Source organism: Hordeum vulgare, chromosome 6H, assembly GCF_904849725.1.
Source record: "Hordeum vulgare subsp. vulgare chromosome 6H, MorexV3_pseudomolecules_assembly, whole genome shotgun sequence".
Taxonomy (NCBI): Eukaryota; Viridiplantae; Streptophyta; class Magnoliopsida; order Poales; family Poaceae; genus Hordeum; species Hordeum vulgare.
In genome coordinates, this window is record NC_058523.1 from 524,683,363 (window position 1) to 524,755,451 (window position 72,089).

Below are 72,089 nucleotides of genomic sequence, written 5' to 3' on the forward strand. Positions count from 1 at the left end.
AAAATACACCATGAGCCATTGGAGGGGCGATGATGATGATGAAGAAGCCCTCCAACTCCAAAGTCCCCTCCGGCAGGGTGCCGGGATGGGTCTCCAGATGAGATCTCGTGGAAACGGAAGCTTGCGGCGGTGGAATAGTATTTTTGAGGCTCCCCCGATTTTTTGCGGAATATTTGGGAATTTATAGGCCAAAGACCTAGGTCAGGGGGCGGCCAGGGAGGCCACAAGCCTGCCCACCGCCGCCTCCCCCCCCGGTGGCGGAGTGGGGGCTTGTGAGCTCCCTGGAGCCCACCTGGCTTGGCCCAAAATCCCCCTGGTCTTCTTCCGTTCGGGAAAAAATCATTTTGGGGGTTTTCTTCCGTTTGGACTCCGTTCCAAAATCAGATCTGAAAAGAGTCAAAAACACGGAAAAAATAGGAACTGGCACTTGGCACTGAATTAAGAAGTTAGTCCCAAAAAAGATATAAAAGGTACATAAAACAACCAAAGAAGACAAGATAATAGCGTGAAACCATCAAAAATTATAGATATGTTTGAGACGTATCACGTACCGAGACAGTGTGGTACCATAAGCTCTTTCTGGTAGCCTTGGCTGAAGATATTCCATACATCGCTTGTCCTTCCGCTGGTCTGGTTGTTGTTGTTGTAAAAGTTTCCTGACTGGTGCAATCCTCATGTGGACAATTGAGTTGGAAGGCCATATGTTCAAACCAGGTGTTGTCGATAATAAGCAATTGATGGATAATTCCACCGGGTTCAACTCGGCTTGCAAGCATGTTGGGTGCTTCTTGATTCGGATAACCACAAACTTATCCATATTCCTTGCGGATCTTTTTCATAGTGCCGGGAAAATTTTATATTTGCACCGTTAAGCTTCAAGATTTTCCTTGAAATTTGTACCAACGTACCGGAGTTTTGTTGCTGATTTTTATGCATCCTCATTCTTGAAATATGTCCTTGGTGGGTTACAAATGATTCTTGGGTCCATGGGGAAAAGGCTCAGGGTTCAATTTTCTTGACTGAAATAATCTTTGCATCGCGGACTCAATAATTTGTCCCTACCGATGTTCCTTCTTGGTAGCTTTCCTGAATGCTTCCTCGGGTATGATCGATTCTGAGGCAAACTCTCTTGGGTATATTTTGGCCTTGTCTGTTGCACACAATTCTGCTTTTGACCCATTCTTCATTCTTGATAGATCCGATGGTAATGTTCTGTACATCAGGCGGTTGGCGTGGCTTGACTTTTATTGGAATGGGGATTATTGGGTATTATCCCCGTTGCATGCTGATCTTCTTAGATAACTCTTGCAGATGGATCCAGTCGGAGTGGGAAAACGAAACCGACAAAAGAAACTGGAATCGCAAAAAAAAACAAAAAGCAAATAAAGCTCAAGTGTTGTGGACCTTAAACATGGCCAAGGATTCACTAGTATAACTAATATAGCGCACTCGATGCATCTCTAAGGATTTAGAAGTGAAACCATACAATGCTCCTGGTAGTACTGGTCTCAAGGTTCTACTACTTCCCTAAAGAGCATCACACTCAACGCAAGACCATAGCCAAAGTGGCTTAGTCAATGTTCCTAAGGTTGTTGAGGAGAGATATAATTTATATGTGTTTCCCCAAAGGAAACTAGAGTGAGAAGAGGAATGTCATGGCTAGCAAGCAGGGGTAAGGATATCTGGTTTACCTAAAGGATTTTGGGCTCACGGGTCGTTGTCGGGTGCGAGTATTTCACACCGGAGGTAAGGGCCACGAGAGTTGGGGTCTGATGGAGCCGAAAACCTATGGGGTTGCCTTATGATCAATAGTAGCCGTGCCAAGTGGCAAAAGATGGCTGAAATCCATCTGGGCTTTCTACTGAGCACAGACAGTAAGGGCTGGCTAGGGAAACCTATAGTCAGCCTGGATGCTCTGATACCATCCGTTGTGGCATCCGCCTGATAAGCATTGTAGCCAGACGGTCGCCGCACATGCCAACCCAGGAAATCACTCTGGCATGCACATTTACAACAGGTATCATGAACACAGGCATTTCTATTAATGGATATAAGGGTTTTACAAGATGAGCTACAAGGGTGATGGCAGCGGAAAAGCTCTATCTAAGGCAGCAGGGTCTTGATGCAGCTCCAATCCACAGGGATCTGACTTGGTTACGCTCCTAGCCCGCGAACGCTCTGTCTCCTCGCGTACGGCGGATCCTTATGTGAACCTGGCCACGTTAAAAGCCGCTGAGTACTTTTGAATGTACTTGCAAGCAAACCAAACTAACATATACACTAAGCAAAGCAATCCATGGAATTCAAGCATGTATTCGTTATTAGAACAATATTAATCATCATGACATAGCATACCTATCTAATTATCAAGGTATAGCAGGGTTATCTAACAAGATAACTTCTAACGTAAATGCGATAAGGTAAAACATATTTAGTAAATGATTTATGCTCCGACTATTCTCATGATCCAGTCTGAATCTGATCCAAATCCAATCCAACTCAGGTGCTCATCGACCACTCATCTCATAGCCATCCCATGGCTAACATGTCATATACCGGACATCTTCTGATGTCTGCACAAGACGAGTTCTTCCATCATGATCATCACTCTTACGGTTGATCACTTATGAAGGTTTGGTCGGGCTGTCCAATAACATGGACTCGGCTATTCAAATAGATTTGACACTCTGTAGAGGCTGCACACTTTACCCACACTCTGGAGTACTGACTGATGGGGAACGTCGCATGGGAAACAAAAAAATTCCTACGCGCACGAAGACCTATCATGGTGATGTCCATCTACGGGAGGGGATTTCCGATCTATGTACCCTTGTAGATCACACAGCAGAAGCGTTAATAAACGCGGTTGATGTAGTGGAACGTCCTCACGTCCCTCGATTCGCCCCGCGAACCGTCCCACAAACCGTCCCGCGATCCGCTCCGATCTAGTGCCGAACGGACGGCACCTCCGCGTTCAACACACGTACAACTCGACGATGATCTCGGCCTTCTTGATCCAGCAAGAGAGACGGAGAGGTAGATGAGTTCTCCGGCAGCATGACGACACTCTAGAGGTTGGTGGTGATCTAATCTCAGCAGGGCTCTGCCCGAGCTCCGCAGAAACGCGATCTAGAGGAAAAACCGTGGAGGTATGTGGTCGGGCTGCCGTGGCAAAGTTGTCTCAAATCAGCCCTAATACCTCAGTATATATAGGAGGGAGGGGAGGGGCCTTGCCTTGAGGCTCAAGGAGCCCCAAGGGGTTCGACCGAAGCGGGGGAGGAGGAGTCCTCCTCCAATCCTAGTCCAATTAGGATTGGAAGGTGGAGTCCTTCTCTCTTTTCCCACTTCCCCTTTTTTTTCTCTTTGATTTTCTCTTATCCTGCGCAGGGGCTATCTTGGGCTTGCCCACCAGCCCACTAAGGGATGGTGCGGCACCCCTAAGGCCTATGGGCTTCCCCGGAGTGGGCTGCCCCCCCCCCCCGGTGAACATCCGGAACCCATTCGTCACTCCCGGTACATTCCCGGTAATGCCGAAAACTTTCCGGTAATCAAATCAGGTCATCCTATATATCAATCTTCGTCTCCGGACCATTCCGGAAACCCTCGTGACGTCCGTGATCTCGTCTGGGACTCCAAACAACATTCGGTAAGCAACCATATAACTCAAATACGCATAAAACAACGTCGAATCTTAAGTGTGCAGACCCTGCGGGTTCGAGAACTATGTAGACATGACCCGAGGGATTCCTTGGTCAATATCCAATAGCGGGACCTGGATGCCCATATTGGATCCTATATATTCTACGAAGATCTTATCGTTTGAACCTCAGTGCCAAGGATTCATATAACCCCGTATGTCATTCCCTTTGTCCTTCGGTATGTTACTTGCCCGAGATTCGATCGTCAGTATCCGCATACATATTTCAATCTCGTGTACCGGCAAGTCTCTTTTCTCGTTTCGTAATACAAGATCCCGTGACTTACAATAAGTCACATTGTTCGCAAGGCTTGTGTGTGATGTTGTATTACCGAGTGGGCCCCGAGATACCTCTCCGTCACACGGAGTGACAAATCCCAGTCTTGATCCATACTAACTCAAAGGACACCTTCAGAGATACCTGTAGAGAATCTTTATAGTCACCCAGTTACGTTGCGATGTTTGATACACACAAAGCATTCCTCCGGTGTCAGTGAGTTATATGATCTCATGATCATAGGAATAAATACTTGACACGCAGAAAACAGTAGCAAAAAAATGACACGATCAACATGCTACGTCTATTAGTTCGGGTCTAGTCCATCACATGATTCACCCAATGATGTGATCCAGTTATCAAGCAACAACACCTTGTACATAGCCAGAAGACCCTGACTATCCTTGATCAACTGGCTAGCCAACTAGAGGCTTGCTAGGGACAGTGTTTTGTCTATGCATCCACACATCTATCTAAGTCTTCATTCAACACAATCATAGCATGGATCATAAACGATTATCTTGATAGAGGAATTATAATAATAACTTATTTATCATTGCCTCTAGGGCATAATTCCAACAGTCTCCCACTTGCACTAGAGTCAATAATCTAGCCCTCACATCACCATGCGAATTACATTGTAATAAATCTAACACCCATACAGTTCTGGTGTTGATCATGCTTTGCCCGTGGAAGAGGTTTAGTCAGCGGGTGTGCCACATTCAGATCCGTGTGCACTTTGCATATATTCACGTCCTCCTCCTCGACGTAGTCGCGGATGAGGTTGAAACGTCGTTTGATGTGTCTGGTCTTCTTGTGAAACCGTGGTTCCTTTGCTAAGGCAATGGCACCCGTGTTGTCACAAAATAGGGTTATTGGATTCAGTGCGCTCGACACCACTCCAAGATCCGCCATGAACTGCTTCATCCAGACACCCTCCTTAGCCGCCTCCGAGGCAGCCATGTACTCCGCTTCACATGTAGAATCAGCTACGACGCTTTGCTTGGAATTGCACCATCTTACCGCACCCCCATTAAGAATAAATATGTATCCGGTCTGCGACTTAGAGTCGTCCAGATCTATGTCAAAGCTTGCATCGACGTAACCCTTTACGGCGAGCTCTTCGTCACCTCCATTCACGAGAAACATCTCCTTAGTCCTTTTCAGGTACTCCAGGATATTTTTGACCACTGTACAGTGATCCACTCCTGGATTACTCTGGAACCTGCCTGCCATACTTATGGCCAGGCTAACGTCCGGTCTAGTGCACAGCATTGCATACATGATAGAACCTATGGCTGAAGCATAGGGGACGGTGCTCATATGCTCTCTATCTTTATCACTTGCTGGGCATTGAGTCTTACTCAATCTCGTACCTTGTAAAACTGGCAAGAACCCCTTCTTGGACTGTTCCATTTTGAACCTCTTCAAAACTTTATCAAGGCATGTGCTTTGTGAAAGTCCTATCAGGCGTTTTGATCTATCCCTATAGATCCTTATGCCTAGAATGTAAGTAGCTTCTCCTAGGTCCTTCATAGAGAAACTTTTATTTAAGTAATCCTTTATGCTCTCCAAAAACTCCACGTTGTTTCCAATCAGCAATATGTCATCCACATATAATATTAGAAACGCCACAGAGCTCCCACTCACTTTCTTGTAAATACAAGATTCTCCAGCCACTTGTATAAACACAAATGCTTTGATCACCTCATCGAAGCGTTTATTCCAACTCCGAGATGCTTGCACCAGTCCATAAATGGATCGCTGGAGCTTGCGCACTTTGTTAGCATTTTTAGGATCGACAAAACCTTCGGGTTGCATCATATACAACTCTTCCTTATGGAAACCGTTAAGGAACGCCGTTTTGACATCCATCTGCCAGATTTCATAATCAAAAAATGCAGCTATTGCTAACATGATTCAGACGGACTTAAGCATCACTACGGGTGAGAATGTCTCATCGTAGTCAATCCCTTGAACTTTTGAAAAACCCTTTGCCACAAGTCGAGCTTTATAGACGGTCACATTATCGTCAACATCTGTCTTCTTCTTAAAGATCCATTTGTTCTGAATAGCCTTGCGGCCTTCAGGTAGTACTTCCAAAGTCCACACTTTGGTTTCATACATAGATCCTATCTCAGACTTCATGGCCTCCAGCCATTTGTTGGAATCCGGGCCTACCATTGCTTCTTCATAATTTGTAGGCTCATTGTTGTCCAACAACATAATTGATAAGACGGGATTACCATACCACTCTCGAGTAGTACGCGGTCTCGTCGACCTGCGAGGTTCGACAGGAACTTGATCCGGAGTTTCATGATCATCATCATTGACTTCCTCCTCAACCGGCGTCGCAACGACAGGGGTTTCCCCTTGCCCTGCGCCACCGTCCAGAGGGATGAGAGGTTCGACAACCTCATCCAGTTCTATCTTCCTCCCACTCAATTATCTCGAGAGCAACCCCTTCTCGAGAAAATCTCTGTTCTTAGTAACAAACACTTTGCCCTCGGATTTGAGATAGAAGGTATACCCAACTATCTCTTTTGGGTAACCTATGAAGACGCACTTTTCCGCTTTGGGTTCCAGCTTTTAAGGCTGAAGCTTTTTGACATAAGCATCACATCCCCAAACTTTAAGAAACGACAACTTTGGTCTTTTGCCATACCACAGTTCGTATGGCGTCATCTCAACAGATTTTGATGGTGCCCTATTTAAAGTGAATGCAGCTGTTTCTAATGCATAACCCCAAAATGATAACGGCAAATCAGTAAGAGACATCATAGATCGCACCATCTCTAATAAAGTACGATTACGACGTTCGGACACACCATTACGCTGTGGTGTTCCAGGCGGTGTCAAGTGTGAAACAATTCCACATTGTCTTAAGTGAGCAACAAACTCAAAACTCAGATATTCACCCCCACGACCAGACCGTAGGAACTTGATCTTCTTGTTACGATGATTTTCAACTTCACTCTGAAATTGCTTGAACTTTTCAAATGTTTCAGACTTGTGCTTCATCAAGTAGACTTAACCATATCTACTCAAATCGTCATTGAAGGTGACAAAATAACGATATCCGTCGCGTGCCTCCACACTCATCGGACCACACACATCGGTATGTATGATTTCCAACAAGTCACTTGCACGCTCCATTGTTCCGGAGAACGAAGTTTTAGTCATCTTGCCCATGAGGCATGGTTCGCACGTGTCAAGTGAATCAAAGTCAAGTGACTCCAAAAGTCCATCGGTATGGAGTTCTTTCATGCGCTTTACACCAATATGACCTAAGCGGCAGTGCCATAAAAACATGGCGCTATCATTGTTAACTCTAACTCTTTTGGTCTCAATGTTATGTATATGTGTATTATCACTATCAAGATTCAATATGAACAATCCTCTCACATTGGGTGCATGACCATAAAATATATTACTCATAGAAATAGAACAACCATTATTCTCTGACTTAAACGAGTAACCGTCTCGCAATAAACAAGATCCAGATATAGTGTTCATGCTTAACGCAGGCACTAAATAACAATTATTTAAGTTCATAACTAATCCTGATGGTAAGTGAAGTGAAACTGTGCCGACGGTGATTGCATCAACCTTGGAACCATTTCCCACGCGCATCGTCACTTCATCCTTCGCCAGCCTTCGCTTATTCCGGAGTTCCTGTTTTGAGTTGCAAATATGAGCAACAGAACCGGTATCGAATACCCAGGCACTACTACGAGAACTGGTTAAGTACACATCAATAACATGTATATCAAATATACCTAATTTTTCTTTGCCGCCTTCTTATCAGCTAGATACTTGGGGAAGTTGCGCTTCCAGTGACCCATACCCTTGCAATAATAGCACTCCGTTTTAGGCTTAGGTCCAGCTTTGGGTTTCTTCGTCGGATTGGCAACAGGCTTGCCGCTCTTCTTCGAACTACCCTTCTTTCCTTCGCCGTTTCTCGTGAAACTAGTGGTCTTATTCACCATCAACAATTGATGCTCTTTACGGAGTTCTAACTCTGCGACTTTCAGCATCGCGAACAACTCGCCGGGTGACTTGTTCATCCCTTGCATGTTGTAGTTCAACACAAAGCACTTATAGCTTGGCGGCAGTGATTGAAGAATTCTGTCAGTGATAGCCTCTTGCGGGAGTTCAATCCCCAGCTCAGCTAGACGGTTTGAGTACCCAGACATTTTGAGCACATGTTCACTGTCAGACGAATTCTCCTCCATCTTGTAAGCATATAATTTATCGAAGGTCTCATACCTCTCGATCCGGGCGTTCTTCTGAAAGATAAACTTCAACTCCTGGAACATCTCATATGCTCCATGACGCTCAAAGCGACGTTGAAGTCATGGCTCTAAGACATACAAGACTGCACATTTAACTACTGAGTAGTCCTCCTTACGTGTTAACCAAGCGTTCTTAACATCTTGGTCAACCGTAGCAGGTGGTTCATCTCCTAGCGCAGCATTAAGTACATAATCCTTCTTCCCAGCTTGCAGGAGCAACTTAAGATTACGAGCCCAGTCCACAAAGTTGCTTCCATCATCTTTCAACTTAGCTTTCTCTAGGAACGTATTAAAATTCGGGGTGACTGTCGCGTGAGCCATTGATCTACAACACAAATATATTCAAAGAGGACTTAGACTATGTTCAAGATAATTAGAGTTTAACTTAATCAAATTACTTGCTAAACTCCCACTCAAAAAGTACATCTCTCTATTCATTTGAGTGGTTCATGATCCAATTCCACTAGCTCAAGTCCGATCATCACGTGACTTGAGGATAGTTTCAGTGGTAAGCATCCCTATGCTAATCATATCAACTATATGATTCAGGATCGACCTTTCGGTCTCATGTGTTCCAAGGCCATGTCTGCACATGCTAGGCTCGTCAAGCTTAACCCGAGTGTTCCGCGTGTGCAACTGTTTTGCACCCGTTGTATGTGAACGTTGAGTCTATCACACCCGATCATCACGTGGTGTCTCGAAACGACGAACTGTAGCAACGGTGCACAGTTGGGGAGAACACAATTTCGTCTTGAAATTTTAGTGAGAGATCACGTCATAATGCTACTTTCGTTCTAAGCAAAATAAGGTGCATAAAAGGATTAACATCACATGCAATTCATAAGTGACATGATATGGCCATCATCACGTGCTTCTTGATCTCCATCACCAAAGCACCGACACGATCTTCTTGTCACCGGGGCCACACCATGATCTCCATCAACGTGTCGCCATCGGGGTTGTCGTGCTACTCATGCTATTACTACTAAAGCTACATCCTAGTAATATAGTAAACGCATCTGCAAGCACAAACATTAGTTTAAAGACAACCCTATGGCTCCTGCCGGTTGTCGTACCATCGACGTGCAAGTCGATATTAACTATTACAACATGATCATCTCATACATCCAATATATCACATCACATCGTCGGCCATATCACATCACAAGCATACCCTGCAAAAACAAGTTAGACGTCCTCTAATTGTTGTTGCATGTTTTATGTGGTGACCATGGGTATCTAGTAGGATCGCATCTTACTTACGCAAACACCACAACAGAGATGTATGAATTGCTATTTAACCTCATCCAAGGACCTCCTCGGTCAAATCCGATTCAACTAAAGTTGTAGAAACCGACACTCGCCAGTCATCTTTGAGCAACAGGGTTGCTCGTAGCGATGAAACCAGTCTCTCATAAACATACGAGTAATGTCGGTCCGAGCCGCTTTGATCCAACAATACCGCGGAATCAAGAAAAGACTAAGGAGGGCAGCAAATCGCACATCACCGCCCATAAAAACTTTTGTGTTCTACTCGAGATGACATCTACGCATGAACCTAGCTCATGATGCCACTGATGAGGAACGTCGCATGGGAAACAAAAAATTTCCTACGCGCACGAAGACCTATCATGGTGATGTCCATCTACGGGAGGGGATTTCCGATCTACGTACCCTTGTACATCGCACAGCAGAAGCGTTAATAAAGGCAGTTGATGTAGTGGAACATCCTCACGTCCCTCGATCCGCCCCGTGAACCGTCCCACGAACCGTCCCGCGATCCGTCCCAGGACCCGCTCCGATCTAGTGCCGAACGGACGGCACCTCCGCGTTCAGCACACGTACAGCTCAACGATGATCTCGGCCTTATTGATCCAGCAAGAGAGACGGAGAGGTAGATGAGTTCTTCGGCAGCGTGACGACACTCCAGATGTTGGTGGTGATCTAATCTCAGCAGGGCTCCGCCAGAGCTCCGCAAAAACGCGATCTAGAGGAAAAACCGTGGAGGTATGTGGTCGGGCTGCCGTGGCAAAGTTGTCTCAAATCAGCCCTAATACCTCGGTATATATAGGAGGGAGGGGAGGTGCCTTGCCTTGAGGCTCAAGGAGCCCGAAGGGGTTCGGCCGAAGGGGGGGAGGAGGAGTCCAACTCCAATCCTAGTCCAACTAGGATTGGAAGGTGGAGTCCTTCTCTCTTTTCCCACTTCCCCCTTTTTTTTCTTTTTCTCTTTGATTTTCTCTTATCCTACGCAGGGGCCTTCTTGGGCTTGCCCACCAGCCCACTAAGGGCTGGTGTGGCACCCCTAAGGCCTATGGGCTTCCCTGGAGTGGGCTTCCCCCCCGGTGAACATCAGGAACCCATTCGTCACTCCCGGTACATTCCCGGTAATGCCGAAAACTTTCGGGTAATCAAATGAGGTCATCCTATATATCAATCTTCGTCTTAGGACCATTCCGGAAACCATCGTAATGTCCGTGATCTCATCCGGGACTCCGAACAACATTCGGTAACCAACCATATAACTCAAATACGCAAAAACAACGTCGAACCTTAAGTGTGCAGACCCTGTGGGTTCGAGAACTATGTAGACATGAACCGAGGGATTCCTCGGTCAATATCCAATAGCGGGACCTGGATGCCCATATTGGATCCTACATATTCTACGAAGATCTTATCATTTGAACCTCAGTGCCAAGGATTCATATAACCTCGTATGTCATTCCCTTTGTCCTTCGGTATGTTACTTGCCCGAGATTCGATCGTCAGTATCCGCATACCTATTTCAATCTCGTTTACCGGCAAGTCTCTTTTCTCGTTCCGTAATACGAGATCCCGTGACTTACAATAAGTCACATTGCTTGCAAGGCTTGTGTGTGATGTTGTATTACCGAGTGGGCCCGCGATACATCTCTGTCACGCGGAGTGACAAATCCCAGTCTTGATCCATACTAACTCAATGGACACCTTCGGAGATACCTGTAGAGCATCTTTATAGTCACCCAGTTACGTTGCAGCGTTTGATACACACAAATCATTCCTCCGGTGTCAGCGAGTTATATGATCTCATGGTCATAGGAATAAATACTTGACACGCAGAAAACAGTAGCAACAAAATGACACGATCAACATGCTGCGTCTATTAGTTCGGGTCTAGTCCATCACATGATTCACCCAATGATGTGATCCAGTTATCAAGCAACAACACCTTGTACATAGCCAGAAGACCGTGACTATCCTTGATCAACTGGCTAGTCAACTAGAGGCTTTCTAGGGACAGTGTTTTGTCTATGTATCCACAGATGTATCTAAGTCTTCATTCAACACAATTATAGCATGGATAATAAACGATTATCTTGATACAGGAATTATAATAATAACTTATTTATCATTGCCTCTAGGGCATAATTCCAACACCGACCTCGTGATCCCATTCGGGTGGACCAGTATTACTCCAACAAAACTTGCCTTAACCGTGATCCTCTCATTATATCCCCGGCAACCACTCCCTTCCGGAGTCCTGCCCTGGGTGGCTCTGTGTCCTCATGACAACTGTGTCCTCATGACAGCTGCCACCGTCGTGGCCAAACAAAACTATCCCAAACGGGGACGGGCCCAACTCAACTTAACTAGGCTCACAGGATTATCACCGCCTACCTGATCAGGGTCAGCGCGCGTGCATAATCCCCCCTCTTTGGGGATATCGGTGAGAGCGATCACACGAACAGCTCAAGTCAAGGCCGTCCCATATCGGCAAATGTGGTTGCACTGATGAGCCCAGACAGGTGACTCGAGATCAACTCATTAGGTTTAATCTATCACTATGTTTATCAAGCTTGGCTACTTAGCAACAATAACTCATCATGATGAATGCAATAGCAACGATAAGAATACTATAGACTATTTCTATATCATGAACCATTAATACCACAGGATGTGAATAGCAAATTATTACTTCACAGGTTTTATCTATAACTGAGATCCTCGGAACCCTCGCATAAACTCGACAAATAAATCGGTAGTCACCAGAACGGTCTTTTCAACACAGGCCTGGGACGTTACCGGAATAACTCAACCCCGGCTCAAGACGGCTGGAAAGCAGCTCAGAGCATGAGACGATGTTGATAAGAAGAAAGTAGAAGCTTCCTAAGACGACCGAAGCACAACTCAGAGCATAGGGTCACTGCTACGGAAAGGAATTCAACAGCTACCGAAAAGCAGCTCAGAACACGGGACAATTGCTGACCAAAGAAATATAAAATTGGCATCCACTCTGGACGGCCGAAAGCAGCTCAGACTCAGGCGTGGTGCCGTCATTGAAGGAAATGCGAGCAAGGGTTCGTCAGCATCTCATACATCACATTACTATACACTCGGACATAAGCATATTGAATTAAATATGCAAGAACATCATAGAGCAAAGCTTGAGGGCATATATTATATGGTCGGCTTGCCTGGGGTCAAAGAATACTCCCGGACGGGGTGCGGAGAGTCCGTAGAAAGGATTGTCGGATACCGCTCTCTCTCGAAGGGGGCTGATTGGAAACAATGGCAAAAGGGTCATTTTCACTGTGTCACCACCTTGTGAAAATGATATCATCATCACGGGCTTGACGAGATGAATAGGTGGGCTTTGGAATCACCCCAATCGGAGCCTCGAGCAAAAAGATATGAGCATTTGAAGTCCAGGGGTCAATCTGCAAATAAAATACTCACACGGAGGCCCATGGGGGCTGACCCGAAAGCGCACTCAGCTGGAATACGCTTTCTCAAAGGGAAAGCGTAAACTTAGCTGCAGTAACAGGAAATACGCTTTCTCTAACTGAAAGCGCATTTACTGCAGTGCGTTTCCACTTATCCTGACAACGGGCCCCGGGCTGTTCTTTCTCTCTCTCTCTGGCTGACGCATGGGCCCACCTCATCTCTCTCTCTCTCTTGGCCTTCTTCAACTTCCCGCTTGCTCCTGCGAGGCAGAGAGGGCGCCGGCGCCGGCGCTCACCAGGGCGGCTCCGGCCACCCCCGACCAGGTGGTGGCCACCGGAGGGCCTGCCGGCGAGCGACGCCTCCATTCCTGGCGGGCCTAGCCAGTGGGGAGGGCAAGGTGGCGCGACATCTCGCGGAGGCCATGGCTCGGCACCGCCAAGATGCCGACGACCGGAGGGTCTCCCGGAGCAAGCGAGGGCGGGGACGGATCCCTAGGGTCATGGCGCACCCGATGAAGGGCTCGAACGGAGCCCGGGACAGCCGGACAGAGGGTCGCGGTGCGGATGCCGAGGGGAACGGCGGCGGCCTTCGGCCAGGGAGCAACAGGGAACTCAAGGGCGCATGGGAAGGGGCTTGGGAGGATGCTGGTGAGGAGGGCGAGCTCAGAGGCGACTTAAATAGGCTAGGGGGAAGGCCCTGGACATCTCTCGCCGACGACCGAAGCTCCAGGAAGAATCGGCATGGCTCCAGTGGCTGGTAGAGGTGTCCATGGCGAGGAATAGGGGAGGGGAAATGACCGCGCGATCATGAGCTATCTACTGTACATGGAGGGGACGCGAGAGGCAGAGGAAGTGGACGAGGCCGAGGGCCCAAATGCACAGAGCTTGCATTTGGCGTGCTCTATCGGTGGTCACCACGTGCACCACCCCCTCTGTCACTGAACTTCGTGACCCATCATGTCCAACAGCTTCCCCATTGCTCAAATGGATAGGATCAGGGTTTGGAATGAGCTGGGAGGCTCTAGGAGAGAAGAAACTTGCTAAAGAAGATTCTGGCAGCAAGGTGTTTGATATGATTTATGAAAATTTGGCTAAGAGAAACAAGTTGGATTTTGGCATGGAGTAGTCATCTACTAAGGTGGTCATTATGCCAAAACTTAAGCACCAATGGACCAGTGTAGATGGTATTTCCTTTGAACACTTACATACTGGCTAGAAACTAGAATTTGAAGCTGGGCTCAAATGGCTGGATGAAGTTGGCTAAAATTTGGGGGAAGATGATGATTTGAATATAAGGAGAGAATGGAAAAAAATTCAACTCATTTGGGAATGCCTGCATGGTACTTCCTTCAAAAAGCTTCCAAATAGGCAGAAACTTAGGGGAATTTCTTGGGCAACTTAGATAAAAGGGATTGAGATAATTTTTGGTATTAACTAGTTATTTAACAATATAAACCACCATGAAAAGTTTCAGCTCAAGGAGATCAAGGAATAGAGCACTTCCTTTTCAAATTTCCCAACTGGACAGAATTTGCAATTTGATGTTGTGCTCAAAATTTGAACTATGGATCTTGGGATTTTGATGGAAATGGGCAAGATATGGATAGAGAAGCTCCACAAATTATTTGGGATTTTTCCTGGCTACCAAAATGGTAGTTCCTTTAGAAAGTGCCCAAAATGCAATATTGGCATCAAATAGGAAAATGCAGTTTTCCTTTATTCTATGATGGCCAATATTTTACGGGAGCTCAATATGATCACCAAGAATATCTCTACAAGTTTTCATGAGCATTGGAGATGGATAGCTATTTTCCTGGATTTAATTCCTTCAACTAGGAGAAAAGGAATTAATTATAAATCAAAAATAGTGCCATTTACTTGGCAATATTTTTTCTTATCCAGGGTTTAAAGATAAGGGATGATCACTAGGAAAAGGTTTGGGAGGCAACATGGCAAAATAAATTTGGTATCCTTTGAAACAGGAGAGATCAGAGTTTCCCTTCCGGCAATTCGGAAGGTAGGGTTTTGACGGCAAAACCCCGAGAAGATATCTTGGGTGGAAAGGCTAGACTGGGGAGAATTTGGGGAAGGCAAGGCTAGATGACCATCTTCACATACCCAGGGTGAAAGAAATACGATAACACCAAGAAAAATACGAGGCTAAATCCCGCAAATGAAAAAAAATCACGGAGTGAAAACCAGGGTGTTACACCACATGCATGCAAAGTTGACGCTCTTCAAAAATAGTGGGATTATCATCAACTAAAGTCATGACTTCTCCAAACTCACTTTCAATCTTATTGCAAACATCATATTCATCATGAGGCTTAAACAAATTTTCAAGATCATAAGAAAAATCATTACCCCAATCATGATCATTGCAACAAGTAGTGGATATAGCAAAACTAGCATCCCCAAACTTAGGGTTTTGCATATTTTTGGCATGATTATCACTAATAGGATTTATAGTGAAACCATTGCAATCATGCTTTTCATTCAAGGAGCCCTCGTGAATCACTTGATAAATTTCTTCATCATGATTTTTAGATTCACGCATCTCAAGCAAAACTCCATAAAGATAGTCAAGTGCACTCAACTCACTAGCAATTGGATCAACATAATTGGATCTCTTAAAGAGATTAGCAAGTGGATAAGGATCCATATCACTAGATTTTCAGCAAGCGAATATGCAAGCATATTGAAGGCACATATCACACAAGCAAAGGAAAGGAAAGGCAAATGAAAGAAAAGGGCGAACAAAAAAGGCAAATGAAAAAGGAAAATATTTTTGTAATTTTTTGTTTTTCAGAAGTGGGGGAGAGGAAAATGAGAGGCAAAAAAGTAAATGCAAGAGATGAGTTTGCGACACTTACTTGGATGAGTTCTGGACTTGATCCTCCCCGGCAACGGTGCCAGAAATTCTTCTGCTACGGCGACAGAAATCCTTCTGTTGCCTCTTGAGCTTGCGTCGGTTTTTCCCTTGAAGAGGAAAGGGTGGTGCAGCACATGAGCAGTAAGTATTTCCCTCAGTTTTAGAACCAAGGTATCAATCTAGTAGGAGAATCGCGCCAAGCCCAGAGTACCTGTGAAAACACAAAAGAGCTTGCACCCAACGCTATAAAGGGGTTGTCAATCCCTTCAAGATTGATTGCAATGTGAGATCTGAAGGTGGAAAGTGCAACGAAGTAAAATTGTAAGGCTGAAAATATGGTGTGAAGTAGACCCGGGGGCCATATTGTTCACTAGAGGCTTATCTCAAAATAGCAAATAATACGGTGGGTGAACGCATTACTGTCGAGCAATTGATAGAACCGCGCAAAGTCATGACGATATGTAAGGCAATGATCATACATATAGGCATCACGTCCGAGACAAGTAGACCGATACTTTCTGCATCTACTACTATTACTCCACACATTGACCGCTATCCAACATGCATCTAGTGTATTGAGTTCATGACGAACAGAGTAACGCTTTAAGCAAGATGACATGATGTAGAGGGATAATCTCAAACCAATGATGAAAACCCCCATCTTTTTACCCTTGATGGCAACAACACGATGCGTGCCTCGCTACCCCTTCTGTCACTGAGTGAGGTCACCGCACGGTATGAACCCAGAACCAAGCACTTCTCCCATTGCTAGAATCATAGATCAAGTTGGCCAAACAAAACCCACAACTCGAAGAGAATTACAAGGATATGAAATCATGCATAAGAGAGATCAGAAGAAACTCAAATAAGATTCATAGATAATATGATCATAAATCCACAATTCATCGGATCTCGACAAACACACCGCAAAAGAAGATTACATCGGATAGATCTCCATGAAGATCATGGAGAACTTTGTATTGAAGACCAAGAGAGAGAAGAAGCCATCTAGCTACTAGCTATGGACCTGAAGGTCTATGGTGAACTACTCACGCATTATCAGAGAGGTCATGATGTTTATGAAGAAGCCCTCCGTATCCGAATCCCCCCTCCGGCAGGGCAACAGAACGTGCCCCAGATGGGATCTTGCGGAGACAGAAGCTTGCGGCGGTGGAAAAGTATTTTCGTTGATCCCTTCTTCAGTTTTGGATTTTTTCTGAATTTATAGGCGGAAGAGGTAGGGCAGACGTGCCACAGGGGGCCCACAAGCCTGCTAGGAGCGGGCCCCCTCGCCGCGCCTAGGGGGCTTGTGGGGTCCCCTGCTGGCCCCCGCCTTGGTTCTCAAGTCTGGTGCGTATCTTCTGTTCCGGATAAAATCTTTTTGGAAGTTTTATTCCATTTGGACACCTTTTAAAATCCTCCTCTGAAAAGGGTCAAAAACACGGAAAAAGAGGAACTAGCACTTGGCACTGAGTTAATAAGTTAGTCCCAAGAAAGATATAAAAAGCATACAAAACATCCAAAGTTTGACAAGATAATAGCATGGAACCATGAAAAATTATAGATACGTTGGAGACGTATCAGTGTCTAGTGGGCCCCTCTAGAAACTTCTCCACCGCCTCTCAAGTCTATAAATACCCCAATATTTAGAAAACCCTAGAGGAGTCGACAAAAAATCCTTTCAGCCGCCGCAAGTTCCACAGCCACGAAATCCAATCTAGAGCCCGTTTCGGAGAGGAACCCGATCACGGAGGGGTTCACCATCCTCATTGGTGCTCCTCCGATGATGCATGAGTAGTTCATATCGGACCTACGGGTCTGTAGGCAGTAGCTAGATGACTTTCTCTCTAGTTTTGTTTCTCTTGGAGATCCATATGATGTAACTCTTTCTTTTATGGTGTGTTTATTGGGATCTGATTAATTGTGAGTTTATGATCAGATCTACGAAAACATATTCATGCTTGATTATTATAGCCTCGTATTTATTCTCCGATATTTGGTTTTTGTCTGCCCAACTTGATCATTTATCTTGCAATGGGAAGAGGTGCTTTGTGATGTGTTCGATCTTGCGGTGCTCAATCTCAGTGACAGAAAGAGACGTGTGCTACGTCTCCAACGTATCGATAATTTATGAAGTATTCATCCCATATTTGACTACCTTTATAATAAGTTTATACGGTATTGATGCACTTTATATGATTTATTTAGAACTAACCGGACCGACACTGTTTTCAGCAGAATTACCGTGGCGTTGTTTTTTGTGTAGAAAATGAAAGTTCTCGGAATCGCCCGAAACTTTTTTATGATTTTTTCTGGAACATATGAGCAACATTGGAGCGAAGAACCACGAGAGGAGGGTTGTCACAGAAGCACAATCCAATAGGGCGCGGCCTCAGCCTTGGCCGCGCCTGATGGATTGTGGGGCCCATGTGGCTCCGTTGCACGTGATCCTACAAATCCCAAAAACCCCAGAAATAAAGAGAAAAACTGCTGCTCCGCTGCCACAACTCTCTGTATCACTGAAAAACCAATCTGGAGTGATTCCAGTACCGTGCCGGAGAGGGAAAACCGTCACCGGTGGCCATCTTCATCATCTCGGCGGAGGCCATGACGAGGAGGGAGTAGTTCACCCTCGAAGCTGAGGGTATATACCATTAGCTATGTGTTCAATCTCGCTCTCTCTCTCTCTCGTGTTCATGAGATGGCACGATCTCAAGAACACGAGATTTGTTAATAAAGTACGATCATATGATGTATTTCCCTTACCATCTAAGGTGTGATGAATTGAGTCTTTTCCTTTAAGATCTCATCATGTTGGATTGAGCATATTTGTATGGCAACACTTGATATATGTTGAGGCATTAACTTGCGGACTCCGATGACCTTGGGGATCTATGCATAGGGGTTGATTGCACGTTCTCATACCATGTTCTCCGATAGAAATCTTGGGGTGCTTCTTGCGCGTTCTTTGTGTTGGATTGAATATGATAGCTCTGAAATTTGTTGATGCATGTCGCATAATTTACCCACGGATACTTGAGGTGACATTGGAGTATCTAGGTGACATTATGGTCAATTGATATGTATCATTGGTGTTATCTTAGTACAAACTCTTGAATAGATTGATCGGAAAGTATAACTTTGAGGTGGTTCTACTACCTACACCAATTTTATCTTATTGTTCTCCACTAGATAGGAACTTTGGAGTGATTCTTTGTTGCACGTTGAGGGATCCAACTATGTTAGCATTGTTGAGAGATTTCACTAGTGAAAGTATGTACCCTAGGCCTTATTTCCAAGCATTAATACAATGTTTTTCTCGTTGTTTGCCACCTGTTACCTTGCTGTTTTTCTATTTTCAGGTTACAAAAACCTATATCTACCATCCATATTGCACTTGTATCACCATCTCTTCGTCGAACTAGTGCACCTATACAATTTACCATTGTATTGGGTGTGTTGGGGACACAAGAGATTTCTTGTATTTGATTGCAGGGTTGCTTGAGAGAGACCATCTTCATCCTACGCCTCCCACAGATTGATAGACCTTAGGTCATCCACTTGAGGGAAAATTGCTATTGTCCTACAAAACTCTACGCTTGGAGGCTCAACACGAGTCTACAAGAATAAAGTTGTGTAGTAGACATCAACATGTCATGCGTGCATCGTTTCTATCAAGGATAAAATGATGGGGTCTATTCCTACATCAATAGATCTTTTCTGCAACATGTCATCGTTCTTAAGGCATTACTCCGTTTCTCCATGAACTCAATACACTAGATGCATACTGGATAGCGGTCGATGTACATGATCTAAGCCGATGGAGTAATAGAAGTAGATGGAGGCAAAAGTTGTTCTACTTATCTTGGACGTGATGCCTATATACATGATCATTGTCTTGAATATCATCATAATTATTTGATTTACTATCAATTGCCCAATAGTAATTTGTCTACCCACTGCTTGCTACTTTCTCGAGAGAAGCCACTAGTGACACCTACGGCCACCGGGTCTACTTCACATATCTATTTGCAATCTCTACTTTGCTATTTGTTTTTCTACTTTATTTGCTCTTTTGTTTTCAAATCTATATTATCAAAAAACCAAAAAATAACTTGCTGTGTTATATTTTCTATCACTCTTATTTGCTTCTATCAATATATCCTTACTTTACCCACGAGGGATTGACAACCCCTTTACGCATTGGGTTGAGAGGATTTGTTATTTCTGTGCATGTGATGCTTAGATAGTCTTGTGGATCTTCCTACTGGATTGATACCTTGGTTTATTAACTGAGGGAAATACTTGTCGTCGCTGTGCTACATCACCCTTTAAGCTTAGAGGGAGACCAACGCACCTACAAGGACCGTCAAGATTTATGGCGCCGTTGCCGGGGAAGATCAAACCAAGATCTATCAAGTTCCTACACACACATCTCATCTCCTTGCAATTAAAATATTTGCCTTTTGCCTCTCGTTTTGCTCTCCCGTTTTCTTGCCGGATTTCTTGTTTGCTTGTGTTCTTTCTTGCGTAGTCACGATGACTCAAGAAAACACTAAGTTGAGTGATTTTCCAATACGAATAACAATGATTTTATTAGCACTCCTATTGCTCCTCCCACCACTAGTGTAGAGTCTTATGATATTAATGCCGCTTTGTTGAATCTTGTTATAAACAAGCAATTTTCCGGTAATCATAATGAGGATGACGCATCCCATCTAACCACGTTCGTAGAATTGTGTGATATGCGTAAGAAGAAAGATGCGGACAATGATATTGTCAAGCCGAAATTATTTCCGTTCACTTTGCGTGATCATGCTAAAATCTAGTTTTCATCTTTGCCACGCAATAGTATTGATTGTTGGAATAAGTGCAAAGATGCTTTTATCACAAAGTATTTTCCTCCCGTGAAAATTATTTTTCTTAGAAATCATATTATGAATTTTAAATAACTTGAGCATGAGCATGTTGCCCAATCTTGGGAAAGGATGAAATTGATGATAAGAAACTGCCCAACTCATGGTTTGAATTTGTGGATGATCATACAATTTTTGTATGTGAGATTGAATTTTGTTTCTAGAAATCTCTTAGATTCCCCTCCGAGTGGTACCTAAGGAAATTACTTTGGATGATGCTACTAAATTTCTTGATAATATTAAGGTTAATAATTCACAATGGAATACTAAAAGAGCTCCTGCTAGTAAAAAATGTTAATTCTATTGAAGAAATTGGTGCTTTGAGTGAAAAAGTTGATGCTCTTGTGAAATTGGTTGCTAGTAAGCATGCTCCTATTTATACTAATGATGTGCCTTTTTATACTTCGATTGAGAAAAATAATAATCCCGTAGATCTGAATTTTGTCTCGCAAAACAATTTTAATAACAATGCTTATATGAAAAAATTAATACTATGCAGTATCATGGAAGTTCTTCAAATAATTATGGTAATTCATATGGTAATTTTCATAATAATAATGCTAGGATACCCTATAATCTTGAGAGTAATATTAATAAATTTATCAATGCACAAAAGGCTTATGATACCAAGATAGAGGAAAAGTTAAATAAAAATGAGGATATGTCTAGAAGAAATGTTATAATTTCACATCATGTAGAAAATCTCAAGAATAAAATTTTCCCTAAGGTTGATATCAATGAATCAATTAAAGCTTTATCTCTTTCCATTGATGAAAGTAATAAAAGAACCGCTATGCTTAGAGCTAAAAGACAATTTTTAGAAAGAGCATTTCCCGATTGCTTTCATAAAAATGATGAAGAGATTAAAATGATTTGTGTTTCTTCTACTGATTCCATGTTTAGTAATGTTAAAAAGAATGATGAGGGAACTGAAGAAGTGCCAACTTTATCTAGGAGGCATTCCCATGATTTGGAGGGTGAAAATCTTATTGAAAAAATTGATAAAAGTGGCATTTCCGGTAGTGTACCGGGAGTGACGAATGGGTTCTAGGGGTCCACCAGGTGGGCCCATCCACTCCAAAGAGTCTCATGGGATGTGGGAGGACGTGGAAAGCTCCTAGTGGGCTGGCCGAAGCCCCCACGGAAGCCCAATGCGAGTGGGAGGTGGTAAGGAAAGAAACCCAAGTTGGGAAGGGAGGAATCCTACTAGGAGTAGGATTGGAGGTGGACTCTTCCACCTCCTCCCCTTCGGCCGAACCCTTAGGGTTTTTTGTGGTGCCTCCTCCCCTCCCTCTGATGGGGGGGGGGATAACCCCGGGCTAGTCTCATCGAGCTTACTCCTTTGCCTTCTATATTGAAGGAAAAGCACAACTCATTCCATACGGTCAAATCCCCGTGGCAGGCTAGAAAGCCCTTGCCGGCTAGGGGCGAGACGGCTAAATTCTCATGGCCGTCTAGGAATCACCTGCCGGCTAGGAGCGAGACGACTATCTCTTTCTGGCCATCTAAGAAGCGTCTGCCGGCTAGAGGCGATACGACCGTTCCTAGGCCAGCTAGCGAGGACGCTAGTCGGCCAGGGAGCTCAAGTCACATTAGATCGTAGGTCATGACGAGACCCTATGATTAAAGGTGAATACGTGTCAGCGCGGGTACAGGATTGGAGCACATGGCAGATAGAGTGTCAGTGGCCATGCCGCTGACCTACTCCGACTCCGATCCATCATCCCCGCACAGTGTCACCCGTCAAACACCCACTCCATTACCACACTCGGTGTGGGAACAGTGGAGACGGCCGTACTGGCAACCCATGACGAATCTCGCAAGACGAGCTGGACATACTACACGTGTCCTGCGTCGGCCTTACGTGAGAGCTTCATTGGCTGGCCGGCGGGTCCCATAGCCAGACGGGACCTTGCAGCCGGCGGGGCCCTCCAGCGACAAGACAAGACTACTGTGGACCCCCTGGCCAGCCGGCGAGGCTGCTGTCGGGTAACGTAGCATCAATTCAAAATTTTCCTACGCCATATTCAGATCTTCCTATGGAGAGACCAGCAACGAGAGAGGGGTGAGTGCATCTACATACCTTTGAAGATCCCTAAGCGGAAGCGTTCCTAGAACGCGGTTGATGGAGTCGTACTCGTGGCGATTCACATCGCGGTGTGATTCCGATCTAGTGCCGAACCACGGAACCTCCACGTTCAACACACGTGCAGCCTGGTGACGTCTCCCGCACCTTGATCCAGCAAGGAGGAGGGAGAGGTTGGGGAAGATCTCCGGCAGCACGACGGCATGGTGTTGATGGAGAGACGAGGTCTCCCAGCACGGCTTCGCCAAGCACCGTGGGAGAGGAGGAAGAAGAAGAGCAGGGCTGCGCCGAGAGAGAGATGGAAAACCGTATCTCCAAAGGCCAAAAACCCCACTATATATAGGGGGAAGGGAGGGGTGGCGCCCCCTTTAGGGTTTCCCCCTTGAAGGGGGGCGGCAGCCCTAGATGGCAGAGGGAGGGCGGCTGACAAGGAGGAGAGGGGGTGGCGCACCCCTAGGTGGGCCTTAGGCCCACCAGCGCCTAGGGTTTCCCCTTCCTCCCTCTCTGGTGCGCCTGGGCTGAGTGTGGGGGGCGCACCAGCCCACCTAGGGGCTAGTTCCCTCCCGCACTTGGCCCATGTAGCCTTCCGGGGCTTGTGGCCCCTCCCGGTGGGCCTCCGGAACCCTTCCGGTGGTCCCAACACTTTGCCGGTGGTGCCCGAAACATTTCCGGCGTCCAAACCCATCCATCCTATATATCAATATTTACCTCCGGACAATTCCGGAGCTCCTCGTGACGTCCGGGATCTCATGTGGGACTCTGAACATCCTTCGGTAACCTCATATAACAACTCCCTATAACCCTAGCGTCATCGAACCTTAAGTGTGTAGACCTTACAGGTTCGGGAATCATGCAAACATTACCGAGACACTCTCTGGCCAATAACCATCAGCGGGATCTGGATACCCATGGTGGCTCCCACATGTTCCACGATGATCTCATCGGGTGAACCACGATGTCTAGGATTCAATCAATCCCATATACAATTCCCTTTGTCTGTCGGTATAGAACTTGCCCGAGATTCGATCATCGGTATACCTATACCTTGTTCAATCTCATTACCGGTAAGTCTCTTTACTCGTTCCGTAGCTAGTCATCCTGTGACTAACTCCTTAGTCACATTGAGCTCATGATGATGTTCTACCGAGTGGGCCCAGAGAGACCTCTCCGTCACCCGGAGTGACAAATCCCGATCTCGATTCGTACCAACCCAACAGACACTTTCGGAGGTACCCGTAGTGCACCTTTATAGTCACCCGGTTACGTTGTGACGTTTGATACACCCAAAGCACTCATACGGTATCCGGGATTTGCACAATCTCACGGTCAAAGGAAAAGACACTTGACATTAGAAAAGCTTGAGCATATGAACAATACGATCTAGTGCTATGCTTAGGAATGGGTCTTGTTCATCACATCATTCTTCCAATGATTTTATCCCGTTATCAATGACATCTAATGTCCATGATCAGGAAACCATGATCATCTATTGATCAACGAGCTAGCCAACTAGAGGCTTGCTAGGGACACATTGTGATCTATTTATTCACACATGTATTACTGTTTCCTGTTAATACAATTATAGCATGAAAAATAGACGATTATCATGAACAAGGAAATATAATAATAACCATTTTATTATTGCCTCTCGGGCATATTTACAACAGTCTCCCACTTGCACTAGAGTCAATAATCTAGTTACATTATGATGTATCGAACACCCATAGCATTGTGGTGTTGATCATGTTTTGCTCGAGGAAGAGGTTTAGTCAACGGTCTGCAATATTCAGATCCGTGTGCACTTTAAAAAAATCTATTACTCCATTCTAGACATGGTCCTAGATGGAGTTCTAGCGGCGTTTGATGTGCTTGGTCTTCTGGTGAAACCTGGGATCCTTGGCTATGGCAATGGCCCCAGTGTTATCACAAAAGAGTGTCATCAGACCCGACGCAATTGGGACCACTCCAAGGTCGGTGATGAGCTCCTTCATCCAAATTCCTTCATGAGCCGCTTTTGAAGCAGCTATGTACTACGCTTCACATGTAGATGATGCCATGACTTCTTGCTTGCTGCTGCACCAGCTCACTGCCCCGCCATTCAAAACATACATGTATCCGGTCTGTGAGTTAGAGTCATGCGGATCTGTGTCGAAGCTAGCATCGACGTAAACCTTTACGATGAGCTCTTCGTCACCTCCATAAACGAGAAACATCTCCTTAGTCCTCTTCAGGTACTTAAGGATATTCTTGACTACCGTCCAATGTTCCACACCGGGATCACTTTGGTACCTCCCTACCAAACTTATGGCAAGGTTTATATCAGGTCTGGTACACAACATGGCATACATTAGAGAGCCTACGACTGAAGCGTAGGGGACAGTACTCATCTTCTCTCTATCTGCTGACGTGGTCGGTGATTGAGTCTTACTCAATCTCATACCTTGCAAAACTGGCAAGAACCCCTTCTTTGAGTTTTCCATATTGAACTTCTTCAATATCTTGTCAAGGTATGTACTTTGCGAAAGACCTATGAGGCGTCTCGATCTGTCTCTATAGATCTTGATGCCTAATACGTATGCAGCTTCTCCAAGGTCCTTCATTGAAAAACTCTTGTTCAAATTGGCCTTTATGCTATCCAACAACTCTATATTATTCCCCATCAATAATATGCCATCCACATATAGTATGAGGAAAGCTACATGGCTCCCACTCACTTTCCTCTACAGACAAGCTTCTCCATAAACCTGTATGAACCCAAACGCTTTAATCACCTCATTAAAGTGAATGTTCCAACTCCGAGATGCTTGCACCAGCCCATAGATGGAGCGCTGGAGCTTGCATACCTTGTTAGGGTCGACAAAACCTTGTGGTTGCATCATATACAACTCTTCCTTAAGATTCCCGTTAAGGAACGCTGTTTTGACGTCCATTTTTCAAATTTCATAATCATGAAAAGCAGCAATTGCTAACATGATTCGGACTGACTTCAGCTTCGCTATGGGAGAGAAAGTCTCTTCGTAGTCAACTCCTTGAATTTGTCAAAAACCCTTTGCGACAAGTCGAGCTTTATAAACGGTGACATTACCGTTTGCATCAGTCTTCTTCTTGAAGATCCATTTATTTTCTATGGCTCGCCGATCATCAGGCAAGTCCATCAAAGTCCATACTTTGTTCTCATACATGGATCCTATCTCGGATTTCATAGCCTCAAGCCATTTGTTGGACTCCGGGCCCGACATCGCTTCTTCATAGTTCGAAGGTTCACCGTTGTCTAACAACATGACTTCCATCACAGGGTTGTCGTAACACTCTGGTGCGAACGTACCCTTGTGGACCTTCGTGGTTCAGTAGTAACTCGATCCAAAGCTTCATGATCATCATCATTAACTTTCTCTTCAGTTGTCATAGGCGCCACAGGAACAATTTCCCGCGCTGCGCTACTTTCCGGTTCGAGAGGGGGTGTAATTACCTCATCAAGTTCTACTTTCCTCCCACTTACTTCTTTTGAGAGAAACTCTTTCTCTAGAAAGGATCCGTTCTTGGCAACAAAGGTCTTACCTTCGGATCTAAGATAGAAGGTATACCCAATAGTTTCCTTAGGGTATCCTATGAATACGCATTTCTCTGCTTTGGGTTCAAGCTTCTCTGGTTGAAGTTTCTTCACATAAGCATCGCAGCCCCAAACTTTAAGAAACGACAGCTTAGGTTTCTTGCCAAACCATAGTTCATGCGGTGTCGTCTCAATGGATTTAGACGGTGCCCTATTTAAAGTGAATGTTGCAGTTTCTAATGTGTGTCCCCAAAATGATAGCGGTAAGTCGGTAAGAGACATCATAGATCGTACCATATCTAATAAAGTGCGATTACAACGTTCAGACACTCCGTTGTGTTGCGGTGTGCCAGGCGGCGTCAGTTGTGAAACAATTCCACCCTTCCTTAGGTGTGTGCCAAACTCGTGACTCAAATATTCTCCTCCACGATCAGATCGTAGACACTTAATTTTTCTGTCACGTTGATTCTCAACCTCACACTAAAATTCCTTGAAATTTTCAAACGTCTCAGATTTGTGCTTCATCAAATAGATATACCCATACCTACTCAAATGATCGGTGAGAGTGAGAACATAACGGTAGCCACCGCGAGCTTCAACGTTCATTGGACCACACACATCAGTATGTATTATTTCCAATAAGTCGGTCGCTCTCTCCATTATTCCTGAGAATGGAGTCTTAGTCATCTTGCCCATGAGGCACGGTTCACATGTGTCAAATGATTCAAAGTCAAGAGACTCTAATAGTCCATCAGTATGGAGCTTCTTCATGCGCTTAACACCAATATGACCAAGGCGGCAGTGCCACAAGTATGTGGGACTATCATTATCAACTTTACATCTTTTGGTACTCACACTATGAATATGTGTAACATCACGATCAAGATTCATCAAGAATAAACCATTCACCAGCGGAGCATGACCATAAAACATATCACTCATATAAATAGAACAACCATTATTCTCTGACTTAAATGAGTAGCCGTCTTGCATTAAGCAAGACCCTGATACAATAATCATGCTCAAAGCTGGTACTAAATAACAATTATTAAGGTTTAAAACTAATCCCGATGGTAGATCTAGAGGCAGCGTGCCGACGACGATCACATCGACCTTGGAGCCATTCCCGACGCGCATCGTCACCTCGTCCTTGGCCAGTCTCCGCTTATTCCGCGGTTCCTGCTTTGAGTTGCAAATGTGAGCAACAACACCGGTATCAAATACCCAGGAGCTACTATGAGCACTGGTAAAGTACACATCAATAACATGTATATCATATATACCATTAATGTTGTCGGCCTTCTTGTCCGCTAAGTACTTGGGGCAGTTCCGCTTCGAGTGACCTTTTCCCTTGCAATAGAAGCACTCAGTCTCAGGCTTGGGTCCATTCTTTTTCTTCTTCCCAGTATCTGGCTTACCGGGCGCGGCAACGGATTTGCCATCTTTCTTGAAGTTCTTCTTACCCTTGCCCTTCTTAAAACTGGTGGTCTTATTGACCATCAACACTTGATGCTCTTTCTTGATTTCTACTTCTGCAGACTTCGGCATCGAGTACAACTCGGGAATGGTCTTCTCCATCCCTTGCATGTTGTAGTTCAGCACAAAACCTTTGTAGCTTTGTGGGAGAGACTGGAGGATTCTGTCAATTATAGTGTCATCCGGAAATTCGACTCCAAGTGAAGTCAGATGACCATGTAACATGCCACACCTAACCAGAGAGTAGTCATCACTTCGCGTTTGCCAGAAGTTCAGAATGTCCTGGGCTGCTGCGGGAGTAGGAGGGTCACCTAGCGGCGCATCAAGGACATAAGCCTTTTTAGCTGCTTCGAGGATGAGCTTCAAGTTGCGGACCCAGTCCGCATAGTTGCTACCATCATCTTTCAGCTTGTTTTTTTCTAGGAATGCGTTGAAATTGAGGTTGACGTTGGTCATCTACAATATTTATAAAGACAACCATTAGACTAAGTTCATGACAATTAAGTTCATTTAATCAAATTAAGTATGAACGCCCACTTAAATCGACATCCCTCTAGTCATCTAAGTGATACATGATCCATGTTGACTAACCCGTGTCCGATCATCACGTGAGACGGACTAGTCGTCATGGTGAGCAACTTCATGCTGATCGTATTCAACCATACGACTCATGTTCGACCTTTTGGTCTCTTGTATTCGAGGTCATGTCTGTACATGCTAAGCTCGTCGAGTCAACGTAAGTGTTTCGCGTGTGTAAATCTGGCTTACACCCGTTGTATGCGAACGTTAGAATCTATCACACCCGATCATCACGTGGTGCTTCGAGACAACGATCCTTCGCAACAGTGCACCCTTAGGGGAATACATTCTCGAAATTTTAAAGAGGGATCATCTTATTATGCTACCCTCGTTCTAAGCAATAAGATGAAAAACATGATAAACATCACATGCAATCATATAGTGACATGATATGGCCATTATCATCTTTGCTCTTTCGATCTCCATCTTCGGGCATCGCATGATCATCATTGTCACCGGCATGACACCATGATCTCCATCATCATGATCTCCATCATCGTGTCTCCGTGAAGTCGTCACGCCAACTACTACAACCACTACTACTATAGCTAACCGTTAGCAATGAAGTGAAAGTAGTAAACACATGGCGTTGCATCTCATACAATAAATTAAGACAACTCCTATGGCTCCTGCCGGTTGTCATACTCGTCGACATGCAAGTCATGAATCCTGTTACAATAACATGATCATCTCATACATCACACATGTAACATCACAACTTTGGTCATATCACATCACATGTCAAACCCTGCAAAAACAAGTTAGACGTCCTCTAATTGTTGTTGCAAGTTTTACGTGGCTGATTTGGGTTTCTAGCAAGAACGCCTTCTTACCTACGTGACAGCCACAACGATGATATGCCAAAGCTATATACCCTTCATAAGGACCCTTTTCATCAAATCCAATCCGACTAAAGTGGGAGAGACAGACACCCGCTAGCCACCTTTATGCATGGTGTGCATGTCTGCCGGTGGAACCTGTCTCACGTAAGCGTACGTGTAAGGTCGGTCCGGGCCGCTTCATCCCACAATACCGCCGGAAAAGAATAATACTAGTAGCGGCAAGCAATTGACAAATCAGCGTCCACAACCTTTTGTGTTCTACTCGTGCATAGAATCTACGCGTAGAAAACCTGAATCGGATGCCACTGTTGGGTAACGTAGCATAAATTCAAAATTTTCCTACGCCATATTCAGATCTTCCTATGGAGAGACCAGCAACGAGAGAGGGGTGAGTGCATCTTCATACCTTTGAAGATCGCTAAGCGGAAACGTTGCTAGAACGCGTTTGATGGAGTCATACTCGCGGCGATTCAGATCGCGGTGTGATTCCGATCTAGTGCCGAAGCATGACACCTCCGCGTTCAACACATGTGCAGCCCCGTGACGTCTCCCGCACCATGATCCAGCAAGGAGGAGGGAGAGGTTGGAGAAGATCTCCGGCAGCACGACGACATGGTGTCGATGGAGAGACGAGGTCTCCTAGCAGGGCTTCGCCAAGCACCGTGGGAGAGGAGGAAGAAGAAGAGCAGGGCTGCGCCGAGAGAGAGATGGAAAACCGTATCTCCAAAGCCAAAAACCCCACTATATATAGGGGAAAGGGAGGGGTGGCGCCGCCTTTAGGGTTTCCCCCTTGAGGGGGGGGGCAGCCCAAGATGGGAGAGGGGGGGGCGGCGGCCAGGGAGGAGAGGGGGTGGCGCACCCCTAGGTGGGCCTTAGGCCCACCAGCGCCTAGGGTTTCCCCTCCCTCCCTCTCTGGTGCGCCTGGGCTGAGTGTGGGGCACACCAGCCCACCTAGGGGCCGGTTCGCTCCTGCACTTGGCCCATGTAGCCTTTCGGGGCTTGTGGCCCCTCCCGGTGGTCCCGGCACTTTGTCGGTGGTGCCCGAAACATTTCCGGCGTCCAAAACCATCCATCCTATATATCAATCTTTACCTCCGGACCATTCTGGAGCTCCTCGTGACATCCGGGATCTCATCCGGGGCTCCGAACATCCTTAGGTAACCTCGTATAACAATTCCCTATAACCCTAGCGTTATCGAACCATAAGTGTGTAGACCCTACGGGTTCGGGAATCATGCATACATGACCGAGACACTCTCCGACCAATAACCATCAGCGGGATCTGGATACCCATGGTGGCTCCCACATGTTCCACGATGATCTCATCGGATGAACCACGATGTCAAGGATTCAATCAATCCCGTATACAATTCCCTTTGTGTGTCGGTATAGAACTTGCCCGAGATTCGATCGTCGGTATACCTATACCTTGTTCCATCTCGTTACCGGTAAGTCTCTTTAATCGTTCTGTAGCACGTCATCCTATGACTAACTCCTTAGTCACATTGAGCTCATGATGATGTTCTACTGAGTGGGCCTAGAGATACCTCTCCGTCACACGGAGTGACAAATCCCGATCTCGATTCATACCAACCCAACAGACACTTTCGGAGGTACCCGTAGTGCACCTTTATAGTCACCCAGTTACGTTGTGACATTTGATACACCCAAAGAACTCCTACGGTATCCGGGAGTTAAACAATCTCACGGTCTAAGGAAAAGACACTTGACATTAGAAAAGCTTTAGCATACGAACAATACGATCTAGTGCTATGCTTAGGAATGGGTCTTGTCCATCACATCATTCTTCCAATGATGTGATCCCGTTATCAATGACATCTAATGTCCATGATTAGGAAACCATGATCATCTATTGATCAACGAGCTAGCCAACTAGAGGCTTGCTAGGGACACATTGTGATCTATATATTCAGACATGCATTATTGTTTCCTATTAGAACAATTATAGCATGAACAATAGACGATTATCATGAACAAGGAAATATGATAATAACCATTTTATTATTGCCTCTAGGGCATATTTCCAACAGTGGCATCAACTCGCGGATTCCCGAGGTGACAAGGGGGTAATTTAGGAATAGGGGTGGATTGCATGTTTTCATACTATGGTATCGGATAGAAATCTTGGTGTGCTCCTTGTAATTCTTTGTGCTGGATTGAGTATTATGAATCTCAATTTTTTATGTTGCTGTTTTAGTACAAACTCTTGATAGATCGATCGAAAAGGATAACTTGTTACCTTAGTAAGAACTCTTGGAAAGCTTGATCGAAAAGAATAACTTTGAGGTGCTTTCGTAGCCTACAAACAATCGCTTCTTATGTTCTCCACTAGATAGGAACTTTGGAGTGATTATTTATTGCACGTTGAGGGATTGTTATGTGATCTAACTATGTTAATATTGTTGAGAGATTGTACTAACGAAAGTACGGACCCTAGGCCTCATTTTCAAGCACTACAATACCGCTTATGCTCACTTTTGTTACTTGCTACCTTGCTGTTTTTATATTATCAGTTTACGAAAATCAATATCTACTATCATTACTACACTTGTATCACCATCTCTTCACTGAACAAGTGCACACATACAATTTACCATTGTATTTGGTGTGTTGGGGACACAAGAGACTTTTTATTATTTGGTTGCACGATTGTTTGAGAGAGACCATCCCATTGAAGTACCAAAGTAAACTTTAGTCAGGTTGATTATGTGCTCGAGTGCACACTGATCCATGGAGGCATTCTGCGGACTGAAGGGGGTTCCTTAGGAAGGTAATTAAATTTGGGAATCGTTTCTGGCCGGTACGCCAGCCGAACCGTTCGGCCGGCCGCACGCGACCGCGCGCGCCCGTTGACTGGGCATGCAACATTTTTTCGTTTAAATTGTTGCAACCAGCGTCATGTTTGCTGCAAGCGTTATTTTTTTCCTACATTTTTCCAGTAAAAAAAACTGCATTTACGTTTGGTTGCAACTCCAGTTCTTCGAATTTTTAGTTACGATCGATGTTTTTTACTTTTGCTACAACCGTGTTAATTTTTGCTACAACCGACATTATTTTTTGCTGCAACCGTTCACTAAAAAAGTTGCATACACGTCACGTAAATATTTGTTATAACCGGCGTTTCAGTTTTGCTACCACTACCATGAGCTTCGTTTTTTTGCTATGACAACGTAGATATTTTTTTGCTATAATTTTTGTTTTTTGTTGCAACCGTTCATTAAATTGCTGCATCGCATCGAACATTTGCTGCATCGGGGAAAAAATGTTCCATGAAAATCCAACGGCGCATACGCGTCGGTGGATCGTGCGACCTGCGCGTGGCTGGCCCAAAGTTTCGGCCGGCGCGCCGGCGTAGATCACTCCCCATTAAAATTGGTCAATCAGACCAAACCGTTGCGGAGATTTCATGATTTGAACGTGGGACGTGCGTGTGGAAACGGTTGTGTCGTGACTAGTGGGGAAAGTGGGGCACGACACCTCGATTTCTACCCCGAAAATCTGCCACGTGCAATGTTCCTCTTTGCAGTCGATAGTGGGGGATTTGGAATTGATGGCTAAACATCCACGAGGCCGATTTTACCGGAGTATAAAATGGAAAGAGGGACTATGGTAAAAGGCACCCAGATCCCATTTTCACCTCGCTCGCTCCGCCACACTCCCCACACCTGCCATTCCCGTTTCCACTCCTCACGTTGGAGCAATCGACGGAATGTGAAAGCACTCCACAAAGAAGCTTGAGAGGGCGAACAAGATGTCAAAGGGATCTTCTTCGAGGTCAGCGCTCAATCAGGCTCACTCAACCGGGATTGGACCCCGCCATGCGTCACATGAATTGGCCGCTAGAGCTCGAGGGTAAGGGACTTAGGGCCTGTTTGGTTCATGAATAACTTTGTCATAACTAACCTTAGGCAAAGTGTGGCTGCCACAAAAAGTGTGGCTAACAAAATGGACACCACAAGTGTGGCAAGATTTGGTAAAAAATTGAGTGTATGACATGTGGACCATATAACTAGAAAAGTGTGGCAAGCCACAAGTGTGGCAATAAACCAAACACATGCCTAAGGTATTGTGGCATGACTAAGGTTAGGCATGGCAACCTTAGGCTGGGAACCAAACAGCCCCTTATTGCGGCAGGCATCTGGAGCGTGCCAGAGGCAGACGAGTTCGAGCGAGTCCCTCAAGAGGAACAATGCGTCCTCCTAGTCACACATGTCGAGCGAGATTTTTCCATGCTGCCAAACCCATTCTTCGGCAACTTCATGAATGATTTCGGGGCACAGCTACATCACCTTCCTCCCAATGCGGTAGTCTACTTGCCCGCTTTCGTATCTCTGTGGAAACATTTCCTTGGCTGCAACCCGCACTGGGATTTTTCAAGCCTTTATTCACTTCTCGGTTGATGATTGTGAAGAAGGCCTTGCCAGACGGGGCCAAGATCAACATGATCCAGTAGCATGGTGGGTTAGGCGTTTAGCCTAGGAGTAAGCGCAGCTTCCCCTCAGGCCTTGTTCGGTTCCCTCAAAATTGAAGGGGTTTGGAGGGGATTGGAAGGGATTAAATCCCCTACAAGTCAAAATCCACCTCAATCCCCTTCAATCCTCTTCAATTCCCTCCTCGGTGGGATTAACCGAACAAGCCCTCAATGAGCTTTCCAGACTCCTTGAAGAGATGGGAAGACAATTGGTTTTACTCCAAAGACATCATGAGTGCTGCTTCTACTCGGGACTCCCTACTCGGAACAGAGGGTAAGATCTTCACATTCCCTTGTAGTGTCCAAGGAGGAGAAGGTGGATGTAGGGATCATGGTGGTTGATATAGTGAGCGTTATGAGAGCAGGGATCAATGGGATGGACCTGCTCGAGGTCTACCTCAAACGGAGGATCCAACCGATGCAGACAAGGGTACATCCCATGTGGATGTATGAGGATCCGAGTGATCCTACCCGCGTGTACTCGGAGGAGATGACAGAGAAGGGCGTGGGGCATGAGGTCATGGACATCACCTCTGCTCGAGACAACCCTCAAGGGATGAGGAAATTGCCTCCATATGACAAGGACCACCCGCAAGTTGAGTTAAATATTAATCTGGATGAGCTGAGTCATTCTCCCGACTACCTTTGTTGTTTCTAACTTTGTCGATTGTCTTCCAACAGAGCTTTCCAAGATGACGTACGGGGTGACAAATGTCGAAAGTGCCTCGGGGGACGTGGCGAGTGACACCAAGCACCCTCATGAAGAAGTGAGCGGCGATGAGAAGAGCGGCGATGAGAAGAGCGGCGAAGAGAGCGATGAAGAGGACACCGAAGACGGGGATGAGGTGGAGTGTACTCCGCCAGAGAATGTCCCCTCTGAGCACTGCACCAAGAGGCGGTGGTGTTTAGATGTTGAGTGGACCGAAGCTGACTGCGCCGGTTCCCAGCACTCGCAGCTCGAAGCACGATGAGTATGAGTCCGCGGGGTAACCCGAGAAGGTGGCCAAGCAACGAAGATCATTGCCAGCTATGGCGAGTAGTGAAGCAAACTTTAGGCTTTCACCTATGCTATAAAGGTTTTGTTCATACCAAGCAGTGGATATTTTATTTCATTCAACATGCGACCTCTCTCGTGGCCAGATCTTTGGTAGTAACAATTTGGCACATTTACGAGGCATGTAATGATGCAAGAGACAATAATGTTAGGATGCATCCCTGCTGAGTGGCTGAGAAAGCTTTGGCTTATGTTGACTTCATTGTGCCGAATTGTGCTAGGACTGCAATTGCCTCTAGGCGTGATACCCCAGTATGTTATGTTAAATGGGTTCCGCTGTCGACGGATGCAGTGACGGTTATTGTGGATGTTGCACTCTTCAAGGAATCTCAAGAGATGGGAATCGGCGTGCTACTTAGGAACCACATCGAAGATTGCTTGCTGGCTGGCCACGAGCATGTTGACGAGGTTACCTCCCTAGAATTAGCTGAAGCACTGGCGGTACGGCGTTCGGGTTGCTCTCACCGGTCATGAAGGATTTTGAAGGGTTATTTTAAATCAGATTGTTTGTCCGTTATCCAGAGAACCAATGCTTCGACGGTTGATCGCTCGTCGGTGGGCCTCATCACTGCTGATATCAAGGAGTTGGCGTGAGTCTTCTAGTCCGTTCGCTTTAGTCATGTATATAAATCATTTGTCGAATGTCGCGGCACATCTTTTAGCTAGATCTTATGAGTCCTCTAGTGACTTTATTTTTCATGTATCCTCGTATTGTATCGGGCGAACACTCTCTCTTATTATTCTTGATCAATAAAGCGTGATATCTTACCTACTAATAAAGCAAATAGTACTTTTTCCGTACGTCATCCAAATTGCCTTTAAAGTTGACTAAAATTACCCACCAATGCCACCTATAAGTCATTAAAAACGTTTCAAACATGAAAATCTCCGGACTGGGCCGGCCCATGTAGGCACCTCCTATATTACGCTCTCGGCGTTCGAAAAAGATGCAGCACACCTGTTTGGGCCGACCCATGCGTGGGCGCCTATTTTTTTAGTTTATTTTTTTATTTTTCTTTTCAGTTCCATTTTGTTTTTCTACTTTAAATAATTTAGAACTTCAAACAACTTTTCTCAATTTTAAAAAACTGAGAATTTCGAAAAAAAATATTAAGAAAAACATATTTTTTGAGAATTCAAAAACTACTTAGGAGTTTTGAAAAATGTTTGCATATAAAAAAATGTTTAAACTTTGAAAAAATGTCCGTAAAATAAAAAATTCAACGATTTTAAACAAAAGTCTGTGTAAAAACCTTAAAAACAGTTCGTGTCTCTGTTTTTAGTCTCATTTTTTATTTTTATTTTTTTGTTTCATTTTTTAGTTTAAATAATTTAGAACTTTGCAAAACTTTTGCAATTTATAAAACTCGAAATTTTGAAATAAAAGTTTGAAAAAAATATAAAATGTTTGTGAATTCAATAAATGCTCAGGATTTTTGTAAAAATATTCGCATATTCAGAAAAATGTTCATAATTTTGAGAACAATGTTGGTAAAAAAAAATAAAAGTCCATGATTTTGAAAAAAAGTTTGTGTGTTATTTTTTGAGTGCAATTGAAAAAAAGTATGCTAATTCAAAAAAAGTTCATGCATTTCAAGAAATGTCCTAAAATTTTAAAGTCATAATATGATCAGCACCATTGGAGACTATAATTGTTTGCAACGCGCGGGTCCTTTTGATAATAATAATAAAGCGCGCAGCGCTTCTGCCGTACGTCGCCGACTTTTTTGCAAAAATACCCCTTGCTTTTCCTGTATTCAACCAGCAGACCGTTTTTAAGTTAAAAACAAATCTTTTTTGCATTTTGCAGAAACACCCCTGATGTTTCAGGTAATCAACCCATAGTCCGGATTTAAGTCAGAAAACAAATCGTGTTTTTGCATTTGTCCGAAAAACCCCTGATGTTTCAGGTAATCAACCCGCCCTCCGTATTTTAACACAAAAAACCCTAACTTTTCAGTTAATCAATCCACATTTTATCGAAAACAAAATTATCCATATCTTTTAAACCGTAACTTCGATTTTAACATGTTATATATGAAATTTGATTAGAAAAATGTGTAGAATCTAAATAGGATATTATTTTTAGCTGTTGAATACTTCTTAAATGTTGTTTTTAATGCAAACTTAATCTGTAGTGCACGGTCCTTTTTTTTCTTTCTTTCCGGCGACGATACGAATTGCAATAAACATCCATTAAATTAAAACCAAATTGAGATGAAAGAAAACATCGTTAACAACACATGCACACCTTTGGAAAACCTCGTGGGGGAGAAACAACATATTTCTCATCTTATTCCGAGTGACTGTATATTCAAACGCGTTTTCATTGTGTGAGCACTAAAGCCATCGTCGGCAACACAAATATGATGTCATGTGAAAATATATTGCGTTCAAAGCGTGTGTTATTTTCTCTTCCGTTGCAACGCACGGACTCTTTTGCTAGTTCATCATAAAAAAAGTCATCACCAGCAAACCCGAGAAGGTTTACACTGTAAACAGGTGAGTGGCCAAAAACGGTGAAACAAACACCTCCTCAGTTTTTTGCAAAAAAGAAAAGAAAAGAAAAAACTCTTAGTTGTTAATCCGGGTCGAATACGGTATGACGGATCGTATCAAACGCGTATTGAAAGTACCAAACCTGCCATTTTTTTTTTTTTGAGAGAGAACGTGCCATGTTTTGGACACGGAGAAGAACGGGCCTACAAGTAGCAAGCCTTGTTCTGTTCTTCTCCCCACCCAGCCCCGCCCCGGCCGTCCACAGACAGGCAGAACCGCAGCATCGTCTCGATCGCTGCCGCCATGATGATGAAGCGGTCGCTCGAGTTGGAGCCACGGCCAGTTTACCTCTCCCCAGAAAAACGCCGGCGGCTCGCCCTCGAGTCGCTGTCCCGCGCAGCTCCGCCGCTTCCCATGTCCAAGCCCGCTCGCGAATCCTCCTCCCACGGCGACCGTGAAGAGAAGTGCGGCTTGTTCCGTCACCGCGACCGAGAAGAGAAGGATGTGCTGGAGAAAACGGCGGAGAAGTTGCGGGAGAAAATCAGGGAGCAGTACCTAGGGTCCAACAGCACCAAGACCAGGACGGTCTCCATGAAGCCCTCAGCCAAGTTCCCCTTCTCGTTCGACTGGGAGAAGAACACGGAAGATACCAGCTGCGACACGAACGCGCTCCACCAGTCGCCGCTGCTGCTCTACGGCCGCGGCTTTCTCGCTGGTATCGACCGCCGCCAGCAGAAGGAGGAGGCAGCCCAGAAAGAGAACCGCGTCGAGCTGCGCCGCGACACCAGCCCCGAAGAAAGTACAAAGAAGAAGGCGGAGATGCGCGACTCCTTTGGCATGCGCGTGGACAGGCACTGGAGCGACAAGGCGGCCGAGGAGATGACCGAGCGGGACTGGCGCATTTTCCGAGAGGACTTCAACATCTCCTACAAGGGCTCCCGCCTGCCCCGGCCGATGCGGCACTGGAAAGAGAGCAAGCTTGGAACCAGGCTGCTTCGTGCCATCGACAAGGTTGGGTACAAGAAACCGTCTCCGATTCAAATGGCCACCATCCCACTTGGTCTGCAGCAGCGTGATGTTATTGGTGTCGCCGAGACAGGTTCTGGAAAGACCGCTGCGTTCGTGCTTCCCATGCTATCCTACATTAGCCGCCTGCCACCCATTAAGGACGACGAAGCCGCCGAAGGTCCTTACGCTCTTGTGATGGCACCCACTCGCGAGCTCGCTCAGCAGATCGAATTTTTGTTCAAAAGGACCCCTGTCGAGTGAGATTGTCAAAAGAGACCACCAGCGAGTGGAAAGGAGAAAAAAGACCCCCACCCCGGGTGGCGGCAGGCGCGCCAGGCGGCACGTGGCACCTGCCGCCACCGCACGAGGCGGCCGTGGGGCCTGCCGCCACCACCCCTGGCGGCCGGGGCATGCCGCCACCGGCAGAGGCGGCCAGCGCCGAAACCCGTTCCCGCCCACTCCTGTCCGTAACGGACAAAGCCGGGTGAGCCCTGCCGCCTCGGGAGCTGGCGGCTAGGGCACTGTTTCCGCGCGGCCGACACTGTTGCTGATTGCGCTGATTTCCGCGCTGCCAGATTCCCAGGCTTATTTCCCGCTCGTACCGACGAAACAGTGGGAATTTTTCCCGCTCTCCACCGACGAAACAGTGCGAAACTTCTTCTTTATAAGCGAACCGCGTCGCTGCCTCCTCTCTCACTCTCTTCTCCTGCCGTTGCCTCCCGTGTCACTCTCCTCTTTCTCACTCTCTTCTCTTTCTCACAAGAGCTACTCCGTATGAATGTTTATGTGGCGATTTAGGACGGTTTAAAGTTAGATTTTGAAGACGTTGTAGTTGAAGAAAAGATAGATCAAGGTAAGAGCTTTCCATATCTGTTGGTTGTGTTTGCATGCATGATGTATTTATTTTGTTTGATTAGTTTCTAAGTATGTGTTTTCTTTTGTCTTAGGCAGCGTATTATCACTTTTGTGGAATTATTTTGAAGACGTTGTAGTTGAAGAAAAGATAGATCAAGGTAAGAGCTTTTCATTTCTGTTGGTCGTGTTTGCATGCATGATGTTTTTATTTTGTTTGATTAGTTTCTAAGTATGTGTTTTCTTTTGTCTTAGGGAGCGTATTATCACTTTTGTGGAACTATTTTGTCATGCGATATGAACTACTAAGTTGAAGATCAAGGTATGAGACTTTGTTCATATTTGTGTTCATGTGATAATAGGTCGACTATGTTCATATATTACCGATGATTTGTTCGTGTTTGCATGCAACTGGTATTTAGAAAGGAGCCAGAAAAATGCCTATGTAACTAGCATTTTTGTAAAAAACATGTAATAATATGTTAGCTCCATTAGTATTATTACATGCAAGACGCGTGTGTAATATATTTGTTTATTTGATAATTTGTCAACCCCGTAGAAATATGACTCGTGATATATATATATATATATATATATATATATATACATATATATATGCATGCAGTATGTACTTTTAGACTTTTGCTAGCACGGAAATAATTATGTGTGTAATATTTTTGTTCATATGAAAATAGGTGGAATTCGCTGATATTATTCTGGTGATATATTATATTCGGAAGGATATCCTTATTTAAACCAAAGGTATGAATGACATATTGTAATTCATCTTCTATTTATTTTATAGATGTAGTGTCACCATAAATGATACAATATAAATTATTATGCGTAGATGTAATGGATGTTGTTAAATTGTTGTATGTAAAAAAGATAAGTAATGGATGTTGTTATTACAATGTAAATCTAAAAATATGATTTTTAATGGACTAACGATGTAAATATGGCTGCTCGTTAGGTACTATGGAAAATTTGTTAGTGTTTTATGGGCACATCGTACGTGAGGGTCCTTCTGGTGTGGATGTGTCTAGGTGCGGGATGACTACGGTTGTAGTAAAAGACATGGTTAATGTAGAGTATGCGGCAGTTAGAAGGTGCATCCGGTCGGTGTTTGGTTCAGCGATGAATGGAAAAAAATGACCCTGGAGGCTTTCGTGGTTGAGGGAGGAAATCGTTGGGTTCTACGACGGGTTACTGGTGAAAGAGCATGGGCGTCGTACATGGGTTTTGCAAGCAATCCCAATAACTCCATGTATGGACAACCCATGGTTTATGTGGAGTTCATTTCTGCCAGTGATGTCGCCGAGTGCAGTAGCGGTGCCGGTGAGGCCGAGTTGGCCATAAACAAGCAATACATAGCTATGCAATTGCTATACACAGGCAACATAGAGTGAAGCAGTCTGATAAAAAGGAGTTGAAGCTCATATGCATCCATCGCGAAGCGGGTTGCCGCGGAAGAGTTATTGCTCGCCAGAAGCCTGGGGTATGTCAGCCATGGCATGTCACAAAAATAGAGGAACATGGTTGTGAGCAAACCGGCACTCTTTCAGAGCACCGCAACGTGACTGCAGAATATGTGTCACAGGTGATGCAAACCATTATGCAGCAAAGTCTTAATATTAGTATTAGGGCTTTGCGTGCAACTGCATCTGATCTGATTGGTTTCCCTGTCAGCTATAGCAAGGCTCGTCATGCAAAGGAAAAGATATTTCAGAGGTTGTATGGAACCTATGAGGAGGCGTACTCTTTTGCCCCTAGAATGTTGCATCAGATTTCAGTTGCTAATAGGGGGACTCAAGTTTTCCGGAAAGAACGTCCAAATCCATTGAACCCGGACGAGCAAATCCTGGACCGCTTATTCTGGGCATTCGCCCAGACTATACAAGCATTCAAGCATTGTCGTCCGGTTGTATCAATTGATGGTACATTTCTCACTGGAAAGTACAAGGGCACACTCTTAGTGGCGATGGCAGCTGATGCAAACAATCAACTTCTTCCTATTGCCTATGCACTAGTGGAGAGCGAAAACAAACATTGTTGGCTATGGTTCCTGTGTTGCCTGAAGATGGGTGTCATCAAAGATCGGGAAGGGGTTTGCATCATCTCTGATCGCAACACCGGACTATTAAGCGCGGTTGAGATAATTAAGGCTTCACAAGATCCAGATTGGGGGTGGCCCGATCTGGAGACAAGGTGGTGCATGAGGCATTTGGCAGCTAATTTTTATTCGAAATTCAAAAACAAAGATTGGTTCAAGCTATTCAAGAGGATGTGCATGCAGAAAACTACAGCAAAAATGAATGCTATCTGGGCAGGTATCAATGGTCAGATCGAGCGCGCATCCCTCCCGGCGAGAGAAGACCGGAGGGGTCGTCGAACAGCAATAAATTTGAGCCAGTGGATTAATGAGAATTGTCCCAATTTGTACAAGTGGGCGCAGTCTCATGACACAGGCGCTAGATACGGTATAATGACAAGCAACATGTCCGAGGTGTACAATGGTGTTCTTAAAGGGGTGAGGGCACTACCTATCACAGCACTAATTGATGAAACTTGGAACCGGACTGTGTCATACTTTGCAGATAGAGTCACCGTTGCCAAGGCACTAGTTAACTTGAACAAGACCTGGTCTGAGAAGATGCAAAGACATCTTGATGACAAAGCAAAGAAGTCGCAAAGACATGGGTGCAGGCAGGTAGATGCACTTAGGAATAAATGGGAAGTTAGTGTGCGAGCAAAGTTTGTGAAGGGTCACCACAGGGGAGAAAAAAAACAAGCTGTGACGCTTGGCGCAACCTCGTGTGAGTGCACTTGCAACAAGCCCAAGCTTCTGGGATATCCTTGCAGTCACGTATTGCGGGCAGCTGCAGATCAACAAATTAGTGTCGAGCCATACGTATCACCATACTTCAACATGCACAATTTGTACAACACTTGGAACGGTGAGTTTTGGGCATGGGGCATTGATACGAACTACAAGCAATTATGGCCAGAAGGCACCACATGGGTTCCAGATCCCGCATTGATGCGAACCAGCAAGGGACGGCGTCAGTCTAGGCGTCATCGCAATGACATGGACCACAACCAGTTGGGAGAACCAAGGCGATGCCGCGTATGTAGGTGTGCTGGTCACCCGCGTAGGGAGTGTCCGTATCGTAACAACAACACTGCATGATATGTAATCATGCTATGTATTCATAATTTAATCGTGATGTAATATTCGGAATATGTATTTTAATTTAATCGTGATGTAATATTCGGAATATGTATTTTAATTTAATCGTGATGTAATATTCGGAATATTTAATTTTTTTCATCGTGATTGCAGGTTATGGCTGAAATGCCCCAGCTTTTGAATGGTTATCACGACAACCACCACCGTTGCCAGCTTTTCATAAATCCAAATCATGAAAATCCTCCTCAGACCTTCCGGCTTCGAACTGTAAAGACGCCCTCGTCAATAGAGAATCGGTTCCTTGAACACCTTGAGGCTTATGGACTCCTACATTTTGCGAACATCGCAGCTCGTCGAGGTAGTTTTACTGCCGACCCATCCCTTTTGACATCCCTCGTTGATAGATGGAGACCGGAGACCCACACATTTCACTTTCGATGTGGAGAGCTTGCATCTACTCTAAAAGATGTGTCAATGATCATAGCTTTACAATTAGAGGTGTGCCAGTGGTACATCCACGAGTTTCTCCTAATTGGCCAGCAGATGTCTCTGCCCGTCTGAGGCTCGAAATGCCCATATCAGATCGTTCTGGTCCGCCTCGAGGTGTCCCACACAGCTGGCTTCGTATTAACTTCGAAATTTTATCTACCCATGCTGATCCTGAGACAACGAAGAGACACTTGTTTGCATATTTGTTGTGGCTCTTCGGTGTGATGTTTCCTAATTCTCACGGGGATGTAGTTTTGCCTGGTCTCATCTATTTTGCCGCAAAGATAGTAGACGAACCTTTACCCCAAAATCCACCATATAGCTTTGGTTCTGCTTTGCTTTCTCACACATACCGAGGGTTGTGTGATGCCACTCAAAAAACGGCATTCACATCTAAAGCTCCATTACTTTGTGTCTCCTACGAGTTTCTACAGTTGTGGTCCTGGGAATACTTACCTGTAGGACGACCGCAGATAGTAGAACCCGCAACCCCGTACAACTATGGTGAGGGTGTTGTAACTATGTCCACTCGGTGGATGCTGGGTCGAAAAAAATGGTCTACTAAAATTGCAAAAAATTGTTACCCCATATACCATGATCAGTTTGAGCTTCTTAACGACTCACTAATAACATGGAACCCGTGGACTGAGGCGCACATTGATATGGTATTTGGTTCGCAACACATGCCAGTGGAATGCGTGAGAGATAGTGCCTTTTGGATGACTCGCTGCAATTTACTCTATATATGGTTTGTGGAACCGTATAATCCTGACCGTGTCATGAGACAGTTCGGTCTATATCAAGATATTCCACCACCGGTTCCAAGATGTATCGACGAAGAAACTCATAAGTAAGTAAGATGTGACCTAGCTAAATAGATATTCCATCAACTATTCTTGAATTTTTTTTTGTTATCTATAATTACAGGATGAGCAATATGGGCAGATCTGGTGTGGACTGGAATGCAGAAAACATTGAATGGATAAATCAGTGGAATAATGAAGCTCTACAAAATATAGTGCCTCAGCAACGGTAATTTTACTAATGTTAATTTAATTATGTGCTTATAAAATACAAAATGTGATGTCAATTTAGTAATGTTAATTTATTTATGTAGAACGTACGATGCAACTACGACAGAAGCGTACTATAATTGGTATCGCATGAGCACGCGTACTAGACTGACGAGTGAACCACCTACGATGCCAACACATCCAACGCATATGGAACAGTTGCAGAGACGGATGGACACATCATCAGCTTACTATCGTGACTCTGCGGTAATAATCAACATCTTGCTATTCAGGTCCATCATTTCATGAACAATTTAACCAACGAACAACGATTTTTTTCAGATTGATATTTGCACCCAAATACAAGCGATGGAGAGGGAAGGAATGCGAGCCCAGGGAATTGATCCTAAAGGCAGGTCGTGGTTTAAAAAAATTAGCGAATTCGTGAGCACAAGGTTTACGAGATGCGGCACAGAGAACGACGTTGTCACTGCAGCGTACAACATTCCGGAACCGAGGTCAGCTAGCCTAAGTGCGGCGCTTGTCGTCGTCCATGCGGTGGGGAGAGGGTCGTAATACTACGCCGACACTTCCACGACATGACTCGTCTCTACCAATACATGGGCAGACATCACAGGTAAATGCTCCAGATGTAGGTTCGACACCCGAACAGACTTATTTCGTGGAGCAGGATGCATATACAGCATATGGCGCACACATTCAAGGATCTCAGCCATATCTGCCCACGCGAGGGATTAGGATGCCCGAGGAGAATCGTTGGGCTGAGACAAGCGAGGGAGCACAAAGCTACAACAGCGGTCAGGTATGTACAATTATAATAAGCAATTACATAACTTCTATTTACACATCTTTTTGCTACACACAATTTATTTTAAAAACATTTTTTCGTGGAGCAGGAAATTAATGATCCATCATGGGGAGATGAACATACCCAGCGTGGCGTACAGAAAGAAATACTCACAGAAACCCATGATACTCAATAAACGCTCCCAGGAATGATAAATGATTTTTTCGGGCAGGACGTTATTGGTCCATCTTACATCAATTCTGAGTCACAACCATTCACCTACAATTTAGAATCATCATCTCAATATGGATTTCAGACTCCACCACCTATGCATGAGTCGCAGACACAGGAACACGAGGGACAGTACGGTCGTGGTCTTCGTGAACACAGACCCCCTGATCGATTGTCACCCTCCGGTCATCGGGCAAGGCCAGCTGGTCGTCGTCGCATAGGGTGATTCGTCTATGTATGTGTGCGAACAATTGCATCTCTCTATGTGAGTTTCAAACTTTCAGATGTACGTACAAAACATCTATGTAGTTTCATGAAATAAAAGTTCTCGATATATTTGAAGTTGCTTCCATAAAATAAGATACATAAAATAAGATTCATAAAATAACATACATAAAATAACATACATAAAATAAGATACATTAAGATGTAGAGTTCATAAAAAAAACTACATAAAGTCGTCGTCATCCTTCGACGATGCAGAGCTCTCGCCCTTTGACGAAGCGCTACTCTTGGCCTTCGATGATGATGCGCTCTTGGCCTTCGTCGATGACGCGCTCTTGGTACTCGGCATGAAGATATCGTCTTCGTCCTCACTATCGTCAATCCATAAGAAGGGATGTTTTACTCCACCTCCACCGCGTATGTGTTGGCCTTTTTTCTTCCATCTTTCATTCAACCGCAGAAGTTCTTTCCGAATCTCCTCATATGTCCTTGCAGGCCACCCCTTCCTAGCTAATGCGTGGGCAACCTCATTCAGTAGCGTGTCACTACTGATGAGTTCGTCCCATGAAACTATTCTATTATCTATCTTGAAATTGCTAGCTAAGCGCAGAAGACACTCGGACATACCACTATGAAAACTACGATCGAAAGGATAATGAGACATTTTCAGCACACTCCTTACCCACCTTCGTCTGGAGGGGGTTTTATTGGTGCAGCAGAGCGGGACGAATAACTAATGGCGGGAAAACGAGGAGGGAAAGCGAGGCGGGAAAGCGAGGGCGGGAAAGCAAGGGCGGGAAAGCGAGGCGGGAACAAAATGGCGGCAAAGCTATACGCGGGATAAAATGGCAGGAAAGCGAGGCGGGAAATAAATGGCGGGATAAAATGAACATACACGTAGCTGAAATTAAGATACTCATTGCGGAAATTAAGATACACATTACTGAAAATAAGATACAATTTGCCGAAATTAAGATACAACTTGCAGAAATTAAGATACAACTTGCAGAAATTAACATACAATAAAATAAATCTACTGAGTCCAACGTGGATATTTTCCTTTTCCATCACCAGCTTCTTCTGCTGCCTTGGCGGCACGAGCCCTTTCTCTCTTTGTCTCCCTCTCAGCTTCACGGGCCTGTTCCCGCTGTCTGTAAACCTCCTCCAGCCAAAGTTTCTCTTCTTGATTTTTCCTTATCATCTCATCAAGAAAAGCCCTCTGCTCCACACAGTAATCTTCCCACTCTTTCTTCTGCTCTGCTTTCTCCTCTGCTTCAGCCTTCTCACGACGCTCTTCCAAGTCCAAGCTAGCCCATGCACGGCGACCTCTTTCACGAATCTCGGTCACCGCCCAGTCCGGCATTTCCGTGTCAATCCAACGATAGTACATGCAGAGAGGAGGAGGAGACTAAAGGATGGATCAGATTCAAGTAAACAATAATATCAAATAACAATAGTCTGGATGACTTGAGCATACCGGAGGCCTGACGTACGCAGAAATAGATTCGGGTGGATCAGATTCATAATTAGCGCACATGAAAAACTTCATGCCCAACCAATCTGAAAAATCCGTCACCTCCTTAACCTTGCAGACATCTCCGCACCAACATCGAACTGCTTCCACCCCCCGAGGCAAGCTTGCACTCTGCATTTTCCTAGGCCTAATGCTCTGATCCGAACAAGGCAAACTCATACTGACTATGGAGGTCCAGGTGCTTTGAAGTCTGTCTGATGGTGAAGAGAGTTTCACTCCCTGCCTCTTTTTATAGGCTCTGCCGGATGTCTACGCGGGAAAAAAGGCGCGAAAACGAGAAACTGCAGCGGGAAAATTTGGCGGGAAAATAACGCGGGAAAATTAGGCGGGAAACTATTGCACTGCTCGTCCGTCGTTATCGCGTGTACATTCTAAAATAAGTCCATATACATCCATATGTAGTCTTGTAGTACGAACTCTTAAAAGACTCTTGTAGTTACTTTTGTATAAATGATATTTTTTTCAAACCATGAAAGAGAATTGTGTGTGATTATTATAGAAGATAAAGAAGAAACAAGTACAAAGCTCTAAGCGTCATACAAAAAAAAGACCAACTTTCCTAAGAGCATCATTATAGAACCATGAAAGAGAATTGTGTGTGATTATACGAACAAGGATTCAAAATCATTTACATTCATGTAAATGATAGTTGCATTTTAAGTATTAAGATTACATATTATGGCGACCAACGAGAGCATCATCACCAAGTGATTAGTTAGTAATGTTTTCTACTTTATTCCATGGCAGTGTCACTGCTGCGATAGCAATCAAACATTCACTCCCAAAATATTTGATCGAGAGCTAAACCATACTTTCTCTATAAATAAATATAAGAAACGCTATTGTAAACAATGTCGACCTAGAGATAAAAGCCACACGAAACAACCGTAACGAACAGTGTCGACCAGGAGACAAAGAGTCCCTCTGAAATCGCCGCGGTGAACAATGCTGACCCGAAGATGAGAGCCCCGTGAAACCACGGAAAAAACCGCCCGCCTTCACCGGCGTGGATATCTTGGTTTGGTTCGAGGTATGGGGGATAACCACGGCCCAACAAAATGTCCATAGTATATGCCTCCCATGCACTTAGCCATCCGTGCAACTTGCACAATATTTTTGTTCAAAAGGATTGCACGGTCCGAACCGGAGCAAGTTGGCAGGAGTAAATTTTGACTGTTTCGTCGGTGGAGAGCGGGAAAAATTCCCACTGTTTCGTCGGTGCGAGCGGGAAATAAGCCTGGGAATCTGGCCGCGCGGAAATCAGCGCAATCAGCAACAGTGTCTGTCGCGCGGAAACAGTGCCCTGGCCGCCAGCTCCCGAGGCGGCAGGGCCCACCCGGCTTTGTCCGTTACGGACAGGAGTGGGCGGGAACGGGTTCCGGCGTTGGCCGCCTCTGCCGGTGGCGGCAGGCCCCGGCCGCCAGGGGTGGTGGCGGCAGGCCCCACGGCCGCCTCGTGCGGTGGCGGCAGGTGCCACGTGCCGCCTGGCGCGCCTGCCGCCACCCGGGGTGGGGGTCTTTTTTCTCCTTTCCACTCGCAGGTGGTCTCTTTTGACAATCTCGACAGAGAGAGGCCTCGAAGCTTTCGACTTACCTAGGAATTAAGGTTGTGTCCATCGTCGGCGGCCAATCCATTGAGGAGCAGGGATTCAAGGTCAGGCAAGGCTGTGAGGTTGTGATTGCCACGCCTGGCCGGCTCCTTGACTGCGTGGAGAAAAGATACATTGTGCTCAACCAGTGCAACTATGTCGTCCTTGACGAGGCTGACAGGATGATCGATATGGGCTTTGAGTCACAGGTTGCTGGAGTCCTTGATGCGATGCCATCTAGCAACTTGAAGCCTTAGAACGTGGAAGAGGAGCTGGACGAGAAGAAGACCTACAGGACTACCTACATGTTCAGTGCCACCATGCCACCTGCCGTGGAGCGCCTTGCAAAGAAGTATCTCCGGAACCCCGTCGTCGTTACCATCGGCACGGCTGGGAGCGCCACGGGCCTCGTAACTCAGAGCGTGATCATGGTGAAGGAGTCGGACAAGATGCCACGACTTCGGAAGATCATGGCAGATCTTGGGGAGGACAAGACCGCCGTCGTCTTCTGCAATACAAAGAGGTCGGTGGACGACCGTGCCAGGGATCTAGAGAGGCTGGGATTCCGCGTCACAACGCTTCATGGCGGCAAGTCACAAGATCAGAGGGAGACCAGCCTGGATGGTTTTAGGAATCGTCGGTTCAATGTGCTCGTGGCGACCGATGTCGCGGGGAGTGGCATCGACATCCCTGATGTTGCCCATGTGATCAACTATGAGATTCCCAATACGGTTGACACATACACGCATCGTATTGGAAGAACGGGGCGCGCGGGAAAGAAGGGGCTCGCCACTTCATTTTTGACTCTAGAGGACAGAAGCATCTTCTTTGATCTCAAGCAAATGCTTGTACAAAGCAATAGTTCCGTGCCACCTGAACTCGCAAGGCACGAAGCCTCAAAATTTAAGCCCGACACAATTTTTGATAGACCTCCAAAGCGATATGACACCAAGTATGCATCTCACTCAAGCAAAAAAGGATCCCAATTGCTATCATGGGTGGAACTTGTATAGGAATGTTAGAAGATCTCTAGTCTAGACTAGTTTTTTTAATGGATCTAGTCTAGATTAGGTTTGCCCGGGCTCTCGCGAGAGGGACGATGATGACGACCCACCTTTTGCTCGCCCAAGTGATTGTAGCTATGTGGTCTACGAATCTAGATGTAATCTTTGCTACTTTCGGTGTTCTTTGTACTGCCTTGATAGTTGATTACATAAAATGACCATTGAATTTGAATAGTATGATCACCTCAATTCGTCTACACTGAAAACTATAAAATATGGAAAACACTCAGATTTAACTAGCTGAAATTGTCATGCAACACCGATCGTTCATGTTTGATCGGAGGTGGCACGATCTCTGGCACTTCAAGACATGGCATCATGTTGAAAGGTCGGGTGCCCAATGATCGGGTGAGGGCTTCTCCCACCATTCTAGCACACGGCATGGAGGCGCCTCTTCCCCCCAAGCTAGTTGCACAGCTTGGTGACCCGCGCTCCCCGAAGCGAGCATGAGAAAGATCGGTGCATCAAAGTGAACATGGCTAGTGTTGCAATGGGGTTTGCAACATGACTGGTGTTGCGATGGGGGAGAGGCGCTCCCATGGCCGATGGCCAGTGCTTTAAAGCAAACGATAGAGTTCTCGACGGTGTTGAATGTGGATATGCCATGAAACTTGCATGATGATGTCGGCGTGTGGACTAATTCTCGAGAGAGAAATGGGGAACGCTAGCACAGGCCATCTCCGAGTCCAAGTTACTGAGACCCGTGCCTTGGAGCCTAGAAGAAGGGCCAAGTTAATCCATAGTGGAGCGTCGAGCTCATCCCGTTGCAGTACCGAAGTAAACTTTAGTCGGGTTGATTACGTGTTCGAGTGCACAGTGATCCATGGAGGGCATTCGTCGGAGCGAAGGGGGTTCCTTAGAAAGGGAATTAAAATCGGTCAATCGAGCCAAATTGCGGTGGAGATTTCGCGATTTGAACGTGGGACGTGAAACTGGAAACGGTTTTGTCACGGCTAGTGGGGAAAGGGAGGCACGACGCCTGGATTTCTACCCCAAAAATCCGCCACGTGCCTTATTTTTCTGTGCAGTCGGTAGCTCTGGATCGGGAATCGAGGCTGAAGATCAGTGAGTCAGACTTTACCGAAGTATGAAATGCAAACAGGAGCTAGGTTAAAAGGCACCCAGATCCCATTTTCACCTTGCTCGCTCCTCCACACTCCCCACACCCGCCATTTCCATTTCCACTCCTCACGCCGGAGCATTCGAGACAATGTGAAAGGACTCCACAATGAAGCTTGAGAGGGCGAAGAAGATGTCAAAGGGCTCTTCATCGAGTGTTGGTGCTCCATCGGGCTGACTCCAGGGGGATTGGACCCTGTCACAGGTCAAACGGGTCGTGTGCTAGAGATGGAGGGAGATGGACTGATTGCGGCACGTGGCTGGAGATTGCCAGAGGCGAGCGGGTTGGAGCAAGTCCCTCAAGAGGAAGAGCGCATCCTCCCCGTCACGCATGTCGTGCAAGATTTTTCCATGTCGCGAAACCCATTCTTCAGCAACTTCTTGAACGATTTTGGAGCGCAACTACATCACCTTCCTCCCAATGCGGTAGTCTACTTGTCCACTTTTCATATCTCTTTGGGAAAACATCCTCGGTTGCAACCCACACTGCGGTTTTTTCAAGCAGTTATTCACCTGCCTGTTGATGACCGTGAAGAAGGCCGCCAGACGGGGCCAAGACGAACGTGAACCAGTAGTTCAGTGGGTTAGGCGTTCTGGCTAGGAGGAAGAGCAGCTTCCCAGCAATGAGCTTTTCGGACTCTATGAAGGGATGGCAAGGCAATTGGTTTTACTCCAAAGACACCTCGAATGTTGGCTTACACTTGGGCCTCTGCTACGTCAACAGAAGTCGTTCCCCGACAGTGATGCCAGAGATCCTTCTGTCGTCTCTTGAGCTTGCGTTGGTTTTTCCCTTGAAGAGGAAAGGGTGATGCAGCACAGGACCAGTAAGTATTTCCCTCAGTTTGAGAACCAAGGTATCGATCCAGTAGGAGGGTCTCGTCAAGTCCGGAGTACCTACGCAAACACAAATGAGCTTGCACCCAACGCTTCAAAGGGGTTGTCAATCCCTTCAAGATTGTTTGCAAAGTGAGATCTGAAGGCAGAAAGTGCAACGAAGTAAAAAGTGTAAGGCTGAAAATATGGTGTGGAGTAGACCCGGGGGCCATAGTGTTCCCTAGAGGCTTATCTCAAAATAGCAAATATCACGGTGGGTAAACAAATTACTGTCAAGCAATTGATAGAACCGCGCAAAGTCATGACGATATCTAAGGCAATGATCATACATATAGGCATCACGTCCGAGACAAGTAGAGCGATACTTTCTGCATCTACTACTATTACTCCACACATCGACCGCTATCCAGCATGCATCTAGTGTATTGAGTTCATGACGAACAGAGTAACGCCTTAAGCAAGATTACATGATGTAGAGGGATAATCTCAAACCAATGATGAAAACCCCATCTTTTTACCCTTAATGGCAACAACACGATGCGTGTCTCGCTACCCCTTCTGTCACTGGGTGAGGTCACCGCACGGTATGAACCCAAAACCAAGCATTTCTCCCACTGCAAGAATCATTTGGCCAAACAAAACCGACAACTCGAAGAGAATTACAAGGATATGAAATCATGCATAAGAGAGATAAGAAGAAACTCAAATAAGATTCATATATAATCTGATCATAAATCCACAATTCATCGGATCTCTACAAACACACCGCAAAAGAAGATTACATCGGATATATCTCCATGAAGATCATGAAGAACTTTGTATTGAAGATCCAAGAGAGAGAGAAGAAGCCATCTATCTACTAGCTATGGACCCGTAGGTCTATGGTGAACTACTCACGCATCATCGGAGAGGTCATGGTGTTGATGAAGAAGCCCTCCGTATCCGAATCCCCCCTCCGGCAGGGCACCAGAACGTGCCCCAGATGGGATCTTGCGGAGACACAAGCTTGCGGCGGCGGAAAAGTACTTTCTATGATCTCCTGATTTTTTTTGGAATTTTTAGGGAATATATAGGCGCAACCCCTAGGGCAGAGGGCGTCCACGGGGCACACAAGCCTGTGGGCCGTGGCCTCCCCCCTGGCCGCGGGGTGGGGGCTTGTGGGGCTCCTGGCCCCCCCCTGCCTTGGCTCTCAAGTCTCCTGATCTTCTTCCGTTACGGAAAATTTCTTTTCGGGGATTTTATTCCATTTGGACTCCGTTTCAAAATCTCCTCTGAAAGGGGTCAAAAACATGGAAAAAACAGGAACTGGCACTTGGCACTGAGTTAATAAGTTAGTCCCAAAAAATATATAAAAGGCATGCAAAACATCCAAAGTTTGACAAGATAATAGCATGAAACCATAAAAAATTATAGATACGTTGGAGACGTATCAAGCATCCCCAAGCTTAACTCCTGCTCGTCCTCGAGTAGGGAAGTGATAAAGAATGAATTTTTGATGTGGAATGCTACCTAGCATAGTTGTCCTTTGCAACTTCTTTCACGTGACAGGAATGTTCAGATCCGCAAGATTCAAAACAATAGTTTGCTATTGACATGAAAACAATAATATTTCAAGCAAACTAGCAAGGTAATCATGAACTTTTCAAATAACAAGGCCAATGAAAGTTATCCCTACAAAGTCATATAGTCTGGCTATGCTCCACCATCCTCACACAACTAATGTAAATCATGCACAACCCCGGTATTGGCCAAGTAATTGTTTTCGCACTCTTACTTTCTCAAACTTTTTATAACTATCACGCAATACATGAGCTCGAGCCATGTATATAGCACTATAGGTGGAATAGAGTGTGGTGGTGGTTGTGCGACAAAAAGGAGGAGATGGTCACATTGACTCGGCGTATCAAAAGGCTATGGAGATGCCCATTAATAGATATCCATGTGAATGAGTAGGGATTGCCATACAAGAGATGCACTAGAGCTATAAGTATGTGAAAGCTCAAAAGGAGAACTAGTGGGTGTGCATCCAACTTGCTTGCTCACGAAGACCTAGGGCAATTTTGAGGAAGCCCATCATTGGAATATACAAGCCAAGTTATATAATGAAGATTCCCACTAGCATATGATAGTGACAAAGCAAGAAACTCTCAATCATGAAGAACATGGTGCTATTATGAAGCACAAGTGTGGAAAAAGATGGTAGCATTGTCCCTCTCTCTTTTTCTCTCTTTTCTTTTTTTCACTTGGGCTCTTAGGCCACTTTTTTTCTTTTCTCTTCTTTTCTCTTTTTTTTGGCTCTTTGGCCTCTTTTTTTCCTCACATGGGACAATGCTCTAATAATGATGATCATCACACTTTTATTTACTCACAGCTCAAAGCTCACAATGATGATGACTCTATAGGAAATGCCTCCGACAGTGTACCGGGATGTGCAACGATCTAGCATGGCGTATGACGTTGGAAACATCTTGCTAGCTATCTTACGATCATGCAATGGCAATATGAGAGTGACGACACAAGTCATGAGACGGAACGGTGGGAGTTGCATGGCAATATATCTCGAAATGGCTATGAAAATGCCATATAGTAGGTAGGTATGGTGGCTGTTTTGAGGAAGGCATATGGTGGGTTTGTGCACCGGCGAGAATTGCGCGGCAATAATGAGGCTAGCAATGGTGGAAGGTGAAAGTGCATCTATACCATGGACTCACATTAGTCATGAAGAAATCACATACTTGTTGCGAAAGTTTTTATTAGTAATCGAAACAAAGTGCTAAACGCATACTCCTAGGGGAAGGGTTGGTAGGTGTAAACCATCGCGCGATCCTGACCTCAACACAAAGGATGACAATCAATAGATCAATTATGCTCTGACTTCCTAACATAGCGTTTCACCATACGTGCATGCTACGGGAATCACTAACTTCAACACAAGTATTTCTAGATTCACAACACCCTACTAGCATAGCTCTTAATATTACCAAATCCATGTCTCAAAACTAATTGAGAGGAATCAAGACTTCTCTTTCTACTCAATGCACATGAAGATGGAGGTTTTTGCATCCTCTTTGGGTACCTATCACATTTGGGACTACATTCATAGCACAAGCTAACTACCAAGTTACTCACCGCCGTGCTCTAAAAGATACAAGTGAAGCACATAGAGCAAAAGTGTCTAGCTCAAAAGATATAAGTGAAGCACTATGAGCATTCTAGCAAAAATCACGATGAGTGCATGTATCTCTCTCTCAAAAAGGTGTGGAGCAAGGATGATTGTGACACAACAAAAAGAAAAGACTCCTAAGATACAAGACGCTCCAAGCAAAACACATATCATGTGGTGAATAAAAATATAGCTCCAAGTAATGTTACCGATGGATTGAAGACGAAAGAGGGGATGCCTTCCCGGGGCATCCCCAAGCTTAGGATTTTTGGTGTCCTTGAATTTGGCTTGGGATGTCTTGGGCATCCCCAAGCTTGAGCTCTTTCCACTCCTTATCTCTTTGTCCATGAGAACATAACCCAAAACTTGAAAACTTCACAACACAAAACTTAAACAGAAACTCGTGATAACATTAGCACAAGAAAACAAACTACCATTTCTTTTGGTACTGTAGCAAACTTGAATTCCGTATATATTGGTGTTGGGCTACTGTATTCTCACTTTTCCATGTCTAGTATCCCCCGATACTAACATACTTTCATCAAAACAAGCAACCAACTCAACAAAAACAGAATCTGTCAAAAACGGACCAGTCTGTAGATATGTGTATACTTCGTATACTTATGGTACCTAACAAAATCTGAAAAATTACGAAGGCCTGGGAAAAAGGCATATAAACCAGGAGCAAAAAGAATCAACTCAAAAGATCTTTCTGAATAAAAATGAAAAATCATCTCCTGAGCGAAAAGTGTTTGTCTTTTTCCAGCAGGATCAAACAACCATTACCAAGACTAGTCATAAAGGTTTTGCTTGGCTCAAACACAAAAAGAAACACAAAAAACACAATCACAACAGAATTGTGATGGTGTGGACGCAACAAAACAGAAAGAAAAAGATAAATTCTTTGGGTTGCCTCCCAACAAGCGCTATTGTTTAACGCCCTTAGCTAGGCATAAAAGCGATAGAATCACGTATCGTCGTCTTTGGTGCTCAAACCATAAGTGGCCCTCATCATGGATTCATAAGGCAATCTTATTTTCTTTCTAGGAAAGTGTTCCATGCCTTTCCTTAAACGAAATTGAAATCTAATATTCCCTTCCTTCATATCGATGATAGCACCGATATTCCTTAGGAAAGGTCTACCAAGAATAATAGGGCATGTAGGATTGCAATCAATGTCAAGCACAATGAAATCCACGGGTACATAGTTCCCATTTGCAATAATAAGAACATCATTGATCCTTCCCATGGGTTTCTTGACAGTAGAATCAGCAAGATGCAAATTAAGAGAACACTCTTCAATCTTATTAAAATCCAGAACATCACATAAAGACTTTGGAATCGCAGAAACACTAGCACCCAAATCACACAAAGCATTGCATTCATAGTTTTTGATTTTGATTTTGATGGTAGGTTCCCATTCATCATGAAGCTTTCTAGGGATAGAGACTTCCAATTCAAGTTTCTCTTCAAGAGATTTTATCATAGCTTCGACGATATGATCGGTAAAGGCCTTGTTTTGGCTATAAGCGTGTGGAGAGTTTAACATGGATTGCATCAAAGAAATGCATTCAATCAAGGAGAAACTATCATAATTGAATTCCTTGAAATCCACGGTAGTAATTTCATTACTACTCAAAGTTTTAACATCTTCCACTCCACTTTCAATGCTTTTAGCATCAAGATAGATGGACTCCGAATCATTGGGGCACTTTTCAACCAAAGTGGATTCATATCCAGCCCCATAATCATTAGGTTTGACACAAGAAAACAAAGATTCAGTGGGAGTCACACCAAGCACTTTAAGATCTTCGTGATTCTTATCACGAGAACACGCCTTTTTAAGCCATTCATGTCTAGCACGAATTTGGGCGGTTCTTTCTTGGCTCTCAGTCATGGAAACACGCATAGCTTTCAAAGTTTCATCCATGTTGATTTTGGGAGGAGCACATCTAACTTTCAAAGCATCAACATCACTAGACATTCTATCAACGCTCTTAGCCAAATCGTCAATTTTGAGTAGCTTTTCCTTTATGGACGCATTGAAAATCTTTTGAGAGTTGATGAACTCTTTGATATTACTCTCCAGATCAGAGGATAATCTATTGTAATTTCCATGAGTATTGTTGTAGGAGTTGCCAAAATTATTAGAGGAGTTACTAGGAAAAAGCCTAGGAGCATAGTTTTCTCTAAAAGCATTGTTGTTGCCAAAGTTGTTCCTACCAACAAAATTAACGTCCAAGCTAGCGTTGCTAATCTCAATCAAAGAAGACAAGGGCATATCAATAGTATCTAAAGGAGCACTTCTACTAGCAACCAAATTCATTAACTCATCCATCTTAGCACTCAACGAGTTAATTTCTTCTATAGCGTGTACCTTCTTACTAGTAGGTGACCTTTCAGTGTGCCACTGAGAGTAGTTCATCATGATGATGTCTAGGAGCTTTGTGGCTTCCCCTAACGTGATTTCCATGAACGTTCCACCTGAGGCGGAGTCCAAGATATTTCTAGAAGCGAAATTTAAGCCAGCGTAAAAGATTTGAATAATCATCCAAAGACTCAAGCCATGAGCGGGACAATTTCTCATCATTAATTTCATTCTCTCCCAAGATTGTGCAACATGTTCATGATCAAGTTGCTTGAAATTCATGATATCATTACGGATAGAGATGATCTTAGCCGGCGGAAAATACTTGGATATATAAGCATCTTTGCACTTATCCCAAGAATCGATACTATTTTTGGGCAAAGAAGAAAACCAAGTTTTCGAGCGTTCTCGCAACGAGAAAGGAAAAAAGCATCAATTTAATCACGTCATTATCCACATCTCTCTTCTTTTGCATATCACAAAGCTCAATGAAGGTATTGAGATGGGATGCGACATCTTCACTAGGAAGGCCAGAGAATTGCTCTTTCATAACAAGATTCAGCAAAGCGGCATTGATTTCGTATGACTCCGCACTAGTGGCGGGAGCAATCAGAGTACTAATAAAATTATTATTATTATTATTCGAGAAGTCACAAAGTTTGGTGTTTTCATTTATGGTGACTTCAGCAAGCAAGCAAGCACACAAGCGAACAAAGAGGAAAAAGGGCGAACAAAAAAGGCAAACGAAAAAGGCAAGTTGTGAAGTGCGGGAGAGGAAAATGAGAGGCAACTGGCAAACAAAGTAAATGCAAGAGATGAGTTTGCAACACTTACTTGGATGAGTTCTTGAGTTGATCTTCCTCCCTGGCAATGGCGCCAGAAATCCTTCTGCTACGTCAACAAAAGTCGTTCCCCGGCAGTGATGCCAGAGATCCTTTTGTCGTGTCTTGAACTTATGTTGGTTTTCCCTTGAAGAGGAAAGGGTGATGCAGCACAGGAGCAATAAGTATTTCCCTCAATTTGCGAACCAAGGTATCGATCCAGTAGGAGGGTCTCGTCAAGTACAGAGTACCTGCGCAAACACAAACGAACTTGCACCCAACGCTTCAAAGGGGTTGTCAATCCCTTCAAGATTGTTTACACAGTGAGATCTGAAGGCGGAAAGTGCAACGAAGTAAAAAGTGTAAGGCTGAAACTATGGTGTGGAGTAGACCTGGGGGCCATAGTGTTCACTAGAGGCTTCTCTCGAAATAGCAAATATCACGGTGGGTAAACAAATTACTGTCGAGCAATTGATAGAACCGCGCAAAGTCATGACGATAGCTAAGGTAATGATCATACATATAGGCATCACGTCCGAGACAAGTAGACCGATACTTTCTGCATCTACTACTATTACTCCACACATCGACCGCTATCCAGCATGCATCTAGTGTATTGAGTTCATGATGAACAGAGTAACGCCTTAAGCAAGATGACATGATGTAGAGGGATAATCTCAAACCAATGATGAAAACGCCATATTTTTACCCTTGATGGCAACAACATGATGCGTGCCTCGCTACCCCTTCTGTCACTGGGTGAGGTCACCGCACGGTATGAACCCAAAACCAAGCACTTCTCCCATTGCAAGAATCATAGATCTAGTTGGCCAAACAAAACCCACAACTCGAAGAGAATTACAAGGATATGAAATCATGCATAAGAGAGATCAGACGAAACTCAAATAAGATTCATAGATAATCTGATCATAAATCCACAATTCATCGGATCTCGACAAACACACCGCAAAAGAAGATTACATCGGATAGATCTCCATGAAGATCATGGAGAACTTTGTATTGAAGATCCAAGAGAGAGAAGAAGCCATCTAGTTACTAGCTATAGACCTGTAGGTCTATGGTGAACTACTCACGCATCATCGAAGACATTTGGAGTAGTTCTTTTCGGGGATTTTATTCCGTTTGGAGTTCATTTCAAAATCTCCTCTAAAAGGGGTCAAAAACATGGAAAAAACAGGAACTGGCACTTGGCACGGAGTTAACAAGTTAGTCCCAAAAAATATATAAAAGGAATGCAAAACATCCAAAGTTTGACAAGATAATAGCATGAAACCATCAAAAATTATAGATACGTTGGAGTCGTATCAGCCTCCTTACTCAAAAGAGAGTGTATGATCTTAAGAGTCCCTTGTTGTGTCCAAGGAGGAGAAGGTGAATGTAGGGATCATAGTGATTGCTCTAGTGTGCGTTACGAGCGCGGGAATCAATGGGATGGACCTCCTCGAGGTCTACCTCAAAAGGAGGATCCAACCGATGCAGACCAGGGTACATCCCATGTGGATGTATGTAGGTCCAAGTGACCCTACTCGCATGCACCCAGAGGAGATGACAGAGAAGAACGTGGAGCATAAGATCATGGCCATCACCTCCCCTCGAGACAACCCTTAAGGGATGACAAAACTACCTCCCTGTGACAAGGACCAACCACCAGTTGAGGTAAATATTAATCTTGATGAGCCAAGTCATTCTCCCGACTACCTTTGTTGTTTCTAAATTCCTCGGTTGTCTTCCACCAGAGCTTTCCGAGATGATCTCCAAGCTGCCAAATGTCGACATTGCCCTGGGGGACGTGGCGAGTGACCACTACAAGAAATATGCTAACTTACGACCTTCAATATTTGTCACAGAATTGTCGTTGATTTCCATTTGCAGCCTTTTTACGATCAAAAACAGACGGTCAAAAGCTGAGGGTCTCTAATGAACTATAACGACCTTTTTCTTGAATGGTCGAAGACATTTACGACCAAACGAAAGCATTGAAATTATTTTGGTCGTTGGTTGTCTGCCCAAGCCACATCGGATCCAACGTGGCAAGCTGACGTGGCAAAATTTTGACCAAATGAATTGGTTGTAGAATAGAGTCAGCCCGGTCCTGTTCGGCATTTTAGAAGGGCCGACCCATTAATTCAGCCCATTTATCATATTTTTTTCCTGTCAAATTTGGTCAGCTACACGGCCAAGCCCAACATTTTTGCATTTTTATTTTTTAGACCATGGCCTTTTACTATCAATTTCTTTTTGGGCCTTGGCCATTTTTACACATTTCTATTTAATTTTTAGCCTTAATTCCTCCCAATATATGTTGGGCCTCTTTTGAAAGCCCAAATAAATTTGGTCCAATAGACATTTACACCTTTCCCATTTGGACCATGCCTCTTGTCTTGTAGAATAGAAATAGACAACCAACGAAAATTCAATACAACATATACTTTTTTCGATCACTTTCAATCCAGGAATGCATTTCAACTAAACAACACCAGTACATAAAAATTCTCAACAAATTTAGCATTACAAGTTCAATAACATATAAAGCGGCAACAACACCAGCTCCGTGAGGTGCAGCGGTAACACCTCCGACAACCACAACAACAGCAGCAACACCAATAATGACCTGCGTGACTGGGCTAACAGAATGACAACATGCCTTCCATGGTCGCCTGTTTACATGAATCAGCTGAGAAGAATCAGAAAAATGGAGCCAATATATTATGAAGAGACCATTAAAAAAGATAAGTTCTTTAGAATGATAACAAAAATTCAGATAGTACAATGCTTTTGTTATCAGATAGTCAATATTTAGAATCTTTGGAAATATCATCACTCAGAGAGGGGGACATACTAGGGAAGTATCCACGGAGTCGTAGTAAAAACTCACAACGTAAGTAATCCTCTGCTATCTACGGTTATTGTCAACAGGTGTACATGGTTATTACACAAACATAATAAATCGCAACTTGCATATGTACAGTGAATGGCACAATATTAAGGAAAATTATAGATGTCAATTTCAGCTCTCGAAGGGGGGTGCTTTTAGAACTTAGTGTCAGCCAACTAATTAACACTGTTTTTAATAATAAAAACCAGCATATATACAAGACTTATCCTAAAGGTAGAAAACTTCTAAACTTCTAAATAAGATGACTATGCAAAAAGTTATGAAAACAATTATTTGCATACTGCATGTCAGTTCCAGATAAAATCTATTCCATCCATTCACAACTATAAGATGTTTCGGATATTTCAATATGGACTACATACAGACTGAAATGGGTGAACAAACACATTAAAACGTATCTATACTCTATATACATCCGATTCAGAAAAGGTTAAAACATCATATATTTATGAACGGAGGGAGTGATTGAATTTTGTTATCATTACACAGAGTTCCAGAATTGGTCCATCAAATGTTTTTAACATAAGTATATGGTATTGTTAGCATTACGTAGAGTTGCAGAATTTTGTGGCTTAAATATATAGCAGATAACAATTTATGCACAGAGAGGAAGAAGTTACAGAAAATACATCAGTATGTATGTGCCATGCCATCAAGGTCTCAGCAGCAGAAAATAGACATAAATTAGTTGAGTTGACCACAATAAGTAACTAAACGCTGATTCCCTAAAATACTTCTTGTAGAACCTAGATGACAGCTTGCAACACCTAGCATGAAACAAGCATAGGAACAACTCGTGTGAAGTTGGTGACGCACACGGAACGGTTGCCGGCATTTGCAGCCGCCCTACACGCCACCGGGACAACATCCGAAACCTGCCCATGGTCAACAGACAACATAATTCTGAATTCAGATGCTGCATGCCAAATTGTTCATGGAGATTCCAGATATATCATATGATGGTAGAAATCAACTGGCAGGGGTCGCCAGAAGAGAAAAGAAATTAAGTACCACTAAGTCGGCCTTGATTGAGTTGAGCCACTACACTTCAGTCCTGAGTATCGCCTCATGGGGCACCACGGTCGTCTGATGGTACTGCATTAGGCGACCATTGCACACTGTGAGTCAACCACAAGGCAAGGTGCCTGGGGATAGTAAAGAGAAACGACACGGCCGGTCGGGGTCGGGTTGGGATTGGGACCTTCTCAAGGGACGCGAGGCGGTCGACGGTGAGCGTGTCGGCCTACACGGCACCGCAGTCGAGCAGGACCCTGCGGATGTGGAGGCTGGGGGAGTCGATCTCGGTGGTGAAGAAGAACTCCGGCGCGGTGGTGACCACGTGCACGTCGTGCCCCGCCCCGTTCAGCAGCAGCGGCGTGGGTCTTGATGCAGGCCTTCGGTGAGGTGCAGATGTAGAACCGGTGGATCTGGTCGGGGCAAACCCATTCCTCGTGACGGGAGCTCGATCTGGTCCGTGTCGACGGCGCGGACAAAACTCCTGCAGGGCGGCATCCATGACCCTGGTGGCCTCCCTGTAACAGAGAAAGCGAGAGCAAGAGAGATAAGGGAGATGTGAGAGAGGAAAACGAGAAGAACGGGAGGATAGAAGGCACGGTCAACGGAGATGGCGCCTGGTCGCCGGACTTTGGGGAATGGCTTGCATCAGTGGCCGGCGAGGTCCAGGTCGCCACTGACTCGGGCGACTCGTGGACCGAGCCCGACGCCACGAACACCCCCACGCACGCCGATAAATCGTGAGGCAAGGTCATGGCCCCCACGCTGTCGTCGTGCGGCTAGGTTTAGGGCACGAGGAGGGCATGTTTAACCGCGGTCGTGCCCCCACGCCGCCGGAGGCGAGCAAGAATACATCAGCATGGTGGATCTTGTGGCAAGGATGAAGGGAGAGGCAGAGAGGAACGAGAAGAGAGCGAGGGGAGAAAGAAAGGAGGCGGGGGGTGGATGGAAAATATCCAGAACAGCTAGGGTTTCGGGTGAGCTTGGGATGAGGACTGTCGTTGGATCCGCGAGCATCCGACGGTTTTCCATCCACGATCCACGTGAAACGCCCACGATGTCATGACCATCTAAATTGGTCGTAGCTAACTAAAAAATTGGTCATCGTTGACTATAAAATCGTTTTCCTTTTTTCGAGTGCCCAAAATGAGTTTTTTTGTGAAGGATCTACCAAATATTTGTTATAAAATTACACCAAATATTTTTTAGGTAAATAAGTATCTATTTAATCACAGATCTAACAAATTTTTGGCAAGGTTCAACCCCTAGCTATGAACAGTCATGCCCGCCGTTCCGACCGCATTTTGAAACGGGCATAACAAATTCAAAAAAATCAAAAAAATGCAAAACCTCCCCGTTGTGTCATCATATATGACCAAGTTACCAGGAAAAATAATAAACTTGTAATACGGTAATTATATTTAAAAAATGTTCTCAGAAATGAGTTATCATGTGTGAAGGTTCATGGCTTTCGAGCCAAATGATCAATCTCATGGCCACGTTCATGCCATAGTTTGTTCAAATGATCTCATATTTTGCATAAGAGTGCATGTTGAAATAACAAACAATGTTTCCAGAGGGAGTTTTCATTTTCTTTGAACAAAAAAATCTTTTTCCATTTTTCAAGTGCCTAAATTGAGTTTTTTGTGAACGACCTACCATATATTTGTTGTAAAATTGGACCAAATCATTTTTTAAAATATTAGTCCATATTCAATGCACAATTGACCAAATGGTTGGGTGCCGAAAGGTTTCAATCCACCTCTAGTGAAAAAGACAAATTGCCGCCGATTCAGTAGGAAGCGGGTCAAATTTGAACTAAAGGTGCCTCATAGTTTTCTCATGATTTTTTAAAAAAAATCATTTTTAGGTAAAAAGTATCAATTTAATCAGAGATCCAACAGAATTTTGGCAAGATTCAACCCCCTAGCTATGAACGGTCATGCCCGCCGTTCAACCGCATTTTGAAACGGGCATAACAAATTCAAAAACAATCAAAAAAATGCAAAACCTTCTCGTTGTGTCATCATATCTGACCAAGTTACCAGAAAAAATAATAAACTTGTAATACAGTAATTATTTTTGAAAAACGTTCTCGGAAATAAGCTATCATATGTGAAGATTCATGGCTTTCGAGCCAAATGATCAATATCATGGCCACATTAATGTCATAGTTTGTTCAAATGATCTCATATTTTTCACAAGAGTGCATGTTGGAATGAAAAACAATGTTTCCAAAGGGAGTTTTCATTTTCTTTGCACAAAAAAATCATTTTCCATTTTTTGAGTCCTAAATTGAGTTTTTTTGTGAAAGACATACCATATATTTGTTGTAAAATTGGATCAAATCATTTTTTTAAATATTAGTCCATATTGAATGCACAATTGACCAAATGGTTGGGTTCCAAAAGGTTTCAATCCACCTTTATTGAAAAAGACAAATTGCCGCCGATTCACTAGAAAGCGGGTCAAATTTGAACTAAAGGTGCCTCATAGTTTTCTCATGATTTTTCCAAAAATCATTTTTAGGTAAAGAAGTATCTATTTATCAGAGAACCAACAAAATTTGGGCAAGATTCAACCCTAGCTATGAACGGTCATGCCCGCCGTTTCGACCGCATTTTGAAACGGGCATAACAAATTAAAAAAATGCCAAACCTCCCCGTTGTGTCATCATAATTGACCAAGTTACGAGGAGAAATAATAAACTTGTAATACGGTAATTATATTTTAAAAGCGTTCTCAGAAATGAGCTATCATGTGTGAAGATTCATGGCTTTCGAGCCAAATAATCAATCTCATGGCCACATTAATGCCATAGTTTGTTCAAATAATGTCATATCTTTCAGAATAGTGCATGTTGAAATGACAAACAATGTTTCCAAAGGGAGTTTTCATTTTTTTTCACAAAAAAATCATTTTCCAATTTTCGAGTGCCTAAATTGAGTTTTTTTGTGAAGGACCTACCATATATTTGTTGTAAAATTGGACCAAATCATTTTTTTGAAATATTAGTCCATATTTAATGCACAATTTACCAGATGGTTGGGAGCCAAAAAGTTTCAATCCATAATTAGTGGAAAAAAAACAAATTGTCGCCGGTCAGAAGTAAGCGGGTCAAATTTGAACTAGAGATGCCTCATAGTTTTTTATGATTTTTTTAAAAAATCATTTTTAGGTAAATAAGTATCTATTTAATCAAAGATCCAACAAAATTTTGGGAAGATTCAACCCCTAGCTATGAACTGTCATCCCCGTCGTTTCGACCGCATTTTGAAACGGGCATAACAAATTCAAAAAAATCAAAAAATACAAAACCTTTCCGTTGTGTCATAATATGTGACCAAGTTACCAGGAAAAATAGTAAACTTGTAATACAGTCATTATTTTAAGAAAGTGTTCTCAGAAATAATTTATCATGTGTGAAGATTCATGACTTTCGAGCCAAATGATCAATCTCATGGCCAGATTCATGCCATAGTTTGTTCAAGTGATCTCGTATTTTGCCGAAGAGTGCATGTTGGAATGACAAAAAATGTTTCCAAAAGGAGTTTTCATTTTCTTTGCACAAAAAATCATTTTCCATTTTTTGTAGTGTCTAAATTGAGTTTTTTTTGTGAAGGACCTACCATATATTTGTTGTAAAATTTTACCAAATCATTTTTTCAAAATATTAGTCTATATTCAATACACAATTAAACAAATGGTTGGGTGTCAAAAGGTTTCGATCCACCTCTAGTGAAAAAGACAAATTGTCGCCGATTTAGCACGAAGCGGGTCAAATTTGAACTAGAGGTGCCTCGTAGTTTTCTAATGATTTTTTCCAAAAATCATTTTTAAATAAAGAAGTACCTACTTAATGAAAGATCCAATAGAATTTTGCCAAGATGCAACCCCTAGCTATGAACGGTCATGCCCACCGCTTCGACCGCATTTTGAACTTGTAAACTTGTAATACGGTAATTATTTTAAAAAAGTGTGACCTTCAAAAAATTCATTTTTAGGTAAATAAGTATCTATTTAATCAGCGATCCAACAGAATTTTGGCAAGATTCAATCCCTAGCTATGAACGGTCATGCCCACCGTTTCGACCGCATTTTATAACGGGGATAACAAATTTAAAAAAAATCTAAAAAATGCAAAACCTTCCCGTTGTGTCATAATATGTGATTAAGTTAGAAGGAAAAATAATAAACTTGTAATGCGGTAATTATTTTAAAAAACTGTTCTAAGAAATGAGCTATCACGTGTGAAGATTCATGGCTTTCGAGCCAAATGATCAATCTCATGGCCACATTCATGCCATAGTTCGTTCAAATGATCTCATATTTTGCATAAGAGTGCATGTTGAATGACAAATAATGTTTCCAAAAGGAGTTTTCATTTTCTTTGCACAAAAAAATCATTTTCCATTTTTCGAGTGCCTAAATTGAGTTTTTTTGTGAAGGACCTACCATATATTTGTTGTAAAATTGTACCAAATCATTTTTTCAAATATTAGTCCATATTCAATGCACAATTGACCAAATGGTTGGGTCCCAAAAGATTTCAATCCACCTGAGTGAAAAAAATAAATAATCGCCGATTCAGTAGCAAACAGGTCAAATTTGAACTAAAGCTGCCTCATAGTTTTCTCATGATTTTTTACAAAAAACATTTTTAGATAAAGAAGTATTTATTTAATCAGAAATCCAACATAATTTTGGCAAGATTCAAACCCTAGCTATGAACGGTCATGCCCGCCGTATTGACCTCATTTTGAAACGGTTATAACAAATTCAAAAAAATCGAAAAAATGCAAAACCTTCTTGTTGTGTCATAATATGTGACCAAGTTAACAGGAAAAACAATAAACTTGTAATACGTAATTATTTTAAAAAAATGTTCTCAGAAATGAGCTATCATCTGTAAAGACTCATAGTTTTCGAGCCAAATGATCAATCTCATGGCCACATTCATGCCATAGTTTGTTCATATTATCTCATATTTTGCACAAGAGTGCATGTTGAAATGACGAACAATGTTTCCAAAGGGAATTTTCATTTTCTTTGCACAAAAAAATCATTTTCCATTTTTCGAGTGCCTAAATTGAGTTTTTTGTGAAGGACCTACCATATATTTGTTGTAAAATTGGACCAAATCATTTTTAAAAATATTAGTCTATATTCAATGCACAATTGACCAAATAGTTGGTTATCAAAAGTTTCAATTCACCTCTAGTGAAAAAGACAAATTGCCACCGATTAAGTAGGAAGCGGGTCAAATTTGGGGTAGAGGTGCCTCATAGTTTTATCATGATTTTTTTCAAAAATCATTTTTAGGTAAAGAAATATCTATTTAATAAGAGATCCAACAAAATTTTGGCAAGATTCAACAGCTAGCTTTGAACGGTCATGCCCGCCGTTTCGACCGCGTTTTGAAACGCGCATATGAAATTCAAAAAAATTCAAAAAAATGCAAACTCTTCCCGTTGTGTCCTCATATGTAACCAAGTTATCAGGAAAAATTATAAACTTGTAATACGGTAATTATTTTTAAAAAGTGTTCTCAGAAACGAGCTATCACGTGTGAAGATTCACGTCTTTCGAGCCAAATGATCAATCTTATAGCTACATTCATGCCATAGTTTTTTCAAATAATCTCATATTTTGCAGAAGAGTGCATGTTGGAATGACAAACAATGTTTCCAAAGGGAGTTTTCATTTTCTTTGCACAAAAAAATCATTTTCCATTTTTCGAGTGCCTAAATTGAGTTTTTTTGTGGGACCTACCATATATTTGTTGTAAAATTGAACCAAATCATTTCATTAAAATATTAGTCCATATTAAATGCACAATTGACCAAATGGTTGTGTGCCAAAAGGTTTCAATCCATCTGTAGTGAAAAAGACAAATTGCCACCGATTCAGCAGGAAGCGGGTCAAATTTGAACTAGAGTTGTCTCATATTTCCCATGATTTTTTCCAAAAATCATTTTAGGTAAAGAATTATCTATTTAATCAGATATCGTGCAAAATTTTGGCAAAACCCTAGCAATGAACGGTCATGCCCGCCGTTTCGACCACATTTTGAAACGGGCATAACAAATTCAAAAAAGAAATTAAAAAATGCAAAACATTCCCTTTGTGTCATCATATGTGACCAAGGTATGAGGAAAAAAATAATAAACTTCTAATACGGTAATTATTTTAAAAAAGTGTTTTCAGAAACGAGCTATCATGTGTGAAGATTAATAGCTTTCGAGCCAAATGATCAATCTCATAGCTACATTCATGCCATAGTTTTTTCAAATGATCTCATATTTTGTAGAAGAGTGCATGTTGGAATGACAAACAATGTTTCCAAAGAGAGTTTTTATTTTTCTTTGCACAAAAAAAATCATTTTCCATTTTTCGAGTGCCTAAATTGAGTTTTTTGTGGGACCTACCATATATTTGTTGTAAAATTGGAACAAATCATTTTATTAAAATATTAGTCCATATTAAATGCACAATTGACCAAATGGTTGGGTGCCAAAATGTTTCAATCCACCTCTAGTGAAAAAGACAAATTGTCGTCGATTCAGGAGGAAGCGGGTCAAATTTGAACTAGAGGTGCCTCATAGTTTTCCAATGATTTTTTAAAAAATCATTTTTAGGTAAAGAAGTATCTATTTAATCATAGATCCAACAAAATTTTGGCAAAAACCCTAGCTATGAACGGTCATGTCCACCGTCTCGACCGCATTTTCAAACGGGCATAACAAATTCAAAAAAGCAATCAAAGAATGCAAAACATTCTCTTTGTGTCATAATATGTGACCAAGTTACTAGGAAAATTAATAAACTTGTAATACGGTAATTATTTTAAAAAAATCTTTTCAGAAATAAGCTATCATGTGTGAAGATTCATGGCTTTCGAGCCAAATGATCAATCTCATGGCCATATTCATGCCATAGTTTGTTCAAATGATCTCATATGTTGCAAAAGATTACATGTTGGAATGACAAACAATGTTTCCAAAGGGAGTTTCATTTTCTTTGCACAAAAAAATCATTTTCCATTTTTCGAGTGCCTAAATTGTGTTTTTCTGTGAAGGACCTACCATATATTTGTTGTAAAATTGGACCAAATCATTTTTAAAAAATATAGTCCATATTCAATGCACAATTGACCAAATGGTTGGGTGCCAAAAGATTTCAATCCACCTCTAGTGAAAAAGACAAATTGCCGCCGATTAAGCACGAGGCGAGTCAAATTTGAACTAGAGGTGCCTCGTAGTTTTTTCGTGATTTTTAAAAAAATCATTTTTAGGTAAAGAAGTATCTACTTAATCAGAGATCCAACAAAATTTTGGCAAGATTCAATCCCTAGCTATGAATGGTCATGCCCGTTGTTTCGACCACATTTTGAAACAAGCACAACAAATTCAAAAAGACTAAAAAAATGCAAAACCTTCCCTTTGTGTCATAATATGTGACCAAGTTACTCAGAAAATTAATAAACTTGTAATAGGGTAATTATTTTAAAAAAATGTTCTCAGCAATGAGCTATCATGTGCGGAGATTCATGGCTTTCGAGTCAAATAATCAATCTCATGGCCACATTCATGCCATAGTTTGTTCAAATGATCTCATATTTTGTAGAAGAGTGCATGTTCAAATGACAATCAATGTTTCCAAAGGGAGTTTTCATTTTCTTTGCACAAAAAAATCATTTTCCATTTTTCGAGTGCTTGAATGGAGTTTTTTTGTGAATGATCTACCATATATTTGTTGTAAAATTGGAGCAAATCATTTTTTTAAATATTAGTCCATATTCAATGCACAATTGACCAAATGGTTGGGTACCAAAATATTCAATCCACCTCTAGTGAAAAAGACAAATTGCCGCCGATTCAACACGAAGCGGGTCAAATTTGAACTAGAGGTGCCTCATAGTTTTCTCATGATTTTTTACAAAAATCATTTTTAGGTGAAGAAATATCTACTTAATTAGTGATCCAACAAAAGTGTGGCAAGATTCAACCCCTACCTATGAACGATCATGCCCGCCGTTTCGGTCGCATTTTGAAACGGTTATAACAGTTAAAAAAAATCAAAAAAATGCAAAACCTTCCCGTTGTGTCATCATATGTGACCAAGTTACCAGGAAAAATAATAAACTTGTAATACCGTAATTATTTTTAAAAAGTGTTATCAGAAATGAGCTATAATGTGTGAAGATTCATGGTTTTTGAGCCAAATAATCAATCTCATGGCAACATTCATGCCATAGTTTGTTCAAATGATCTCATATTTTGCAGAAGAGTGCATGTTGGAAGGACAAATAATGTTTCCAAAGGGAGTTTTCATTTTCTTTGCACAAAAAAATCATTTCCCATTTTTCGAGTGCCTAAATTGAGTTTTTTGTGAAGGACCTACCATATATTTGTTGTAAAATTGGACCAAATCATTTTTAAAATATATTAGTCCATATTCTATGCACAATTGACCAAATGGTTGGGTGCCAAAAGGTTTCAATCCACGTCTAGTGAAAAAGACAAATTGCCGCCGATTAAGTAGGAAGCGGGTCAAATTTGAACTAGAGGTGCCTCATAGTTTACTCATGATTTTTTACAAAATTCATTTTTAGGTAAAGAAATATCTATTTAATAAGAGATCCAACATAATTTTGACAAGATTCAACCCCTAGCTATGAACGGTCATGCCCGCCGTTTCGACCGCATTTTTAAAAGGGCATGCGTGCCATTTGTCGCAACTGGGGTTTCTCTTTTTTTCGTAGATCCGTATTTTCAAAACGTTTTATCTCCTAAACCGTGCGTTCAAATCTCGAACCTTTTTACCGTTTACTTTCTCGCGTCGAGATCTTCAAAACTAGATCCCAAGTGGATATGTTTTGACGAACTTTTACTTATGAAAAAACTCGAAGAAAAAAACCAAACGAAAAAACCGTGCCTCACGCGATAGAAAAAAATAGAAAACGCGCTTTTTTCCCTTTCCGAGAGGCACGGGTCGTGCCTCTCGCGAAGGCAAAACAGTGCCACCCGCGGAAGCAAAACTGTGCCTCTCGCGGAAAAAAGAGAGAGCAAAAAACGCGTTTTTCCCTTTTCGGAAGAGGCATGGGCGTGCCTCTCACAAAAGCAAAACCGTGCCTCTCACAAAAAAGTAGAAACATGTTTTTTTTCCTTTCGGGAGAAGCACGAGCGTGCCTATTGCGAAAGCAAAACCGTGCCTATCGCAAAGGCAAAATCGTGCCTTTCGTGAAAGCAAAATCGTGTCTCTCGCAAAAAAAATGAATACACATTTTTTTCTTTCCGAGAGGCACGGCTGTGCCTCTCGCGAAAGCAAAACCATGTCTTTTGCTGAAACAAAACCGTGCCTCTCGTAAAAAACAGAAAATTCACGTAAAAAACACATTTTTTCGCGAAACAAAAATAAATTTTTTTCGTTCAAAAGTTACGAAAGACCGGTCAAAACCATAACACTAAAAAAATCAGAAAAAACCACTCAAAAAAGCGAAAACGCATGCGAAAAAATAAAAAAAAATCTGAAGGAAACGCTCATAGCGCGACACGTGGCGCCAGCTGGAAACGCGCCAAGTGGCGGCGCGAGGGAGCGCTCCCTAACAAGTTGCTCCCCCCTTGTGTGTGCGCTATAGCTGGCCAAACGGGTCGGGCTAAACAGACCAGCCCGTGAGCCCGCCGGCACGGCCTGTCATGGGCCAGACACGACACGACTTAAACGGGCCCGTGTCAGGCACGCGACATGTCTTGGATCATGCGTGGGCCTAGAGGCTGGGCACGTGGTCGGCACGTCACGGTCCGTTTATTTTTTTTATATATATTTTTAGATTTTGTTTAATATGTATGTACGTAATATATGGATCAATAGGCTCAAAAATTAACCCATGAGGTTAAAAATATACGGTCCAGCGTGCTAATCGGACCAACATCCCGGCTCGTTTAATAACCGGGCCATGCCTGGGCCTGGAAACACAGCCCACGGGCTGGCACGGCACGACCCAATTAGTAAATGTGCCGGTGCGGACCGTGCCATGCAGGGCCCGTTTACAACGGGTTGTGTCGTGCCGTGTCGGCCCATTTGGCCGGGTATGGTGTGTGCTGCGACCCTGTGCCGCTACTAACACCGTGATGTGCAAAATCTTCACTCCCACCAAATTTTGATCATCCTTAGAGCATCTTCAACAGAATATCTATACCTTATTTTTTTTATTTGTATATATGTATCTAATTATATATACTAATAAAGCAAATACTGCTTCTGGTGTACGTCATTCAAAGTGTCCTTAAAGTTGGCTAAATTTACCTATCAATGCCACCTATAAGTCATAGAAAACGTTTTAAACAAGAAAATCTCCGGACTGGGCCGGCCCATTTAGGCGCCTCCTATATTACGCTCTCGGCATTGGAAAAAGATGCAACACACTTGTTTGGGACGTCCCATGCATGAGCGCCTGTTTTTTTAGTTCAATTTTTTATTTTTCTTTTCAGTTCCATTTTGTTTTTCTACTTTA

General features: G+C 43.6%; 1 long non-coding RNA gene and 1 pseudogene across 1 annotated transcript; both read left to right on the forward strand.

The window, feature by feature from the left end:
* Positions 1 to 34,113: 34,113 nt before the first annotated feature.
* Positions 34,114 to 49,286, forward strand: LOC123405744 (annotated as a pseudogene).
* On the forward strand, positions 43,635 to 44,147 carry LOC123403824. Its single transcript, XR_006611566.1, has 3 exons — positions 43,635 to 43,724; positions 43,802 to 43,906; positions 43,992 to 44,147. It is a non-coding gene; the product is annotated as an uncharacterized LOC123403824 (long non-coding RNA).
* Positions 49,287 to 72,089: the final 22,803 nt, after the last annotated feature.